The sequence below is a fragment of the Citrus sinensis genome, chromosome 7, assembly GCF_022201045.2.
Source record: "Citrus sinensis cultivar Valencia sweet orange chromosome 7, DVS_A1.0, whole genome shotgun sequence".
Classification (NCBI taxonomy): Eukaryota; Viridiplantae; Streptophyta; class Magnoliopsida; order Sapindales; family Rutaceae; genus Citrus; species Citrus sinensis.
In genome coordinates, this window is record NC_068562.1 from 27,988,166 (window position 1) to 28,060,254 (window position 72,089).

General features: G+C 32.9%; 5 protein-coding genes, 1 long non-coding RNA gene and 1 other non-coding gene across 8 annotated transcripts; 3 read left to right on the top strand and 4 right to left on the bottom strand.

Annotated features, from left to right (window-relative positions):
- Positions 1-10,863: 10,863 nt before the first annotated feature.
- LOC127903665 (uncharacterized) lies at positions 10,864-13,850 on the top strand. Its single transcript, XM_052444039.1, has 3 exons — positions 10,864-11,095; positions 11,500-11,667; positions 13,160-13,850. The coding sequence occupies exons 2-3, from the start codon at positions 11,545-11,547 to the stop codon at positions 13,625-13,627; spliced, it is 591 nt and encodes a 196-aa protein (XP_052299999.1). The 5' UTR covers positions 10,864-11,095; positions 11,500-11,544; the 3' UTR covers positions 13,628-13,850.
- A 3,546-nt stretch (positions 13,851-17,396) lies between these two features.
- Positions 17,397-20,517, bottom strand: LOC102616813 (UBP1-associated protein 2B-like). Of its 2 annotated transcripts, none has more exons than XM_052444038.1 (2): positions 19,155-20,517; positions 17,397-17,601 (listed from the first exon to the last, which is right to left on the bottom strand). In XM_052444038.1, the coding sequence occupies exons 1-2, from the start codon at positions 20,414-20,416 to the stop codon at positions 17,514-17,516; spliced, it is 1,350 nt and encodes a 449-aa protein (XP_052299998.1). In that variant the 5' UTR covers positions 20,417-20,517; the 3' UTR covers positions 17,397-17,513. The 2 variants fall into 2 exon arrangements, with proteins under 2 accessions (XP_052299998.1, XP_006464302.1); XM_006464239.4 differs by lacking the exon at positions 17,397-17,601 and adding an exon at positions 17,998-18,178 and having other exon boundaries at positions 19,155-20,516.
- Positions 20,518-20,609: 92 nt separating this feature from the next.
- TRNAV-CAC (transfer RNA valine (anticodon CAC)) lies at positions 20,610-20,683 on the top strand. Its single transcript has one exon. It is a non-coding gene; the product is annotated as a tRNA-Val (tRNA).
- Positions 20,684-21,353: 670 nt separating this feature from the next.
- LOC102616516 (uncharacterized) lies at positions 21,354-26,780 on the top strand. Its single transcript, XM_006464238.4, has 7 exons — positions 21,354-21,735; positions 22,402-22,487; positions 22,952-23,098; positions 23,217-23,325; positions 24,596-24,719; positions 25,626-25,896; positions 26,456-26,780. The coding sequence occupies exons 1-7, from the start codon at positions 21,612-21,614 to the stop codon at positions 26,561-26,563; spliced, it is 969 nt and encodes a 322-aa protein (XP_006464301.1). The 5' UTR covers positions 21,354-21,611; the 3' UTR covers positions 26,564-26,780.
- A 4,193-nt stretch (positions 26,781-30,973) lies between these two features.
- LOC102616222 (demethylepipodophyllotoxin synthase-like) lies at positions 30,974-32,848 on the bottom strand. Its single transcript, XM_006464237.4, has 2 exons — positions 31,850-32,848; positions 30,974-31,761 (listed from the first exon to the last, which is right to left on the bottom strand). The coding sequence occupies exons 1-2, from the start codon at positions 32,792-32,794 to the stop codon at positions 31,138-31,140; spliced, it is 1,569 nt and encodes a 522-aa protein (XP_006464300.2). The 5' UTR covers positions 32,795-32,848; the 3' UTR covers positions 30,974-31,137.
- Positions 32,849-36,364: 3,516 nt separating this feature from the next.
- LOC107176346 (uncharacterized) lies at positions 36,365-39,905 on the bottom strand. The gene is made up of 4 exons (XR_001507695.3): positions 39,521-39,905; positions 36,887-39,134; positions 36,717-36,805; positions 36,365-36,579 (listed from the first exon to the last, which is right to left on the bottom strand). It is a non-coding gene; the product is annotated as an uncharacterized LOC107176346 (long non-coding RNA).
- Positions 39,906-56,291: 16,386 nt separating this feature from the next.
- Positions 56,292-58,117, bottom strand: LOC102615931 (cytochrome P450 CYP82D47-like). Its single transcript, XM_006464236.3, has 2 exons — positions 57,138-58,117; positions 56,292-57,027 (listed from the first exon to the last, which is right to left on the bottom strand). Exons 1-2 carry the CDS (start codon positions 58,080-58,082, stop codon positions 56,404-56,406), a joined length of 1,569 nt encoding a protein of 522 aa, XP_006464299.2. The 5' UTR covers positions 58,083-58,117; the 3' UTR covers positions 56,292-56,403.
- Between the last annotated feature and the right edge of the window lie 13,972 nt (positions 58,118-72,089).

Sequence of the window (72,089 nt, forward strand, 5' to 3'; positions counted from 1 at the left end):
CCACCACCACCACCATTATTCTCAAACTACAACCACTATTATTCTAAAATTTCATTTTTAATTAATGAAATATAAATAAAATGGCTAACCTAGATTTTGTTGAAGTTAAATAATGAATCTAGTTGATTTTCTTCGCCGTAGAAGGTAGATCGGACGCCGATGATGGGTGGAGTCGCCGCCAACGATGGGTGAAGTTGCCACCGACTATGGGTGTTCTTGGCTTTAGGAGAGATTACGTGAAAGAGAGAGTCTTGGGGGACAAATGTGAGAGGGGCATTTTGGTCTGGAATTTTTTTTGGGCTAATGTTGATAAAAATTAATTTGTGGGGTTAAAATGAAAAAATCACAAAATTTTATGGTTATTTGTATAAATTCCCCAAACTGCAAACTAAAGCTATCGAAACGAGAAAAACTTAAAATAAAGTTGAATTGAGACCGACGAGCATTAATATTGTAATTTTAGTTTAGTTATGATTTTAGACAATAAGTTTAAGTGTTGGGGTTTTGTCTATAAACTATGGGTAAACCATACCCAATCCATAATAAAATGATTTTTTTATATAAAACTCATATTTAATCAATTTTCATGATTTATCCAACCTCAACCATTTAATTTGGTTTGGATTTTGGTTAACCTATGGGTTGTGGGTTTATGCCCACCCCTATTATATAGTTCACTTTTATAATCACGGTAGAAATTAATTTACAAGCATTTAAATTCGGTTGAAGCTAAAGAAATTATTTACCAAAGGGGGGATCAAATTAATACCATTTTCTCTCACATCATGGGTTATGGACCTTATTGAAATTATTTACCAAAGGGGGATCAAATTAATACCATTTTCTCTCACATCATGGGTTATGGACCTTATTGAGGTGGGTATGGTAGGTGGTCCAAATTTGATGGCTAAAGATGCTAGACACATATGAGTTGTCTTCAAGTTTTTTTTTTAAAAAATATTTATATCTTAATAAAATCATAAATAATTTTATATTTTATTTAAATATTGAAGGACGATGTACGATTTAAATGTTTAATTTAAACATCTTTTTTCTGTTTTAAATCCTTAATTTTATACATTCAGTAAAATGAATCAAAACTTGGAAGACTGTGATCCACTACGACCCTATTCAGAAAATTACAAGTTTTTTAAACACCATCCCTCGTGATAACGAAGCTGCTGATGGATCTCCAACAAGTATTTACAACAAAAACGATTGAAATTTACTAAAGATTGGAGGGTGGTGACCAAGCATTAAAATTTGGTCGGAAGTGTTGAACCCGCACGCACAACAAATAATTTTCCTCACAGGTCATGAAATACAGTCAGATTTACAAGAACGCAAACAAACTACCAGTATATCTCCTTTCCCATCTCCTTCCACTTCAATAATTGCACTCAAAAGTTGCACGGACTTAGCCATGAAGCTTTATTGTTCACCTTCGCAAATTACAAGCTTCATATTTCCGTTTGTGCCGAGCTATAAATCACGAACTTCACATACCTCCGTCCGGTCCTGCTTCCCGGTGAAGTCAACCAAAGCTGTAAAATCAATCTACTATTTTTCTGAACGGATCATCGCTATTGTTTGGAAAAATGTACTTGCCGCACGTGACTGCTCGCTCGCCAGGATAGGCGTACATTTTACTTCATTTCTTACATTTTCATGCAATAAAATATTTCTCTGCAACCGGCAGGCATTCGGTATTCGGTTGCTTTAATACCGGATATTAACCGGCACCTGCAATTTTTTTCTTTTTCTCTCGTCCAGGACGTTTACTTGTCTGATCTAGACCTGCTACACTATCTATTAAACAAAAGATTAATTAATGGTGGTGGACTTTGACTATTATGAAATTAAGGTTCTAAATATTTCTATTTTATTGGGCATCTCGTTTAAAATAACATGTATGATTTGGGAATTAAAAAAAAAATCTCGAAGTCAGATTTCAATTTAATTCTTTAACTATCTTTAATTCTTTATAGTAAAAGTCTGTTTATATATATATATATATATATATATATATATATATATATATTAACCGACAGCATTTTAAAATTGATAACCAACCAAACTACAACTTTTGTCACCATCACCCTTCCCTCCTCTAAATACATAATCAAATGTCAATATTTGCATTCGATTTATAATACACAAAACTCACACCACCTTTTTATTAAAAAAATATCGTGGGCTAGTTTTTACATCATTTTTTTTAAAGTCATTATAATTTATGTTCAATAATAAACTAATTAAATACAACTCAACAATTACTATGTACAACACTACAAAGAGTGAGAAAATTATATCTACTATGTACAAGACTACAAAGAGTGAGAATACTATATATGTATTAATATTAAGGTAGCTTTTTTTTTTATCTAAAGTCTAAATTGTTTAAATTAGTATGAATATGAATAGACCTGAATGTTTGAATTTGAGTAATATTTTTTTTCTTAATCTCTAAAATAAGTATTAAATTCTTTGTTTTTTGAACTTAAAAAAGTAAAAACATGTACTTTTACATTTGTATCCTTAATAAATTTAAAGCACATAAATACCACAAGATTTTAACATATATATAAGAAAAACCACATTCAATTGAATATATAATGATTTTGAAATTATAATATACAAAATACCATAAGTTTCACATTTTATCAGCAATTCTCAATAATAATACATAATATAAGATGAGATTATTAATAGGTGAACGTGTATGGGTGAGTTTTGGAATAGTCATGGAAAATAATTTAAAAAGTAGGGATTTTTTTTTATTAGAAATTAATTGGCTTATTCAGACTTCTCTATTCAGTAAAAAGCCAAAAAAAAAATTAGCTTATTTTATTAAGGTAAAATTGTCTAAAATGTCCCATTAAATTATAAAAATAAACACCTCTAATTAACTTAATTAATGAAGTTAGGTCACTTTAAGTAATTAAGTTAAAAAACAAACACACTCTAAGTCCACCATACAAGCTATCACCTATGGGTATTGTAGATGCACCTCCCTTCTTCAACAAAGAAAACAAAAAGAAATGAAACAATTAGTATTCTTCTCATATCACCCCCCTTCTATGCTACCTTTGGATATCGTTGAAGTTAATTTTCTCTAATATTTCAAAACTAACCATTAAATAAAAATATATATGAAAAAGGGAACTGAAATAGAAAAATTATGTGCAATCAATTCTTTTAGTGCTAGAATGTAGAATTTAAAAAAAAAAAGAATCTCAATTCCATCAAATGCATGAAAACTCATGAAAAATATATAGTTAATCGGCTATAAAACTACATGAAAGTACAAAAACTACATACTCAATGCATAAGTTGTGTAATTTCATGAAATTTGTAATGTATTGCGTCATGATCCCTGTTGGAGGGGTTTTCAAAACTTTAGATGAGCATCGACTTACTATTATGTGTTCATATCACATTACTCTTTCTTCAAATCCCAAGTCAACGACAACAACAACATTGTGTTATTTATTTGGTCTTATTGTTTTTTAAAAAAAATAATTGGTTGCCGGTAGTAAATATCGCAAAGTCTTAGATAAATGATTGCCAATGGGCCGTGTCGGCACATCGGCCCACTTTTTTTTATAAGGGTCCGATATGGCCCACAGCATGAGCCCGCTCGTGCCGTGCCCAAAAAAGCCCACCAATTTTTTTTTTAACTTTAAGCTCACATGTTCAGCGTGCTTAAAAAAGCTCACGTGTCTGATGTGTTTTTTTCAAGCCCATGTGCCTGATGTGTTTTTTTAAGCCCACCAGCCTAATAATAATAATAATAATAATAATTTCATAAATCATAGTAATGATTAATGAAAAATAAAATTACAATCCTAAAATAACAATTACACCTAATTTTATTTGAACAACTAATATTATAATTGCACTTGAACTCCATTGAATGAAAATATAATTTTTAATTTATCATAAAAATATTTTGTTCATAATTTTATTTTTTTGTGCATAAATATGAAAAATATTTCAATCACAAATGAAACATATCTCCATTAACTATTAATTAAGTTATGATTTCATAAATGAAATATTAATGTCATAAAATTTTTTATTTATCATTTATAAAATCATGATATTTATTTATCCATTTAATAAATTATAAACATAAAAAATTAGAATATTTATTTAAACTACGACTTAAATTAATTTTTAAAATCCTATACTAAAAAAAATATATTAAAAAAAATTAATTACAAGATAGTTGTAAATTCATGGTATTTTATATTTATTTTTCATTAAAAAAATTTACTTTAATATACTTTGCCCCACGTACTATTGATGGCTCATGGGCCGCGTGCTTAGCCCACCAATGAAGCGTGCTTATTACATGTCTTTTCGCGTGCCGTACTTTGTCCCATCCTAATCGTGCCGTGCTTTTAAGGCCTGGCATGGCCCACGTGTGTGCCATGCCGTGCCACGTGCCCTACTGAAACGTGCACGTGTCGCGCCGTGCTGTACGGACACGTGTTGTGCCCATGACGCCCAACCCATTGGCCATCTCTAGTCTCAATCTAATGCAAACTATTGCTATTTTATCGTAGGAAGTAATTGCAGAAGGTTAATGACAACTCTTTAGCCATTTTTCAGGACGTGAACGTTGTAATTTTTTGGTTACTTGTTCCAAGCCACTAGAGAATAAAGGAGATCAGTCAAGTTTCATTCTAATAATTCAAGTACAGAGGTCATTAGTTCCTCAATAAACCTGACGAATTTCAGTCGCTTTTAAATTTTCACAATAGGTTCCAGCAAACAAAAGGAGAACAACCCCTAGTACGTAACATAGTGGTATTAAAGAATGGGCATAGATCAAAGGGTGGAGAAGTTAAAGTAAGATGTAAGTTCTCTTATGACTGGTCAACTACAGATTTTAGAGAAGATCAATGAACTATTTGGAAAGCTTAATTCAAAAAGTTCCCTACTGGAGACCAATATAGAACGAGAGGAAGGAGAATACTTTAATGCCCCACTCCATAATCAAGGGCAATCAGGAAACTCCATGAGTGGTCGTCAAAGTAGCACACAACAGTCATATATTCCAAGGCTAATTAAACTTGATTTTCCGTAGTTCAATGGTGGTGAAGACACAACTAGTTGGGTTTGTAGAGTTTGGTAGTTTTTTCATCTTTATCAAACTCTAGAAGACGAACATGTGGCGTTGGGTTCATTCCATTTAGAGGGAGATGACTATGGTTCCAACTGATTAATCAAGAATGAGACATTACGACTGGGCAAGAGTTTTGTGATGGCTTACATGCTAGGTATGGCGACACCTAATTTCGAGACTTTTTTAGCGTATTAATCAAATTACAATAGGTTGGGTTTGTCGGTGATTATCGAACCCAATTTGAGAAGTTGTTAGCTAAGGTGGGACATCTTTCATAAGATCGACGAGTTAGCTATTTCGTCAGTGGGTTGAAAGACACCATTAAGGCAAACATTCTTATCGGTAGACCAACCACATTGACATTAGCCATTGGACTAGTCCAGTTGTATAAAGCTCCAAACATCTCATAGCGACACAACACTATCACTATTGAGGGAAAAAAGAACTATTTATTGAAAAAAGAACTAATTCCAGGCAATTCAACCCTTCTAGTTCAACGATTAGCACCAGCGGAAATGCAAGAAAGATGAGCCAAAGGATTATGTTACAATTGTGATCAAAAGTTCACTCTAGAGCACCATTGCAAAAAATTATTTTTGATTGAAGCATGTTATGATGGTGACAATGATGTTGTTATGGATGAGGATGATGCTATTATAGAAGATTCCAAGGTGGTGCAAAGATCCCTCTACAAGCAATTTTTGGAGCAAGGACATTGGGTACAATGCAGGTAAAATGGACTGTTGGGCCACTTACAACAATAGTTCTAGCAGATTCAGGAAGCACTCATAATTTCATTGGTGAAGACATTGCAAGGAAGGTGGGATTACAACTCGAAGTTAAAAGAGTAATTTAAAGTGGTAATGGCATCAGGAGAAAGTGCACCAATGTTAAATTATTATTACAAGGGATTTTTTTCCATTTTTGTTGATTTTTATATTCTTCCATTGGAGGATATGATAAAGTGTTGGAGACTCAATGGCTACGAACATTGGGGTAAATAATGTGTGACCTTGCAAAACTACAGATGAGCTTCATAATAGAAAATAAGGAGATTGTCTGAACATTAAAGTCTATTGTAGATGATAAATTGGTGGGGGAATTAAAGGTAAATCGAGAAATAAAAAAGTGCAAAAGGGATGGTACTTTAGTTATCTTCAATGAATAACTCATTTCAAATGGGGGGAGTGAAAAAGAGAGTTAATTTCATTTTTCATTATTTGGTTGGACATGAAATTGTCTTTTTTCCTTTATTTCTTTCCCTCCCCTACTTTCCTCTCTCCTCTTTTCCTTATATTCCCCTAATTATTGTTATTTTTAACAGTTGACTCATTTGACTTAGTAAAATACGAGAATGCCCATAACGTAACTAATTAACAATATTGTGGGATTAATAAGGATAATTTCATTTCCCCTTAAAATCCGACATATTTTAAGTTAGATGACAAAAATAAATTTACTATTGAAAATTCCCTTAAAAATAGTAATAAACCTTTTAAGATTTTAAATTAATTTTTTCTTATTTTAATTTATAAAATAAATATAATAATCATGATTTTTTTTTACAATATCACCACAGTGAAAATCAAAAATTAAATTTTTTCTTATCTTGAGTTTACAGATTTTAAGAATATAAATAATTAATCAAGTAGTTTACTTATACCATATAAAATATCATTTTACCCTTCAAAGTATCTAAAAGATAAATTAATCCATAAAATTTGTTTACATTCCATTACCATCTAAGGGTTACAAATATAATTCAACGTACTAAAACTTAAAGAATATATAAAATTTAGGGAAATTCAAAAACCGAAACCTTAACCCTAATCCTAATCTCAAATTTTTATCGGTTTCTTTTTTATTAATATCATTTGTTATAAATTTTAATCTTAATTATTTTTTATTTTTAACAATAATTCTTTTTTTTATTAAAACCCATTTTAATATATTTTTCTTCCACCCGATTATGTAAAATGATAATTGACAAATTTTAATGTTGATTACTAAGTGGTTGGTATAATTACAACTTTAGTCCCCATTAGGTATCAGCACTCTTCTAAATGCATCATCATCAGATGTCAATATTTGCATTCCCATTCATGATTATTATATTATTCGAAATGCACATTACTTCCTATTTTTATAATACTGATTACAGATGTCTAACACTACATTTTTATTAATATAATATCGTGTGCTTTTCTTTAGTCATTTTCACAAAGCTGTCATTTCTTGACATCATTATAATGTTATGCCAAGTTTATATGCATATTATTATTTAAACAAAAGTTGGGGATAACAAATGTGAATCTTATTCAATTTATAACTTTAATTTTACAATAAAGAAATATGCTAAACCATTTGATCTTAGTAGCCCAAAAAAAAAAAAAATTCATGAAACGGGAAAAAAATGGGTAACATCAGCTACATCTCATTAGCTCTTTTAATTTATTCTTCGCAATTAGATTTCGCTCTTCCATGGATTTTATACCAAAACTTAACGTACTAAAACTTAGATACTAGCCTTCAAGGAATTTCATCTAATTATTTTTAATTTTTTTTCTTAAATTAATAACTCGTATTCGAATAAAAAAAGTACAGGGACTAAAAATATGGATTTCACTTTGCTCGCTGTACTTTGACAAGAAGAAAGAAATTTGAAAAAAAAAAAACAAAATTTCAATTCCATCAAATGCATCAAATGCATGAAAACTCATGAAAAATATATAATGAATGGGCTATAAAACTACATGAAAGTACGAAAACTGCCTATTCAATGCATAAGTTTCGTACTTTCATTGAATTCTTTTATTTACTGGATGACAATCCCCATTGGAGGGGTTTTCAAAACTTTGTAGCCTATTTATTTACGAATGTACCATGGAGAAGTAGAAGATGAACTAGATGAGTATCGAATTATTATTATGGACTCATATCACGTTGCTCTTTCTGAAAAACCAGATCAACGACAACATTGTAAATCTCTGCATAAAGACACACACACACACAAATGAGGAAGAGCCAAAAAAAAAAAAAAAAAAACTCCATTTAAACTGTTGCTCATGACCTTTGAGCGCTTGAAAGGAATGGAAGAGGAACTGAAAGGATAAGGTCAGAATAGAAAGATCCCAAAAAATGAGCTTCAGCCACTCAAGCTGCCTGAGAATTACAAACAATGTTTCCTACAACGCATCAAAGCCTCCACATGTAGCCTTGGACAACAGAGACAATGACAGCTTCACCAAATGAGGCCACACCACATCATTACAACATCGTCCCCACTTGGGCTGTCTCCAAATATCTCACTATAAGCCACAAGAGTCAGATATGACAAAGGGGAACTGCAAGTATAGTCACTTGTTTCACATCTAGTAAAATCAAATGCTTCTCTAACTCAATTGGTTTGTTCGGAATGAGCTAATCACGATTGAGGGCAAATCGCCAGCAAGGATAGTCCCTCAAAGGACAACTGTTCAACTCAAGACAGCTCAAGAGTCTCAACAAGAAAGGCTAAATTACTCTTAAATCTCTATCGGAGGAGGAAAATAACCAATAACGGTCCGTCTCGTGTCCAAAAATACACAAAGATGTCCTAAAGGGCACCCCACCAAAGAAGATCAAGTTAGTCTTACAAAAGAGTCAAATTCTCTCACTATCATAAACACTCACATTTTCTCCTATAAAACGATTTTTTTTTAAACCCCATATCCCCTTCAAATTCCAACTAACTTATACGTCAGAATATCGTTGTCGGTCACTGTTAGCGTTACCTCTAAATAGTTATTTTTTCTTATTTCAGGTTCATCTCAGCCATCATTGTTCTTATAAAATTGTTTCCAAATGATTGAGCCTCCACCATTGCTAAAACCTTCTATAGAAAATGAGCTCTCATAATGTTTTTGGGTTGAACCAAAATTGGACCGAAAACTTTGCAATGGCCATCGTATTGGATTTTGATTTGAAAATGCAACATAGAGTAACATAAGACAGTAATTAAGTAGCTGCAGTTGTTTGTCTATAATGTTCTAAATCATAATATTTAATATACAATATTATGAAATTAAGATTTTTATTAAATGAGTAATGATATGATTATAAAATTTATATCCTCGGTGACGTGATACTAACCAGCGATGGTCATTATTTTTGAAATGATCCACAATATTAATGAATGGTGGCACGAACTTCATGTGTCACATCATTTAGGACATAAATTTTGTATTAAATTTCAAAGTTTTGAAGTAAACGTCGATTGGATTTTAATTTAAAAATGCAATATCGACTAACATAAGACGGTAATTAAGTAGTTACAATTGTTTGGTTATAATGTTTAAATCATTCTATTTCATATGCAATTTTGTGAAATTAAGGTTTTTATTGAATGAGTAATAATATGCTTACAAAATATGTATGCTTGATAACATGATCCTAATTAATGATGGTAATTATTATTAAAATGATCCACAATATTAATAAATATGATATATTATGTACCACATCATTTAGGATATAAATTTTGTATCAAATCGAATGTTATTAAGTAAACATCAGTTTTTTTTCCATTATTTAAAACGATAAATGACCAAGTTTAAGTTGATTACTTAGTAGTTGGTGTAACTACGACTTTTGTCACCATCACCGTTCTTCTAACCGCATCATCCTCAGATGTCAATATTTGCATTCCCATTTGTATTATTATTATTTTCAAAATTCACACTACTTCCTATTTTTCTAGTACTCATTACATATGTCTAACACTACATTTTTATTAATATATTATTGTGTGCTTGTTTTTACGTCATTTTCACAAAACTATCATTTCTAAATTTATTCACATCATTATAATGTTATGCCAAGTTTATATGCATATTATTATTTAAACAAAGGTTGGGGATAACAAATGTGACTTTTATTCAATTTATAGCTTTAATTTTCCAATAAGAAACAATCCTAAACCATTTGATCTTAGTAACCCAAAAAAAAAAAAAAAATTCTATGAGAGTAAAAAAAAAAGAAAGGGTAACAAGAGCTACATCTCGTTAGCTCTTTTAATTTATTTTTCACAATTATATTTCTTCCACAAATTTTATGCCAAAAATTAATTGTTCTAAATCTTAAATACTAGTCTTTAAAGATTTTCATCTAATTATTTTTAAATATTTTCTTTAATTAACCACTCATATTCAAATCCTAAACGGATAGAGACTAAAGGTATAGATTTCACTTCACTCACCCTACTTGACAAAAAAGAAAAAAAAAATCGAAATGCAACAAAACTACAAAAGTAATCAAATGAAATAAAAACAAAAATCCAAAAAGTTTTAGGAAAGTAGAAGATAAAAAAAATAAAAGTGGGCCCAAGAGTTAGAAGTGGTTGAATTGAAATCACGATCGATCTAACTCAAGTACTCAACTATACATTCGAAGTAAGTTGACTCTAGTTAGATTAACTCTTATCCAAAGTCAACTACACCAAAACTGCGGTCACGCATGCCAACTAACGGACAAAACAGAATATGCCACGTGGAAAACGTTTAAAGCAAGGTAAGTAATAGGAAGGAAAAGTCATTAAATAATTCGAATAATATAATAAAATATCACAGAGATAACCCACACTTGTCCTTACCCTGAAATCCGGGCAGACAGAACCCAGAGGTCATTTTAATACGATGAGGACGCTGCCCGCCCTGCCCCTTTTTGCCCGAAACCTGTGACTGGAAAATTACGGGCAGCAATCAGTCAGTCACTCACCAGTTCTCGCTTCCACCCCACCCCCCACCCCCTTCTCTCTCTCGTGTGCAATAGATATTATTCTCTATATCTCTTTGCTCACCCCAGCGTCTCTTCGATCAAGATCGGACGGTCCAAAATGAACGCAGCTGCTTTTGCTTCTTTTCTTCAGTTTTAGAGCTTCAAATCTTCAGATCTCGCCCCTCCTCCCTCAGATCTCCGTCTCCGGTACGCTCTCGCTCTCCGATTCGCTCTTCCCTTTCAATTTTACTCTTGACTTCCTCTAGTTCAAAGCTTGTTTTCGAGCATCAAATCTTCTGCTCTTGCTCTTCATTTCTCTTTCAAAACGAGCTTCTTCCATGCGAATTTCGTTTAATTTTGCTTATTTATCTCAAAATTCAAGTTCAAATTCTTCTGCACCGAATTAAAGTTGTTTCTTATCGTTTCTATATTTTCAAAATTACTTTTTAAAGCTTTAATTTCAGTTTTATTTCTTCTATAAAAAATTTATGCAAATTTCTATTTTTTGTCGTCGTTTTGTCGTTTAGTGATACTGGACTGTAGGAGATCTGATGGCTGAAAAGCTGCTCATAAGGGGATCTAACGGTTACCGGCTTACAATTATTTTGCAGGTTTTTTTTTTTTAGTTATTTGTTTGTCTGTTCTTTGCCGTACAAATGGCGAGTCGCCACGGTTCAGTGACAGTAACGGTCAATAACGGTTCGGTAACCTGCACGGTGCAGGCGCTCGTGACTTGGCTAGTTTCGTCTCTGGTCAAAGCTCAACTCTTAACAGCGCAGGTAAGTTTTTCCAAAGAAACTCTTTATTTTTAGTTTTTTTTTTAACGTTGCTGTGCTATCATGCGCCTGTATCTGGTGGTGTCTTTTCAACGCTTCTTTCTTCCGTTTGTGTGCTTTTTTGCTTTGCGCGGGTGCGCGGCTGATTTTGGTTATCATATTATTTGTTGGCTAACGTGCGCCGTTGAAAAAAAAATTCCTGCAACTGAAAATTGATTGACAAATTTTCTTTTTTTTTAATATCTGATTTCAGTATATTTCATTATTTTTGGATTTATTTTCTGACAAATTTGAACTTTTGAAGCCACTGTTTTTGTTTAAAATTTTTCAAAAGTTCGGAGTTCTTTTAGATAACGAATTTTGTGAATTTTAAGGTAAGAAAAATGAAAAATAGGGAAAGTCATAGTACGCTGTGCGGGCTAGCATGCGCCTCCCAAATTTGGGGGAAAAATGAAAAGCAACGGAACTTGAGAGAAAGATTTAGTTGTTATTTTAGGATGGTTTTGAGTTCCAGGGTTTTAAGCGTCGTGGGGCCCACTTAAAATAATTAAAATATGTTTTTATCGGAACATAATAATATGCAGAAGTCCAAAGTCAAAATGTCTTCACAAAAAACTATAATTGAACGAAGATGGGACATCGAATATTCCATTCGGCGATGCCGTCCTTGTCGTCGAACACGTGTTATTCGTTGGGTGTAGAATTAATATTTACAATTTTTATGAAATATAACATTTTTTATTACTTTTAGCCAAAAGCCTCTTCATTGTTTGTTCCATAATGATTCGCTAACAAACGCTTTTAGAGATTTTGTTAATTTTCTATCAAATCAGATGAATTAGTATTAATTTCAGGCGTGTTGGACAACAATATAAATTGTTTCGATAAAATAATTTTCAAGTTATAAATATTGAATTAATGAGAATTTCTCCATTTAGATATCTTTGATCCCCAGATAAGGGGATGTTATTCTGCCGCCATTTCTTTTCTTTCGTATACAGATATCTGACCCATTTTAGCTCGTAAAGGAATCGATGAAAATAGCAAGGGACCTGCCTAGTTCTTGTTCTTCTGGTGTCACCATCTAAATTATATTCTTCCGAAAAAGAGCATATGGGTGGGACTGTACTAATTTAATGCCTCAACCTACTTTTGGGTAGAATAAAAGCACTTTTTTCTTTTCCTCAAGTGGCAGGAACACATATTCCTTTGCCACCAAGGTCATATAGCGACCAAGCTTTTGGGATGATAGAATAAAGAACTTAGAATCTTAGATTATTTGCTGTCCCTTGTTTAATTTCATCAATATTCCAAAAAAAAATATAATTGCAACTTTCTATTCATTTTACCTTATATAGTAGTTGTAAAGATCAAACTTATTCTGCTTGTAGGACCGTTAACTTGTACCAACTCAATAAATATCATAATTTAATGCTTTGTTTTTAATATATTATAATTGTTTCATCCACCCAATAAAATTGGCTTTTGGACTTAGGATCTCTTTTGGACCTTGCTGACTATGAAACCTAGAATCAAGGAAGATCCAGAAACCCAAGGCAAACCATCTGATGCAGAGGGGGATGATGGCGATGATGATGATGGGGATGATGATGAGGATGGAGATGGTGGGTTTGGGGATGGTGAAGAGGAGTTATCATCTGAAGGGGACTATGGCAACAATAACTCCAACAACAAGAAAAGTAACTCCAAGAAAGGTCCTGGAGAAGGGGCCGGGGCAGGGGCAGGGGCAGGCGGTGCCGAAGAGAATGGTGAAGAGGAAGACGATGAAGATGGAGAGGGTGAAGAGCAAGATGATGACGATGACGATGATGAGGATGATGACGACGACGATGATGGGGGCGAGGACGAGGATGAGGATGAAGTGGAAGAAGTAGAGAATGAAGAGGATGAGGAAGACGAAGATGATGAAGCTCTTCAGCCACCAAAGAAGAGGAAGAAGTGAACTAGATAAATGGCAGGGCCTCCTCCGAAATACTGTCTCTTTGTGACTTGTATTAACTTTCTATGATTATGTTTAGCTTATGAGGGGGCCATTTTTAGGGTAATGGTTTTAAGCATAATTCTCTTATTTCCTTGTACGATTTAGAGTAATGTAGAACTTCGAGCTGCGGCATCAACGATTTAATCCGAAAAAGAATGTTATGATTATGATTTAGCTACTTTAATCTTGGTTTCTCAGAACTAACGGCATGGTTGCTGATGCTGAATCACTTTCAAAATGACAATTAGCAGATAGTCCGAACTCCGTCGTATAAATCAAGTTGCTTTTCATTTTAAAAGCATAAAGGGTTCAGAGCATGTGTGCGACATTTCTAGCAAATTATATCTCCAAATTTAGGGCATAGAATGAAATAAGTGTCACCTTCACTAATATGCCTTTGCAAAGTGCTTTTAGTGGAAAGCTCTTTTCTCATAAAGTACTCTAAATGCATCATAAGAAACAAGTGTCACCTTCACTAATACGCCTTTGCAAAGTGCTTTTAGTGGAAAGCTCTTTTCGTAAGAAATACCAAAATCATTGATCTCCAAAGCAAGGACGCCAAAATCGCTGTTTCCAAATGCCAGTAGTACTTCTCTCACAGAACAATAGCGGGATGATACTCTGAAACAGTGTTATAATTTTTTTTTTCTTAATATTGATTTGAAGGATTATTGTTGATATTACAATAGATTACAATTGATACAACTGAATTAACTATTATTTACAATAAGATTATACTATTAGAAATTATATACATTAATCTTATAAAGAATTCTTAAATTTTTTACCCTCATTAATAAAGAGATATCTACTCTACTCATAATTCGTGAGGACAAAAACTGTTTTTATTTAATTATAAAATAATTAAGAGAAGACTACAATTAACTCTCATAACTCCAACCTTTATTATAATGTTGACTGTCGAGCTCCGATGGCTCTTTTTGCCCTTTTCAAAAATATAAAATATGATTCCGCCCCATATTGTCAGTGACATTGGGTTTTCAAACTTTCTCGATAGTCCTACATAGTAGACCTCGAATATAATATATTTGTAGATTGTAATCATTAGAAAAAATAAAAAAGCCCTCGCCGATTCAATAAAAGCTTAAAAGATGAACACGAAAGCATTTTTGTCCGCTTGAAAAGTGGTTTAGTCAATTGAATGCAATTCCATTTTTCCCTAGCTCCAATGGAGTTCAAAACCCTAAGTACAGAACTCTAAAATTACAAAACCCCAATTGATTTCTTAAAATTGAGTGCAGAACCCCGACAAATTTGTATGTGGACTTTAACATAAGGTAACGTATTGATTTCTTAACGTTTACTTTACTTGAATCTCATTGATTTCTTAACGTTTACTTTACTTGAATCTCGCATGATGGCTGTGGTCCATCATCTGTGGCGCATGTGATGGCTATGAGTTGTGAGCAATTGCAATTGTGGATGGAGAACTCAAGGAATGTTGAGATTACAGATTTTGTGGCTGTGAGAGTTTATTCAAATCAGTTCGTTTCGGCTTCAAGAAACAAAACCAACCCAGATCTAGTTCATTCAAAACCAACAGTTCATTTTGTTTTGGTTTTGTTTTTGCCATGACCCAACCCAGACCTAACAATATATTGTCCGCTTTAGACCTTAACAAAGTCCGCACGATTTTATTTCTAAGGCGCCTATACACTCCAAAACGCAACTTGCTAATTAAGGTATAGATCACCCCTTATAAACCCAACATCTCTCCCGTACTTTGCTGATGTAGGATTTGCCTAAGGTGTTATACACACCCCTCTTAGGGACTCGATGTCCTCACTGAGGTTTGCCTCACTATCGCTCAAGAGGACACGCGAAGTTGCTCTAATACAATTTGTCATGACCTAACCCAAAACTAATAAGATATTGTCTGCTGTGGGCATGCCGAAATGAACCGTTTTGAATAAACTCTCACAGCCACAAAATCTACAATCTCAACATTCCTCGAGTTCTCCGGCAACAATTGCCGTCATACGAGCCACAGACGACGAACCACAACCATCACGCGAACCAGCTCAAGATTCAAGTAAAGTAAACGTTAAAAAACTAATATGTTACCTTATGTCAAAACCCACGTACAAATTGAAACTAACTTTGAAGAACTAGTTGGGGTTTTGCAATTTAAAAGTTTTGCACCCAACTTTGAGGAACCAATTAAGGTTTTGCATTTTAAGAGTTTTGTACTTAGGGTTTTGTAACTGGAGTGTTGTTGAAAGGAAATCGAAGGACAAAGAATATGCTCGCACTCAATGTGCTTGAGACGGATTGAAGGAGAACAACGAATGACGTCATGTGCTTTGAAACGGATTGCTCGACACAGTGCTAGCAGCTAAAATTAAAAAGAAAAAGATCAAAACGAAACGACGTCGTTTTTGTGAGATTTTCGAGATTTGACTAGGGGGAAATAACAACAGAAATAGCAACATTGTACTACAAATGGCTACAAGTATAGAACACAAGGCAAGAGAGGAAAGAGACCTGGAAGTGGAACCAACCATTTCGAGACAATAAACATACCAAAATCAATTTTTTTTTAAAAAAATTTAATCTTGAAAATGCAGAAGCAAAGGACATATTTATATAGGGCCACAACGCAGTCCAACTAATATCTAAACACTAAATTTTTTTATAACCCTATTTGCAAAAGACGACAAGATGCAACACATAAACCTATGTGTTTGAAACGGAGAGGTTGTAGCGATCACAGTTGAACAAGACTGCCAGTAGAGAATAAAATGCAAGAGAGGAAAGAAATATGGAACCAACAATTTGAGATCAGCTATTTGAAACACACCAAAATCATCATTTTTATCATGATATTACAAAAGCAAACGACATAATTTGTATACAATTACAGGGCTGTAAAAAAGTCTCACTTAGATTCTGCTGATGAGGAAAGCTATATAAACATATTGAACAAAGAGAACTTGACACAACAGGCACAACTAAGGCTATAAAAATGTAACAATGGTGAAGATTGCATTTGAAACAAAGGGGAAAAAAGTTTAAAGCTTATATGGCTAATTGAATTTGTGGGCAAGCATGTTCATAGTTGACAGTAAGCTGATCGCTATAACCATCACCATAAAAAGAAAACGGTGAATAGTATGATATTATACTAGAACTGATTGAATCTGTGGTAAAAACATAGCTTCATCACAAAATATAACAGGAAAATGTGGAAGATTTATATGATTATTCTTTTTTCAGATCTACCTACCCACATATAACTGGTTTCATTGGGCTTGGATCTTATACATTTTAATTAGGCAAAGAGAAAATATCAGATTCAAGGAAACCATATATAGAACTGCCCAATTAAAATGTTTAAAGTCCATCTATAAACCCATTAGATAACCACAAAATGTGGTTTACATAATTTCATTTGGAAACAACTTTAGTCTCACACTCGACTAAATTGAAAATATTTAAGATATATTACTGAAATATTCAACTCTTAAAATACATCAAGCTTCATAGATTAAAAGGCATAAGACTTTCTTAAAACCAAAAGCTTCAAAACTAAAGTTTTTGGTTGATCCATCCCAAAAGTTTATAATTTCGGATCCAAAAATGCAATTCGAGATCCAACTAAACTAAAAGTTCAAACCATACACATACTTCATCAAAGGATGTTCATGAATAATGAATGACAGTGCATGGCAGCGACTGCGTTAACTAGTTGCTTTGGTATACTAAAGAATTAAGAGATACGTAGGCCTATGGTTTGCTTTTATTTATTGTAAGTGGTTTTTTCCACAAGTACGTCCACAACACTAACAAAATGAACATGAATAAATAATTACAGATAAACAAGTGTTTACAGATGCACTGAAACACAACTATACATCCCTTCAAATGCTTTCACTGAGTGCATATAGAAAGAAAACAAATGGTATGTCCTGAAACTAACTCAATCCAAGAAAAGGGTTAGATGCTAAGAGTATCTCATATCAACTGTATAACATATGTAATAAGGCCTAAGCGTTAATGATGTCAATCAGAAACAAAGTAGTGATGTGTTTCACAAGAAAAGAAAATCAGTCCAGCGTTTCAAAACCATTGACTAATCACAAGCCAGATGGAACAATGACAGCAAATAAATTCATAGTGTGACATTCAAATACTTGACAAGTAAAAATGAAATGTTGAAAATAAATTGAACCATAATGTAAAGAAATTAAAATTTGCTAAATAAAAACCATAAGTTACCAATGTTTAGAAGATAAAATATACGAAAGCTAAGAAACAAGGAGAGGAAAAGGTAAGAGGGGGGAAAAAAAGGGGGTAAAAAGAAGCAGAGATGAAGTAGAAGAAGAAAAATCCACTAAGTTATGGCCTTGCTTTGGCCGAATTCAAAAGTCTGAATCATTTAAAAAGATTACAAACTTCAAAATGTCACTTAGCAATTTAACCAGAACAAAGTACTACATAAAACACTTCCAAAGGTGCATGAATATTGTTCCTCAAGCTCAGCTGTATCATCTGCAAATAGAGCCCACACACGTAATGACAGTAAATATCATAAATGATATTGTCTTCTCAGATAAAATATATTTACCAAAAACTTCCAAAAGTTAAGGCTCGAAAAAGTAAAAAATCAGAGATCAAGACTTGCACACATCATATTGACCCAAAACAGTTAAAAGATCACAACTATTGACCAAAAATCTACCAAACAGAACAAATGAAATTGATTATGCTAACTCAACTACACCAATAAAAGGGTTTTTTCGTTCAAACGAATGATGTGGGCTGAGGAGAAACAATTGCATGAAAGCAACTTCCACAATCAGTGAAATCAATAAGAAAAGATAAGGAGACGGAAGCTACTCTACAAATTGCAAATAATAGGATAGAGTATTAAGAAGTGACAAAAATTAGCATATAATTCCATGTCTTGACAAATCTGCAGAGAAGACTTAACAAAACTAGAAAGAACTCTTGAAGAAACTCACTAGAAGAAAACCAAAAAAAAAAATAATAATAAGACAACAATTTTCTTGGCAATATAAAAACAAGTACCATGGCCAAAGAATGACTGAAGAAAGAAGGAGAGACAACAAATATTGTTGTTTTTACACATATGAAAAATGAAATCAAAAGCTGGGTAAAAATGTGGACTCATTAAGATAAACAGGGGGCAAAATATAAAGAGTAAAAACATCTTAAACTGCAGCAACTCAAAACAGCAATGTACCAAAACCAATTTATAAATAGGTTTATGTATCAATTCCTCTCGAGTAATAAAGAATGACTTAAGAAATCAGAAAATCTAAACATAATAGTACTAAATATCAAAATTTTCAAATCTAAATGAAAACATATTAAAACAAAAGAAAGTATGTGCTAAATCAACAAATATTGTAGAAGCATTAAAAAAAAAAACTAAGCATGCAAAAGATCAAAATTCACAAAAATATAAACAAATAACAAATCAAGCAAAGACAATAAACCATACCACATATATGAAGTATACCCAGGAAATGACCCACCACCAGTCCCCTGAGTCTTACTCTGCGGAGCATTCGGATAAACATGCTGCTGCTGCTGCAACCCCTGAGCAGCACCAGGCCCGAATGATCCAAGCACTGACGAACCAGCCATTGCACCCACATTACTAGCAGGAATTGCACCCTGATGCAATGCACCAGCCACCATTGGATTAATCAACCCAGGATTCACCAAAAACCCTCCATACAACGGATGCATTCCCGGATGCTGCCCGAACAAAGCCAAATTCTGTGCTGCTGCCATAGCAGCAAGCACCTGCTCCTGCTCATTCCCTTGCCCTTGCTGTTGCCCCTGAAGCATTGGCTGTTGCTGCTTCTGAATCATCATCTGTGCTTGATTATTACTGCTACTACTATTACTACTCGTCCTGTTCTTTCCCTCAGCTGCCTTTTGGCATTGCAACTGATGCCCTTCGAACATCTTCTGCGGCTCCTCTAAAGCCTTCCTCGCTCCCTCAACAGTTTTATACACGAAAATTGCAAATCCTCTTGACTTCCCAGTGGTAATATCAAACCCTATCGGTCCGGTTTCAATCTCACCAAATCTCTCAAAAAACCCCCTCAATTTCTCCTTTTCAACATCTCTCGGCACATTGCTCACATAAATCTTCCTCTCCCCCTGTGCCGCCGCCCCCTGCTCCTTCACCCCGGCACCAGTGGGGCCCACTGACGCCAGCTGGCAAGACGCCATTCGGTTATTCACCTTCCTCTGCGGATTCTTCAACGCTTTCACGGCCGCTTTCCTCGTTTTGAACACAATAAAAGCAAACCCTTTTGCCTTTCCGGTCACCTTATCGATCACCAACTTGCACTCCTCGATTTCTCCGGAACCTCCGAACGCCGACAACAAACTCTCCTGCGTCGTGTCCCATCCGAGCCCGTGAACGAATATTTTCCGCTGGGACACGTCCCTGTCGGCCGTTTCGAGAATGTGGTCGTGCAAAAGCGGGATTTTTGTGGCGGCGGCGGTGATGAGGTCGATGAGCTGGTCCTTGGAGTAAGGTTCGAGGAGGCTTGAAATGGATTCTGACTCCGGTTCAGACTCCGATTCGGACGATGAGCTGCAGCTGCTGCTGGTGGCGGCGGCGGCGGCTACGGGAGGCGGTTCGGGTTTTTTGAGGGATTTGGGTTCTTTTTTGAGTATTTTTTTGTTGGGTTTTTGGCTCGTAGTTGCCTGTTTTAGTTTCTTAACTTTGTTGATTTTCGCCATTGCTGAAAACGTTCCTAGGGTTTTGAGGAGAAAACAGAGGGTTCAGCACTTCAGCTGCTCTCGACTTCGAGTTCGGTGAGATTGATAAGGAAGAGGAGAAAACAGAGTGTTGGGTTGTGTTGCTTTTAACGGGTTAGGGACTTTAAAATACAAAATAAAGTGAAAACTAAAAACTTGCCAAACATTAGGCATCGTCTGGGTGGTGTAGTTGGTCATCACGCTAGTCTCACACACTAGAGGTCCCCGGTTCGAACCCGGGCTCAGACAATTTAATTTGATTTATTTTTTCATTTATTAATTTTTTTCCCAAGCCTTGTTAATTGTTAACGTCAAATCTTCAACTACCTTGTATTTTTCCCACGCGCGGAAGCAGAAGTCAATTTCAAGATTGGAGTCATTTACTATTTTATTTCTATGTTATGAAAAATTTTGATTTCTCTTCTTAAATTTGTATCTCTTTACAAGAGCAATAAGACTAGAATTAAAATTAATAGCTCCTTAGCTATTAGATGAAATTATTGTGTGTAAATTCATAATTAGTAAATAGAAATCTAAATATAAATGGGTAGTATCGTAAATGATAATTTAAATATAATTAAAGTTTTTAATTTTTATCTATAATGAGAGTATCATACGTAAATTTTTTTTGACATATAAAATTTAAAATCTAACTCAATTTAAAATTAAAGAAATAAATGTTTTGATTTTGAGGATGTAGATAGTGATTGTCGATGAAAAAAGTATAATTCGAAAAAAAGTATATATAATGTAATAAATTATAAAATGATGACTATTATTTTTTAACCCATTAAAAAGAGTGTTTGAATCTCAGTAAGTGTGAGAGTTCATTTAATTGCCAAAATGTGAAAAACAGATGGGCAGTTATGGAAATTCAATAATTCCACCATCTCGTAGGAACTTTTTGTTTGTTTTGTTGATTAATTTTTTTTTAAAAACAAATCCTGATGCTCTCTTTTGCCACCAGAAAAACCCGTCACTTACGTTGAAAATTTCTCTCCCTCAGAGCGAGAGAGAGAAAGAAAAAAATTCAACAAATTTTCTTCTTTTTTTTTTAAAATCGAAATTGGGGTTTTAAGAAATCTAACTAAATGATTTTTCTGTAAATGTAGTCTTGATCTCTCTCGCTCTATTTTCATTTTTCGAGTCCTTAAAAACAATTAATTATTAAATTTCGATGGGTGACAAATCCGAAGCGTCGCCGCTGATCCCGCCGCCGACAATCACCGAGCCCAGTGAGATCGACCTCGAAGCCGGCCCCGGTGAACAAATTCAGTGCCGTATTTGCCTCGAAACTGACGGTAATTGTAGCGAAATTACTCAATTTTGTAAAACTTTTTTTTAAAATTGTAGCCGACATTTGCTCTGTTTTAGCTTTATTTATGTTTTTGCTTCGTATCAGTGAGTGAATTAGTTGGTTTAATTTTCAAATTCGAGAAAGAATTAGGAGAATTAACTGAAATTAGAAGAAAAATGAAGCAACTTCACAGTGAAGCTTTATGCGAAAATAAAATAAAATATAAGTAGGTTATTTTTTTTCCGTTAAATGCTGGAAAATGTGAGGAAATAATTATAAAAATTTTTTTGTTGGTTTTAGGAATTTATGAAGTGAAGTCAACTATGGGATGATTTTTGGGAGTGCTTCTGTTGGAAAACCACCTGGAAGTGCTTTGCCCTAGTAAAAAAATATATATATATAGTTTTGTGCGTTTCTGACAATGATCAATGATTGCATTTTTAGCTATTTGAGACTGATAAAAGCAACTCTTAAACACACTTAGGTTTTGTAGTTGTGGTGTTTTGTCACAGTCTAGTTCAGAAATGCTTTTCACTGTGATGTTGATGCCAATGTTATCTGGCTGTTATAGAGTGATAAATGATAATCTTGTATGTTCCTTGTTTTTAACTTTGAGTTAAAATACATGTCAATGCTCTCATTTTTATATATTCATGTGCATTTTCTTCAGGTAGGGACTTTATTGCTCCTTGCAAGTGCAAAGGAACATCCAAGTATGTACACCGAGAATGTTTGGATCATTGGCGAGCCGTAAGGGTATTGATGCCATCTCGATTTTCTGGTTTAGAAATCTAGAACCATTCACAGTATGCTCAGTTTATAGTTTCTGTGTGATCTCAGTGATCTTTGCGTAGCTAGCACCTGATTTATTATAGTCTGAAACTGGTTTTATATAAAAGTATACCAAAAAATTTCAATGCTGTAATTTATGGACACTCTAAACTTACTTAATGGGATACAGAACATACTGTATTGTTATACAGCCTTTTGAAATGGTATCTTTTATGTTTCTTAGTTTCTCCTTGCAAACAATCTCCATATGGTAATATCATTTTCGTCCATTTAAGAATTACTACTTTGGCCCTATTTGGATTTTACCCAGTAATTTCTTTTCTGGGAAGACTCTTCTGATCTTTAGCTGCATTGTGGTTCTTGCTTTTATCTGGCATGGTTCTTTTTAGCTGTGTTCTATTTTTATTTAATCATTTTTTTACTTACAGGAAGGGTTTGCATTTGCTCATTGCACAACCTGTAAAGCCCCTTACCATTTGAGAGTTCATGTTGCTGCTGATAGGCGATGGAGAACCTTGAAATTTCGTTTCTTTGTGACTAGAGACATCATATCTATATTTCTGGCTGTCCAGCTTGTAAGTTGTTGGTGCTTTAATCTTACTTGTTTTCTTGCAATTTTTGTTATTTCGTAATGGTAAATATTTTTTTCCCCTAGGATTTTCATTTTCCTGTTTTTTCATTCATTGTGCTTAGGTAATTGCTTCACTGGCATATTTGGTGTATTTAGTTGATACTTATCAGCAGTCCTGGCTGCGTCTGGCATGGGGTTTTGATAGTGAGCTCAGTTTCTACTACATATGTGGTAAAAATCTCAAGAACCTGAAATGATAATGATTATTAAGGCTTTGATATGCTACTTTCGAACAGTGCTGGTCTTCATCTTGTGTGAATTTGCTGTAGGACACTGTTTATTGCAGGTTATTCTTTATTATGTTTGTGGCTACTTGCTTTAGCCAGTTTAACTACATATCTTATGTCTGGTTAGCAGTGTCATGGAATGATTCCTCTTATGTGTTGGGATGAAATCTCTTGCAATGTAATGTAATGTGATGCTGTTATCTGTTATCTGTTATTTTCTGGTATGCTTTTCTTGTAGTGGGGCAGTTCTGAAAGTGAGAGTTAGATTAATAAAGTTTTATGCAGAACTGGCTGAACAACATCATTCACCTTTGCGAGGTTTTAGATTTGTGTAAATTTTTCATTGCTTCGGGTGGAAAAAATGGTGTCATATCTCAACTGTTTTGGAATTTAAATATACTCATTTTGAAAAAAAATTCTTGCATTTCATATTTGCTGACAAGGTTTTGGGTGATAAAGGTTGCCTCTATTTTCTGGTATTTTTGGGTTTCACTAAACCTTTTTAAGTTTTGAAATTCCATTTAACATACTTTATGATGTGCAAATGCTATTTGAAGCTTTCTTAAATTAAAGAATTCCATCTTCTTTTCAAGTATTTTCATTGAATTTGGGTATAATGTACTTGTTTAAATTGATTTTGATGATAAAAATTAAAGTTTTAGACCTATTGCTATGTATTTTATTTAAAGCAAATAGGGAAAAATCACAAATTTTGTTGGGGGCAAATATAAAATTTGGGTTAAATTAAAAAAAATGTTTTTTTAATTAAACTCGGCGACGGCGGCTGCCCCCTTTGGCCACTGTGTGGCTCTGCCACTGATTTTGGTAGCAAAACATTTTCTCAACTGAAGTGTGAGACCTCGTTTCAGTTTTAAAGAGTAAGTTGGCATCTGATTGAGTTATAGGGATAAAAATCTTGACTAGGATTGAGATTTAGATGGTTGAATGACTTTTTGGGAATCTGATACGTGTGTGCACCAAAATGCTGGGATCAGTTTTGTGCCCGCGGCTGGCTGGCAGAAATCTTGATTATCTTTTGCTTTGGGAGAGAGTAACAACAGTATTATATCCATTAGTGGTAATTGGCATGTGCATGCTTCTAAGCATACTTGATGCTTTTAGATTCATGGTTTGACCATTGTTTAAATCTTCTGCCATGATAGTCAAAGCTCTTGATGTCTGTATTTTACATTTCTTTTTTATTTTTGCTGCAGGAGCACTGTTGTTTTTTGCTTTGCTGGGGTTATCTGGATGCTTCATTACCTGTTATGACCGCAGAGTGCGGAATGACTTGGCTCAACCTTGTAGAGAATTATGTCTTTGTTGCTGTCAGCCCGGGTATAACTCTACTCCATTATTTGCTGTCATCTGCACAACTGATGCCCTATAAGACGTTCCTATTTTCTTGTGTCATTGTAGGGATCTGCATATACTAATTTGTTGGTTCTTTTATATAGTCATGTTCATTGTTCATATTCTGCAGAGAATGATTAATAATCATTTGCCCTTTTGTTCTTTTTAGAAAATAGGCGCATAATTGTTTTATAAGTTGTGAATTTGAATTCATTAAGGAATGAACTTCTTTATTCTGAGTTTCTCCTTTGAAATTTTTTGGTTAGACTTTTGCTAGTTGATTCGTATTTTGTGGAAATAGCTGCCTCTCTTATATTTGCATTGTGAGAGCAGGAGAGGGAGGGAGAGAGAAGAAAGATTGATAAGTGTATGCACACACATGCATGTGCAATTACAGTATGTAACAAATTAAGTCTACATTGCCCCATAATCCCATCTTGTGTATTTATGAGATAAATGACCTCATGGTTGTGACTTGTTTAATAAAAAGTTTAATGTTAAAGAAGAAATTGATGAGTGATGCATAAAAAAACAACAGTGTAGTTTTTTTTTTCTGTAAGTTAGGTTCCTATTATTAATGCCTAGGTTCCTATTATTAATGTCATGAGAAAGTGTGCCAACTGCTGGGGCAAGAGGCAATATGGGTTGATAAAATAGTGTAAAATATGGGGATAGATTTCCTTTATGCGTATGAAGAGTGTATGCTAGAGTTAATTATTGGTAGAAAGAACTTACAATCACTTGTATTTTTTTTTTCCCCTATATTTCAAATATATAAACTAATTGAGTAGTTCTTACAATTGGAAAAGTATCTGATAGGTTGTGTGATTATCAGGAGAAAGCTAATTGGTGATGAACTTGATGTTTACTTTTCATATGTTATGCATGCAGAATATGTGCAGACTGCCATTTGCCTGGAACGCTTTGTATGTGGACTGACTGTACCACATGCTTTGAGAGTTGTGCGAGTACAGCAAGTGAATGTGGTTGCCTGAGCGGTGCTGGTGAAGCAGGGCTACCGCTGCTATTCATAATGGCTTTGATTGTGCTGGGATTGTTTACTGTGATTGGAATATTCTACAGTGTTTTGGTGGCTACAATGGTTGGACAGCGGATTTGGCAGCGGCATTATCACATACTTGCAAAACGAATGCTAACAAAAGTAAGTTGGGTGATAATGATGCTACTTTTTTCCTCTTTATGCGATGTTATAAAAAGATTGCCTCATTGTGGTGCATTAACTTTCTAGCTTCAACTGAACCGCTGAAAATAGATTTGTTTCAAGCAACTGGAAAATTATAAAAAAAATAGTATCACTTCTTTAATCTTTTTTTTTTTGGACGAATGATGGTTTAATTAATAGACCAATGGATGGGGCAATAAAATTTCATTTGTTTTGAAGGGGAAAAAAAAAATGTCGCGTCAAGTGAAGCAGGTGTTCTTTGTCCTGACAAGTGTGCTTATAAGTTCTGAGGTTTTATCTTTTACATTGACTTCACTTCTTTTTGGCATCCAAACTTCCATTAATTCTCTTTAGCCAAAAAATAAAATAAAGTATGTTTTGAGTTGTTTTGACTAGCCTTTTGATTGGCTTGCGTTATTGATGCTTTGAAATATCATCTAAAGATGTAGCTTATGTACTCTTAAATTTAATTTTGCAGTCATTGTGTATTGTAGTTTATTTGATTTTCTTGTGAATCTGCTCTGATGTGTTATGCCAGGAGTATGTTGTTGAGGATGTTGATGGCGAGATGACAGGATCTGATTGGTCTCCGGCACCTCTCCCACCTGAGCATGTTCAGCAGCTGAAATCGCTAGGTCTCCTATAATTTGAAGGATTCATAGTCTTGGTTTCCAAGACTAATATACTGCAAAGACGGACTGACTGTCGATTTTGGTAGGTCAGTCTTTACTATGTTGCTTTCGATTCATGTAGATCTCAAAAACGAGTCTTATACAGTTTCCAGATGAAAATCTGAGGCGCTGTCTACGCTGTTCGGATACATTTACGAATATGTGAATGGTTACCTGTGAAAATTTCCTTTACTTTGCTTTGTCGCCCACGCTACTGTAATTTTCTGCTTGCTTATCCATAGTTGCAAGAAAACCAGGAGCGACAATTGATATTTCTGATGGTATCTCGTATGCATGGCCTTCGCGTGAAAGATCGCCCCTATTGATTAAACCTCACACAAACGCAGGTTTAATTGTTGTAAGTAAGTTCATGTTTCCACATATTGTACATAGCTTTTGCGTGAAAGATTGCCATCGCTGATTAAATTGTGCAAGTTGCTTTAATGTCATAATTGGGACCTATGGGTTTTCTTATATTTGATCTATTTATCATTTATTGAATGAATTGAGCCAACCATGCATAAACAGAACATATAGTATGTATACCAAACCAAAAATGATTTGCCGGATAGTCAATTCCACGATTCTTGACCCATGCAATTAGAACATCCACACATCGCCATCGGAGCTGATGAAACCAACTCCAGCACGAGCTATCCAAATGGCACCACCGCCTTTTTATTTGTGTTAAAAACAAAATTTGTAAGCAGCATGCGTGGCTGTGGCTAATTCAATGTGTCAAGCAAATTACCATAAACAATTTAACCAGTATGAGAAGTAGACTTGCTGTCAACATTTTAATAGAATTGGTCTTGAGTTGCAGTTGAAGATTTTTTTTTTTTTAAATCATTTACTAATATGCTGATAAATAAATGAAAAAGTCGGAGCAAAACTTGAAGTCTAGCTAATCGTTCAATGTCAACCAAGATTTGTCTAGATGGAGGAGATATTTATAATATTATTTTGGGGGACTTGTGGGTCATGTGATGTCTAACAATCAAGAGACGCGTGCCCATCTTTGATCAAATTTACTATTGTTCTTACCACGACAGTGGTTTTATAAATATGTTGTCAATTACAAAATTGCCACCAGTTTTTGTTTCATTGGATTTGATGGTTTTCGGTCGATGGTTTTATCACCGACCGTCACCACCCTGCCGATGTTCGGTATAAAGTAAAAACTAATGTGCGCACTCAGTTATTTTTCACACTACTTTCTAATAAATGTTGAAGGATATGTAATAATATAAAATAATTATTTATTTGAAATCAGAAAATTTTTTAAATAAATAATTTTCATACTTCTCATTTTCGGAGAAGATACATATAGAGGAAGTTTTGAAAACTTTAGAAAAGCTTAAGTTTAGAATTGATAATCAATTTTCTGAGGTCATAGATAAAACAAAGTACGGGTGGCTTTCAGCTTATGGATTCAAGCGTGATGAGATTGACGCAACACACCATTTTGGTGTACACCTTACGAAAGTGGAGAAAATAAACTAGTTGCATTATTTGTAATAATAATACGATAATAAATTTGAAAAATAACTACTTAATTTTGATCAGAATTCTCTTCTGATTTAATCTTCTCCTTAATAAATATACATGCGGTGATTGATAGTTAATAAAATTAAGAAAATTAAAAAATAAAATCTTATCCATACACTATCATTTAAAAATATATGACACAAGATCTTTAAAAATTTATGAGAACTCATATTTCCCTTCTCGAATATCCCAAAATCAATTATTAGCCTTTGTTTTTAATTATTTTATTTAAGACAGTTCGAGTCTTTTTCAGTGGGTGTGAAAGCATATTTCTTTTTCGAGTATTTCAACTTCTAATTGATCGACGCAACTTCTAAAAATAATAATAATATAAATAAGGAAGCCGATCATGGTTTGCTCGTTTCAAGTTTTCAACTACCCCATGTTAACTATTTTTACAATTTAAGAAAAAAAAACAAAAAAAAAATTGAAAAAACAGAACATGGGATGCGCATTTCCAAAGTCGATAGAAACCAAAACAGCCCCCTACTAACCCATGTTCTAAAACAAACAACACACGTCGAATTAAAAAAAATTAAAAAAAATGATTTTTAAAAATCACAGGATTACCTGTCCGTCTTATCCATTCATGCGACCGACAAATCCCTTGTATAAAAAGTTTCGAATGCTCAATTGATCAACAAAAATTACCAAAAATAAAAAAAGTTAATTGATTTCAAAAGAGACATGGCTGATATTGCTATGCTGGTTGCTGAAGAATATGAGAGGAGGGTCAATAATTTAAGGAAACTGGCTGCTGAAAGAGAGATGACTATCAAGCAAAATAACAATGCTGCTCCTGCTACTGCTACTGCTGCTGCTACTACTGCTGATGTTGTTAATGTTTCGATCGTGGCTGATGGGATCAAGATCAGAAAATTTGTCAAGTGGGTATTGGAGCCTAAGAGCCAGATTACACTTGCTGCCTTTGATGGTTTCTTTTCGGCTTGAAGAAATTAATTTTTTAAAAAAATTACTCGGTGATTAATTGTGCTTGTAGATGAAACCTAATTACGCATGAGTTTTCTGTCTTACTTTCTCTGTTTTTTGTTTTTCCCCACTGTACATAATGATCTTGATCATGCTATAAGAAAATGTCAAGTTTCTCTGTTTGAGTTTCTGAAATCTCAGGCTTTTCTGTTCAAGAGGTTGATTACTTGATGGGGATATATATATATATTTTTCCCGGGGGGGGGGGGGGGGGGCAAGTTAACATGATGTTTGCTAGTATTACTGATGCAAAATTCGTAGCAGGAGAAATTTTTATCGATTGTCTTTGATTACGCTCCAAGTCCATAAAAATAAAAATTCTGTGGAACTGAATCACGTCCATAAATAAATTTGCCCAAATTTTACCCCTTCAGAATGTATAGGATTATCAAAAAGGCATCAATATTATGGGTGTGATTGGACTGTGAATTGTGCGATAAATACTTGGGAAAGCTAACAAAACTTAAAAATCCCTTTATATTTTTCCAGAATTCGCCTTTTATTACTGCTTGTCATAAAGATTCTGCCAACTGCAATTGATTTTGGACTTGCCAATTAATGTCCTAGCACAATATGGTAATCAACTCGTGTGTATACTAGAAGAGCTCTACAGAATTTATAAATCGAACTGAAAGCCCGAACCTGCTGAAACCTTAAAATTACTGGATATGTGTAATATTTCCTACTGCCTAATCTTTCCTGCAGCTGAAATTAGCTATGGCCAATAAAAGAATTTTCATCTACCATATAGCCACAGCCCACTAGCCTGGACACTGATGTCTCTGAATTCTGGTTCTCTAATAAATGTGCAGTCCGGTAGCTTACACCTTGAGGGCTAGTGAGCTGATCTGCATGTTACTACGTACACGAGGATTTGTTTTAGTTTAATTAAGGGTAAAAATTTATTTAGTTCCTATATTTTAAGATTAGTGTCTATTTAATCTCTGTATTTTTTAAAATATCTCGAAACATCCCTGCCGTTAAAGTATTAATACCCCTACCGTTACTTTTTATTAGTTTTTGACTTACTTTTACAATATTATCATTTTATAATAATTTTTTTGTTTGGACATTAATAAAAAGAAAATAATTAAATTACCAATTTAATCCTAAAAATTAAAGTAAATTTATATTAATTTTTAATTATAAAAAATTAAATTGTTAAAAATTATATGCAAACCACCAAGTGTGCAAATGCCAAATGGTGCTTACAAAAAAATTAATATAATTTTTTTAATTTTCTAGGGTTAAATTATTAATTTAATTATTTTTTTTATTAATGTCCAAACAAAAAAAATATTATAAAAGGGTAATATTGTAAAAGTAAGTCAAAAATTAATAAAAAGTAACGGTAGAGGTATCGATACTTTAACAGCAGGGATGTTTCGAGACATTTTTAAAAATATAGGGATTAAATAAACACTAATCTTAAAATATAGGGACTAAATGAGCTTTTACCTTTTAATTAATTGCTTGATCTGCATCACTCAAGTTCACTTGATAAATTGAAGTACGTCAATTTACGAAGAGGGCTGGTAAGCTGAAATTTTTATCACTGTAAAAAAAATTAATGAGAAACTAATTAACTATGAATAGTTGCATTGATAAACTTTTAGTTTAATTAATTACCTTGAGGGATAAAAAGCTGGGGACTAAATTGTTTTTACAAACATTAATCTAATTTTATGTTTGGTGCAAACAAAATGAGTTAGGATAGCATATCCTGCCCTGCATCTTTTTTTTTTTTAAATCTGGACCCGCGCTTTAATAAGATAAATATAAAACTTTTTTCCCATAAAGATGGAGACCTTAACTACAAATTATAACTTAGCATAATGTTCTATAAATATATAAATAAACACACATCTAATCGCTTCTTATTGATAGCACAACAACTTATATTCTGGGAAAAAAAAAAAAAAACTAAACCCTCAGGGTAATAGACATTATCACATCTAATCACTTCTTATTGGTGATACAAAAACATACATTCAGTATTACAAAAGCCAAATTAATCATATAAAGAAGCAGAAAGGCGTGGAGTAAGAAGCACTTCAAGTGGAGTAGCTTTAGCATAGGTCAAGGATTTTGCCTCTTCCATGTCAACTGGTGCATCTGATGGGGTTGCAAAATCAAACCCATGTAGTAATGAAGCAAGTATTAGTGGCATAACTTGAAAGGCAAATGAAATTCCAGGACACATTCTTCTACCACTGCCAAATGGTATAAATTCAAAATTCTGTCCCTTCAGATCAACGTCCTTGTATTTTTTAAGAAATCTTTCTGGCAGAAATTTACAAGGCTCCTCCCAAACTCCCGGATCACGCTGAACCTTCCAAGCATTAACAATAAGTTGTGTGCCTGCAGGGACATGATAACCTCTGATGGTGCAGTCTTCGATAGACTCGTGAGGTACTAAAAGTGGCCCAGCGGGGTACAAACGCAGTGTCTCCTTGAGGATGACCTGCAAATAAGCTAAATTTTTCATGTCTGATTCATTCACTTGTCTATTTGTACCAACTTGAGCGTCTAGTTCATTTTGAGCCTTCTTTAGAACATCGCGGTTGTTGAGAAGTAGGGCGATAGCCCATGTCAATGTTACTGCGGTAGTGTCTGAAGCTGCTAAGATTAGAGACTGCAAAAGTAGGAGTCAGATCGATTATGCATATAAAATAGCTCTTTGCCAATTGACATGTTATCAACAATTTTTTTCAGGACAATACCAGGCATATAGCTTTAATAACAGTGTCAGTGTCATCGCCATCAGGAAGCTGCTTTGCTTTGTCATCAAACAAGGACAGCATCACATACATAAAGTCTTCATCTCCCTTAACCTCGCTAGAACCTCTTTTGCTCTTATGCTCATCCAACCATCCTTGGAAAACGAGGTCAAATTCTTTAGCTGTCTTCTTCATTAATTTCTCGTATCCGCCGATATCCAGCCATCTCAGAAACGGTAAAGCGTCAGACACCACAAACTTACCACACAAGTCAAAAAAGTTGGTCGCATGCTCTTGAAAATCAGAACTGTCTTGTGAAGTGTAACGTTTTCCTGCAATTATTCTCATGATAATATCAAGTACAATGCCCTCAATCCAGTGCTTCATCTCCACTGAAACCTTATGTGAACTGCTCCTTTTGCAATTCTCGAATAACCCTTTGATGGAAGCCTTCACTTCAGACTCTCGTACATGTTTCAGCTTCTGAAGTTGATTGTTTGATAAAAGCTCAATGGTGGCCATCTTACGAGACTCTCGCCAGTAGTTGCCGTATGGGCTGGCACCAATGACCAAAAAATTGTACCCTAAGAGATCCATGGCCATTGATCTGGGGCGACTTGCAAAGGCTTTGTCGTTGGTGGTGAAACATTCTTTAGCAATTTCCCAATTGCTGACCACTAAAGCTCGTTTCAAGCCCATTTTCATAGTGAATATTGGACCGTATTTATCAGCCACGTCGCCCAAAAGTCTATGAGTTGGCTCTTGCCCTCCGAAGAGATGTAAATGGCCAATCAAAGGCCATGCTCCCGCAGCTACTGGTGCTTGATGAGGAGCTTGTGTCTTTTTTGTTCGCCCATTTAGTGAAATCAAGAGTAAAAGTGAGAGAAATATTACAAAACCTGAAATTATTGCAAGAACAGTTGATTCTAGTGTAAGAAGAATGGCCATTTCTAATTGCTTTTTGCTGGCTCTGGGACTCTGATCTGAATGAAGAGGTTACTTCAAATCAATGTCTGGTACATAGATATAATTTAAGAGCATGTAGCGTAAGGTCTGCAGTCAAAGTTTCGTCTAGTCAATGATTATAAGATAATTACAAAATTGGTAATATACCCTTAAACACTTATTTTAATAAAATTTTATATAACTAAAGTACTTATAAAGTAATTGTACTATTAAGGACAAGCTTATAAATCAAACAAAATATTTACAAATAATTCCCATACCTAGGAAGAGACTCGTCTAAGATATAACAAAATTCAAACACTTTTACTTTTCCAGTCAGTTTGTTGCTTTGTGAAACCAAGGGAAGCTTCTAAAGTCATAGAAAATGCCGGTTTACTACTTTGACCCATGGCTAACATAAAATTTCGATGACCAAGTCATTTTATTTTTCATTTTCCTATCCAATTTCATGACTCAGGAACCAAAGTCTTGCATTTTTGTTTTTTTTCTGTTAGGTTATAAATGTGAATTATGAAGGATAATTTTTGCTCATTCTTTGACTGAATGACTATCAAACGTTACCCTATTGTTAACCATTGAAACAATGATGATAAATTAATATTGAGAAAAATAATTAATTTCAAATTGAGTTGGTTGGCATTTCTTTCTATTGATGATGAGATGAAGAAATATAGTCTTTCTTAATTGATATCAAAATATTTTAGAGTAAATTATTATTACTATTATTAATTTAAAAAATAAAATTAAAGGAATATTGGGTAGGAATCTTGAACTAGATCTTATCATTCATGTACAAGTACCTAGGGGTAGGCACCATAAGGTTCGGTTCTTAAGAATAGAACTTAAATCAAATCGAATTTTTGAATTGTACCGAAATACACTAAAACTTCTATATAGTCATATTGTTGGGAATTGAGAAATTTATTCCTATAAAAATGTTATAATTCAATAGATGTATAGTACAAAAATTATTGTCTTTGCTTAATTATCCCTAATGCAAGTGATATAGAGGTAAATAATGTCATGTATTAATAAATTAATAAGTGAGTCAAATTTAATATATATACATTAATAAATTAATTATTTTATTGACCAATTATTAAGTGTGTATGCTGACCAATTACTAAGTGTCTATGTTAACCAATTAATATATACCCGCAAGTTGAAAAATGTAGTTGTAACTTTAAAGAACAAATCATTGTCACAAGCAACTTTAGAAAGATATTTTGTTCCATCTTAATTATTTAATGTAACATGGCATATATTTTTGAAATATTATTATTATGTAGAGGTAAGTTTATTAAGACGGAACTTACAAAGAATATAACTTATTACAATGTGGAGTTTATTTTTAATTATAACTGGTCGCAAATTGGAATCACAATTTTTTATTACTATGAACAAGCTATTCTTATATAGAATATTTCTATTGGAGGTTCTACTGTATTATGAAATTAAATTTAATTTAATTCAGTTCAGTTCGGTTCGAACATTATAGTTACAGCAATTTTATTTTTATTTTCACTTAATTTTATTAGATTTTACAATTTTCATCTGATTTTACTAGATTTTATAATTTCCACCTGAATTAACTAGCAACTGTACATTGAATGACTACCTAGGCTTCGTTTTAATTTTTTTTCCTCCCAATCAATTAAATTGTTAATTACATCCAACTATCAAACCAAGTAACCAACCATGCACGTCAAATTAATCAGAGAATAACTAATTGCTATTATAAAATACAAAGCACGTCTTTAGAACAGTGAAAAGAAAAGTCTAAACCTAACAATTTTGGATAAGTGTTAGTAAAGAAAGCAACTTCATAAATACATATCTAAGCACCCAGCAATCGAAAAGTAAGAGTCAGGAAGAGCACTTTGAATTTATTGCAAGGTGATTCCAAATTTCCAATCTCACGCATCCAGCACGTGCCAGAAGAGACAGATAATTTTCAAAATTACTATGCCTGACCCTGACAGCTCGAACCGCGAGTGAGTGACGAGCGGCAGCTGGCGAAGATGTGATGAAGAAATATGGCCTCTCTTAAATTGATATGTAAATATTTTGGAGTAAATTATTATTACTGTAATTGATTTAAAAAAATAAAATTAAAGGAATATTATTGGATATGAATCTTGAACCGGGCCTTATCATATCCACGTATCTACCTCCGGTCTTGGGTCCATTCATCAAAATTCTAGATTCGCTCCAACTCCATTTTAAGGCCTATCTAGTATCTAATAAATCCAGTCCATTTAATTAAATTTGGATTATGTGTCTCCCTACACAAAAACCGAAAGCTCTATTAAAATTAAAACCGTTAACGCAAATGCTAACAGACGTTAACTCTGAAACTAGTCACCTAATTATAGGGTTGGTAATTTGTTGGTTTGGGCTGGGCTTTCTCAAAGCCTAGGCCCAGCCCATAGAATTGATACTTGGTCCAAGCCCTGGAAAGCCCATTCAATTTGAGCGGATCTGGGCAGGGCTTGGGCCTTCCATAATTTTGTTAAATAAATTTTTAATTAAACTATAAGTTAACGAAAACACTTAAATTAAGATGATTATTATTATTAAACAAAAAAATATTAATTGCTCCCTTGAATGGACTTGGCCGGTCACCTCTAAGCAAATATTTGTATTTCTTTTTCTCTTCTTTTTATTATTTATTATTGTAAATTAAAATTATTTATATTTTAGATATTAACTACGTTTATGTATTGTAATTTATGCAGAAGCTCAAGACTCATGTTTATTAAAAAGGATGTTAATTCAAAATGGAATGAGGGATTCAACTCTTTCAATGAAAAAGAATATTTTATTTTTTTTAAAATTTTTTAATTTATAAATTAAAGCCCGGCCTTTTTGCAAAAGCCCTTAACCAGGGCTAGAGTTGGCAAAACTTTGGGTATCACAATGATCGGACTCGACCCGGATGCAATATATGTCTGGGCCGGGTTGTGCCGGACTTTAATTCGGGTACCCAGATTTTATATTTTTTAATATTATATGTGTATATTTTTTATTTTTTAGTAATTTTATAAATTTTAAATTTATTTTAATAAAATTTGACATGAAAATATGAACTTTAAGTGTTTAAAACTTTATATATGTATAATAAATGAGTCAAATAAATATAAATATTTAAAATAATATATATTTTATAATATTTTTTTAATAAAATTTGAGTTCTTGGTTTATCAAGTGATGCTTAAGACCGGCCCGGCTTCATACCTGACCTAAAATGCCCGGGTGCGGTCAAGGTCCGGACCGGACGGGTATTATTTCCACCCCTAACAAGTAGGGGTGGGCACTATTAGGTTTGGTTCGGTTCAGGCCTCGAACTGAATCAAACTGAAACCAAATGGTTCATGAATTTTTGAACCAAATTATAAAACTGAACTGATTTGGTTCAGTTCGGTAATTTGGTTTGGTTTCAACCTATATATTCATTATTTAATAAAATGATATAATGGTAATACACTATTAAAACAACAATAAATCAATAATCCTTAGTCTATTAAATCCACAAATAATAAACATAAAAAATCTAACAATAGTAGATTAACATAATAAAATCCAAAAAAAAATCTAGAAATCCACACAATAAATAACATAACAAAATTAACAATAGTAAATTAACATCATAAAATCCAACAATAATTTAAAAATCCAATACATATTACAAAAGAAACTTCAAACTTCCATGGCCAACAAAGCACTCTTTCTATCGCCACCTCTTCATCTTTCCACATCCACAATGCCTATATTATATCTCCAAGTCAAAATAAATCATTAACCAAGCACCAACAATTAAATAGAATAAATTAAAATATATGCTATGACATATATAAATATAATCACATTTACTAACTAGCAAAAAAAAAATTAACTTCATTACCTATTATTCTTCATATTAAACCAAAGTCTCAATGACTCAATGTAGAACACCAAAACCAAAATGGTCCGCAGTTGTTGATTTACGAAACTCTAAATAAACAAAAGTTAAAACAAATTAAAATTGTCCAAAACTACTAAAAATAAACTTAAATTTAAATTGACACAACGTACCTTCTGAAAGTTGGTCCATGAACTCATTTTCTTGAACTAACTGATTAAGATTTGTTGTCGCATCCAAGAAAAGAGATGATCGCAACCAATTTTGTGTCAATATTAATGCTTCAACCATGTCCGGAGTTAATGAGCTTCTATATTGATCTAGTATGCTACCTCCGGTACTAAAGGCGGACTCCGATGCAACAGTAGACACTGGAACAACGATGACATCTCCTGCTATATTTGCCAAGATCGGATAATTCGAACTATTCACCCTCCACCATAACAAAATATCAAATTTAGCTCCCAAATTATTTTTTGGTGCAATTTTTTCAGTCTTCTCCATCAAGTATAGCTCCAATTCATTTAATAATTCCGCATTATCTTCACTAACAGTAACTTTCTTACTAAATTAGGAGAAAAGGGTCCTCGATCGCAACATCATCAATATCATCCAACTCTCAAGAAGTCAAACCACAACCACTCCCAAAATGTTGGCTCGCACTTGCACTTTTGCTTGCACTTGCACTTCCAACTCCACTGGGTTTAGAGTACCGTGCACTATAAGACTCAAAAAGTTTAACAAACAAGTCTTTTACCATTTCTTTCATCTCACTACATTTGCCACTATCCTGGCCATACAATTCCTCGAAGCAATGTGTTGCGAATTTCATTTTGCCTCGTGGATCAAGTACACAAGCAACAATTAACATCTTGTTTATCTTGATTGTGCCCTCCCAATACTTGTCAAATTTGTCCTTCATTTTAGTTGCCATGGCACTCAAATCAGAATCATTGCTCTTACACAAGGATTTCAAAGTAGATTCAATTTGACATATCAAATTGTAGCAAAGATTTAATGTCAACTAAAAAAAAATAAAAATTGCTATTAGATATTAAAGCCAAAGAATAATTAATTTGACAAACTAAATTCTAGCAAAAATTTGATATTACCTTCAAAGAGGAAGAAAATTGCAAAGTAGCATCATAAAAAGTCTTCAAAAATTTACAAATGCGGCGAGCACTTTCCCAATCACTATTTAATGGTGGTCCTATCCTTTTTTTTTCCCCATTTTCTTTCTCACGGAAATATGCATCATAAAACTTATATTCATTTGCCATTCGATCAAATGCTGACTTAAACTTCAATGCCGTACTCAACATATAAGTGGAATTCCACCTTGTAGGACAATCTAAAATCACACTTCCCTTGCAATTAATCTTCTCTTGATTCACACAAATTTGAAATGCTTGCATCCTTGCAGTGGAAGATCTCACGTACTTCATGGCATTACGAACACTAACTATACTCGCATCCATTTCTTTCAACCCTTCATTAACTATCAAATTCAAAATGTGTGCACAACAACAGACATGCATATAATCCCCATTCAACACTAAAGAATCATCTCTCCACGTGCTCAATCTATCCTTTAAATACCTAACGGCACCCTCATTTGCACTTACATTGTCTACAGTTACTGCAAAGACTGGCTCTATACCCCAATCAATCAAACATTTTTTTAAGTTTCTTGCCAATCGTCTCTGATGTATGATCATTAACGATATTAAAACTAATAATTCTTCTATGTAAGCTCCAATCTGTGTCAATAAAGTGAGTTGTGAAGACCATATAGCTAGCTGTTATAATAAAAATCCAAATATCGATGGTCAAAGACACTCTTTGCTTATTCCCGACCAATAAGCTCTTTAACTTAGTCTTCTCTTCCACAAACAAATCAAGAGTATCCCTAGTAATAGTTCTCTGTGATGGAAGAATATACCTAGGAGCAATCACACTGCAAAAATGCTTAAATCCTGGATTCTCTACAACAGAAAATGGAAATTCATAAAAAACAATCATTTTTACAGTTGCGCGTCTACAAGCATCCTAACTAAACCCCCTTGCCAAAAGATCTTCACTACCAACATCTTTAGTTAAAACTGTTTGATCCTTCTCGAAGCTCTTATATTTATCGCACCTATCTTGATAGTGAGTCTTTAAAGTGCTAGTCTCGTGCCCTATACGAAATTCTACACCACAATGGTTACATGTGCACTTTTTTGCATCACTTGGCAATATAGTGAAATGTTGCCACACCTCGGATCTTGGCAACATTGCTTTTCTGGGTATTGAAGCTCTTTTTCTCTTTGTTCCACTACTATTGGATAATGTTAACGAATCATTTTCAACTTCAGTTTCACGGTCAGATTCATTGCTTCAGGATTCAATATTGTCTTGGACCTTTGAAGAAGCAACCATCTGAAAATATTGCAAACAATAGTCAACTACGGAAGGTCAACCCCATTTAACTTTTACGAATTAATTTATTCTATAATTCTATCACTTAACTAATTGTAACATTGTAAACCATAAATTAATTTGACTAAATCAGTGGACATTACTAACTAATTTTTAATAATAATTCAATTATATCACTAGGTATTACTACAAATTTTTATTACTAATTCGATTAAATTAGTGGCTGTTTCTACAAGCTATTAACTATTAAGCTAATCCATTACATATTATTAAGGGCCCAAGATAGTTTGACAAATTACAATACAATTATTGATAGCAGTTCGGTTCGGTCATGATATTAGAGCAAAGATTAAAACAAATTAGAAGTAATTGGCTGTCTCACGCACCTTGAGTCCTTGACAGCAGTTTGGCAAGACCAGCGACGGTGATGGCGTGAGGAAGGTGTGGCTGACGGTGAACAAGAGTGAGAGATGGTGCCGAGTCTGCTGACTGAAGCTCAATGGACTGAAAGTTGCAGCGTGTGGCACAAGCACGATGGATGAATCCGTGACAGGCTGACGACGATGATGATGAGTCTAATGACGGTGGGGATGATGAGCGGTGGCTGATTACTCGTGTGTAGTGGCCGGCAAAGAGAAAAAGAGTTTCAGATGGTGGGTGGTTAATTGCTTATGTGGCTGTGTGATTTAATTTGAAATAGTGAAATGTGTGTTTTAGTTAGCTTAGGTTTTCACTTTTCACTTTCCTTTTTTTTTTAATTTTAATTTCAATTCTTTTACTGAACCATTTGGTTCAGCAAATTAAAAACCAAATGGTTCAGAAAATTTGAACCATTTACTTTTATAACATGAACTGAACCGAACCAAATTACTATAATATAGTTCGGTTTGGTTCAGTTCGGTTCGAACCAAATGCCCACCCGTACTAACAAGGGGCATTCAGAGTGGGCTTATTTTTGGGCTCATTTCCATGATGCGGGCCGAGCCTCAAGCCTGTGGGCTTAGTCTGACCCGGACTTTTTTGCCAACCCTACCTAATTAAATCTCCACTTTCTTCTTTATTCGATTTTAGGGGGGGGGGGGACACCCATCTTTCTTCTTCATTCAAATAAACTCTCATAATCTATAACCCATGTAAATTTATTTTCTTTGTTTTTTTTTTCGTTCAATTCCCTCTTTTCTCATTTTGTATTTGATTTCAGTACTCAGACAATTATAAAAAAAATTAGATTAAATATGAGAATAATAGATATTAGTTCCATGTAAATAAAGTTATTTATTTATTGAAAGTTGTAGTCTTGATTTTCTTTGACTTTCTCTTCTTTTATCATTTTAGTTCTCAAAAGTATGTATTAAAGGTGTTTTGTTGTTAATAACTTATAATCTAGATAAATTATATTAGATGGCCAGAAAAATCTCATAATGAGAAACGAAACTAGAAGAGAATCAAAATTCCAAACGATGAAAAAAAAAACTAATTACTTTTGACACTCCTCTAAATCTCCTTAAACCCCTCTTTAAACGAAATTACCTAAATAACTAAAGATAAACTAGTTCTTTGTTTTAATCAAAATTCAATTAAATGCTAAAATAAAATTTTCTTTTGATTATATATATATATATATATATATATATATATATATATTTTACACCCCCACATTTCATAATTTATATTTAGAGGAAAGAATAACTATACCCACAAAGTTTAGAGAAATGGTCATGAAGACCTCTAAATTTTCAATAAGGAACACAAAGATCTTGTTTTACTATAATATCTTTTGAATATAGTAAATAAAAAATTTAACGTTTTTAATAAATATAACAAATATAATATAAATAATTTAATTTTTCTAGTAGATTGTAAAATAATAAAGTATTTTTTAATATTAAATATATAAAGTGTACATATTATTATGTCTATTTTAATATTGTATTTCTATTTTTTGTAAAACATTGGAGTCAATTTAATAGAACCAAAGGGTATTATGGTTAGAAGAAGTCTTAATGTCTCTTATTGAAGGTTTAGGTTCTTCATGTTTGTTTCTCTAAACCTTGAGAGTGTAGCTATAATTTTCCCTTATATTTATATTTTAAACATCAACTGAAGATTTTTTTTTTCTTTTGTGAAATCTTTAAAAATTTAGAATTATTTTTAAGTTAAAATTTATGACAAGATGATTGATTTTTATTTTATAAGTTAGTATTTTATAAATTACACTAAAGTGTGTTAAAAAGCTTCGCCATAGTCTTTATCGTTGCTTGATAAATAAAAATTAGAGTTGGATCCCTTACCATCACACGCACTTTTTTTTTTAATTCTTAATTAAATAAATTTATCTTTTTATATATAAAAAAAGAAAAAAAGACACCTACCCTCTAAAGTTTGGAAAAATAGTCACAAAGGCCCCCAAGTTTTTAATAAGGGACACCAAGATCCGCTTCTGACCATAATATGCTTTAACTCTATAAATTAAAAAAATTAACCCCAAAATTTTATAATAAATAGAAACATAATATTAAAATACATAAATTAAAATCAAAATTATTTTGAATATTATAAAAAATAATTTTAATATTATTAATAGGGAGATATATTGTTAATTATTTAATTATAAAATATATTAAACCCAATGATTTATTTAGAATTTCTATAATAAATGTAAATATATTATTAAAATAAATATAATAATTAAAATTTAATATTATTTTAAATGTTAAAAATAACTTAATATTGGTAGTTTACTAGATTGATTATATTATTTCTATTAAATCTGTATTAATTAAAAAACTTCAAAGTCAATTTTCTAAATACTAAATTCAAATGATATAATAGTTAAAAGGAAGTTTTTGGTGTTTTCCTTTTAAAAATTTAGGTGTCTTTGTGACTATTTTTTCAAATTTTGTGACTGTAGCAGTAATTTTTCTTACAAAAATTGAATTTGTTTTCATTCTTTCTCTAGGGTGTAGCATGGCATAGAGCACATGTGCATTCACCAATGGAAGCACGATGAAGAACTCAACATTAGGTTGAATTGCTTTTGTGTTGAAAATAGAAGTTATTATAATAAAATTTTCAAATCTTTGAAGTTGAAAGCATTTATAATGGAAACTCTTTTACCACTTATGAATGGACTTAATTGAGGAGAAAATAAGCGGTAACAAGAGTTTGTGTTAACATGGAGTAAGTCAGTAAGAAGAATATATTTTGTATTACTAAGAATTGAAAAAATAGATAAGGAAAGAAAAAGGCTGTTGACATCATAAGACGCTTGAACAATACTAAAAAAAATTGTAAGAGTGGGGTTATATAAGAATGAATTTTAATTAAGAGGAGTCATAAGAAATTTATATTATTTAAAATATTTTAATAAGATAATTAAAAAAAAAGATTTAAACGATTTTTAGAGAGTGCCAATAGTCCAACTCCAAAAATTAATAGCTTCAAATTAATTAAAAGTCTCAATCTTAGATGAACTCATTGTTTTCATCATCAAAATCGTTCAATTAATATTAGTGTCGTTTCTTAATCCAATTAAAATTCTTGCTTCAAAGAAGAGATCGATGGTCCAAAGTTGTATTAATTAATTTTGGCTTTGAACTTAGCATGGAAGAGAATTAATCAAGTTGTGTGAATAAAATATGGTCTTGGCTCCTTCAAGGCTCATGTGTGTGCCACATACATCTATTGTTAACTTTTTTTTATCAATTAATTACTTGATTAATTAAGGCTTACGTGTCACACGCTACTCCTCGTTTAAACATTTACGCTGTCTTTTTGATTAATTGATCAATTCAGAAGTCCTTTCCAATTTATTCAAGTGAAATGGCTAGTAAGGCTTACATTTACAATTTTAGCATTTTTGATTTATACAAGTCAATTTATTTAGTTAATTGATTAATTGAGAATGTGAATTGTTTGAATGCCTGAGGTGGATAACATGTAAGAACAATTCTAGTCGACAAAATTTGAACCGCCAATAGAGGGGGCTTTGCAAATTAGTATTAAAATCAGACTAGTATTTTTTTTTATTTAATGTAGTAAGATATATGGTACGTTTGAGATTAAGATTAGGCAACTGTACCTTAAAAGATACAACATTAAAGTATTTGGTAAACACTACCTACTGTACTTTAGAAATTATGTTGATATGATTTTTCACTTATATAATAGAAAATATATTATATCTTTAATAATTTTGTCAAAATTATTATTTAAAATTTATATTTATTATTTATTATTAATTTTTTTCATAAATACAAATTTTTTTAAGCTACAACACCTCAAACCATAGTGAATAGACTCGTACTGGTTTCGGCAACTGAAATCGATTACTCAGATAGCCCATAGATTTATTGACATTTTCCCCTTAACAGAAATAAAACGCGTGCATATCTTTGAATTAGCTTGTTCAATTCAATTAATGTTGACGACAGTGAATGGGATCTCGGTTGGTGGAATTGATTTTATTCAAACTGAATAAATTAAAGTGGCCTTATTTTTTGGTTGCATCGAATAAGTATAAAATTAAGGTGGCCGTCTCTTTGAGACAAAAGAGAGCCTCTTGGAAGCACATCATTCCCAAACTGCATTGTTTTAATTTATAAGCCGAAATTCAATCAAACTCACTCTTATTTAAATAAGAGTTTATTTAAATTGGGGATTTGTAGTTAATGCCCACATCGAATTGGGGATTTGTAACTCAAAATTGGGGAGTTTTCAATCCATGCCCTAATCTGGGATTATCAATACAAAATTTGGGAAAAAGATACAGCATACATTCCAAATTTTAATTTTTTCAACTTATGTCACAGAAGTATATATTTTGGACAATTTGATTTTTTTTTTTGTTATCGGATAAAATATACTCAAATTAAATTATGTTTAAACAACATTAGTGATCAACTATGGTCAACAGACTTATGTAAAGAATTGGATAAAATTAATTAATTGCTAAACTTTCTCTTTATTTTAAATTTTGAAAAATAATGTGATTTTTTATAAATTATTTCTTCATAAAGTGTGGATTTACATATATTGTAGCTCTCAACCCTTATTTAATAATCCATTTATTATTAATTACCTGAAATGCCCTTTCTAAGTTTTTGAAATTTTTAAAACACAAAGGTTATCTACTCTTTCGTTGTGTTTACTTTTTGAAGTGAGAGTGAGAAATGTGAATTTCTTCCACTCCAATATTTACTTTAACATTTTAAGAGAGAATTTAGAATCCCACTTCGTGGGCTCCACCTATTTTTGGAGTGGGCAGTGGGAGTGGGACTCTCATGACACTCCCACCTCTTCCTTTTCTACCCTCCTTTTATTAAATTTAATAATTTATATTTAATAAAATAAAATAAATAATAATATTATATTTATTTAATATTAATAATTAATAATAATAAATAGTTTATTATAAGAAAATATTAATTTTGTACTAAATAATATTATATTATTATTTTATATAATAATAAATTTAATATAATTATATTTAATAAATTTAAAATAATTATATAAAATAAAATAAAATAATGTTTCATTTCATATTTACCCTCCTTTTATTAAATTTACTATAATTATATTAATAAAATAAAATAAATAATATTATATTTTTTAAATAATAATATTATATTTAACTAAATAATAATTTAGTTTGATTCTAAGTGAAAATTACTTAAAAATAATATTATTATATTAATAGAGAATTAATAATATTACTATATACTATCTTTATTTGAAAATATTATATTATTATATTTATTTAAAAATAATAGTTATATATTTATTTAATATTAATAATTAATAATAATAAATAGTTTATTCTAAGAAAATATTAATTTCGTACTATGTTAATAGTAAAAATATTTCATTTATATTACCCTTATCAATAATTTTTAATTTACATAATTAAAATTAAAATTAATAAAAAATTGTGATGTACATAATTAAGAATATTAATAATTATTATAAATTTACAAATATAATATAATAAAATTTTATTTATCAAATATATTTTTTATTAACTTTGTAATTAAAAGCTATAATTTTTTAAATAACGGTAAAATTGTAATTTGAAATTATTTACTCCAAATCCAAGATAAAGTAAATACATAAATTGGATTCTAATCTCCATTCCATACTTCCATTCCACTGTAAGTAAACAATCTACTCCCACTCCCACTCCCACTCCCACTCCCACTCCACACTCTCAATCATAGGATTACCACTCCAATCCAAAATGTAAACGCTCCATTAGTACATATTTTACTCTTTTTTTTCTCTAAAAAATCAGAATTTATCATTTATTTGTTACCGTAAATTATCTTATCTTCCTCTTATTTGCTAATTTCCTTATCAAATTAAGGTAATTTCTCTCTCTTTTCTCTTTTTCACTTGTTAAAAAATTTATCAGCGCATAACCAAATCTAACAGCAAGCTACATGCCTACATTTGTAAGCTTATATTAGAGCCAAAATTAAAAGTTGTCAAGATTTTAAATTCTGACCAACTAATGATTCAATCTACATTAAAGGACAAATAAGGGGACATTTAGAAAACATTAATTGAAAACTAAGTATTTCATAAAATAATAGAGTTTATATTTTATTTTTAATTTTGTCCCTCATTCAACTATATTTTTTCTTTCAATAGGAGTTAGAGATTTGTTTTATAAAATGATTTAATTTTATATTTCTTGAACTAATTGAAATCATTAGGAGGTAAAAATTTTATTATTGCTTTAACTTATTATAAAAAATATTATGATTTGATCTAATTGAAAGAAACATATATCAATATATATTATAACATCGTCACTAGTATTAGAAACTTGCAAAATGGAATATAGTAACTATGTTATAACATTGTCACTAGTATTAGAAAATGGAACATCACCATATATATGAATATATGGTTTGGTCTAATTGCAAAATGGAACACAATAACAATTAACAACATTTTCAACTATAACTTTCATGACTTTTAACTTCACAGTCATATTTACTTTTTTTCTTCTAATTATATTAAATAATTCAAATATATGACATTCTCTATCAATAAAAAAATAATTTCATAATAATTATTTTATGGTTTAATTTTAATAATTTATATCATAAGCTTATTTGTTAAATATATGTGTTTCTCTAAGAGTTTTGATATTACGTGTTTTGATATATGTGTTCTTTTACTCCTTTATATGTACCGATATTCAACAAATATTTATCATAAATTTATAAATTAGCCCAAACTCATTAGAAGTCCTAGGTCCACCCCTTCATTGAGAGTTAAAAATCTCATCTCAAGAACCCTACAGATTCCCCTACTATTGTTATAAATGATTCTGTTAACTCCAATTGAACTCGCCAATCCTTCTATTTATGTTATAACTGATATGCATGCTAAAAGAATTGTATAGAATTTATAAATGGAACTGGTAGCATGAACCTACTAAAATCTTAAAATTACTGGAATATACACACACACACACACACAACGCTCAATCTTTCATCTGCTGAAGGATCCTGATCAAATGATGTTGATATAGACTGTTTTGTCTCCGTCGTGTGCCGCCTTTCATTGAATTAAAAGAAACCCAGAAGATGAATATCGAAGAAAACATGACTGTAGCTGAAACTAGCCATGACCAATCAAATGAATATTCATGTGATATATAACCACAAGCCTGGACAGTGAAGCCTCTGAATTATGTTTCTCTTGAACAAATGTGCAGTCTGCTAGCATAACAAGCCATGGTGATATACCACTTTCTGAAACTAGGTAAATGCATTTCAATCCATTCCTGAATGGAAGACAATGATATGCTTATACGTTTCTATAATCAATTGTTTCGCAAGTAACATGTAGTTCAGAAGCTATAAATTACCACAGGTACTTTGCGTTACTACATATGTACTTGTTTTATTTTAATTATTAATTACCCGATCTGCAATGCTCAAGTTCACTTCAACTCATAAATTGAAGTATGTCAATTTATGAAAGAGCCGCAGGTTGAAATTTACGCGTGCAAAAAATTAATGAGACACTTATTAATGATGATTAGGTATATTTATACAATATTTTACCTTGAGGGTGCATTTGGTTGAGTGATAAAAGGCTTGGGATTGAATTATTTTTACAAACTTTAATCTAACTTCTTGTTTGGTGCAAACAAAATGATTTAGCATATAATCCTAGCCCACACTTTATTTTTAATAAAGGATCTGCACTTTAATAAGATAAAGATAAAAGTTTTCCCATAAAGATGGAGAACTTAACATGGAATTATAACTTAGCATAACGTTATGTTTAGTCTAAAAAAATTTGAAATTATTTTACCTCAAAATAGTTAAACGCATATCTAATCACTTCTTGTTGATAGGACAACAACCTACATTATGGAGAACAGCTTACATTGTAGTATTACAAAAGCCAATTTAATCATATAAAGAAGCAGAAAGGTGAGGAGTAAGAAGCGCTTTAAATGGAGTAGCTCTAGTGATGATTAAGGATTTTGCCTCTTCCATGTCAACTAGTTCATCTAATGGGGTTGCAAAATCAAACCCGCGTAGTAAAGAAGCAAGGGTTAGTGGCATAACTTGAAAGGCAAATGAAATTCCAGGACATATTCTTCTACCACTGCCAAATGGCATCAATTCAAAATTTTGTCCCCTTAAGTCAATATCCTTGTGTGTTGTAAGAAATCTTTCTGGCAGAAATTTTCAAGGCTCCTGCCAAACTTTTGGGTCATGATGAACCTTCAAAGCATTAACAAAATGTTGCGTGCCTGCACGGACATGGTAACCACTGCCAGTGCAGTCTTCCATCGACTGGTGAGGTAGTTAAAGTGGCACAACCGGATATAAACGCATTGTTTCCTTGAGGATAGCCCGCAAGTAAACTAAATTTTTAATGTCAGATTCATTCACTTGCCTATTTGCACCAACATGAATGTCTAGTTCATCATGAGCCTTCTTCAGAGCATCTCAATTGTTAAAAAGTAAAGAGATCAGAAAATTTGTCAAGTGGGTATTGAAGCCTAAGAGCCAGATTACAGTTACTGCTTTTGACGGTTTCTTTTCCGCTTGAAGAAATTAATTTTTTTAAAAATTACTTGTTGGTTAATTGTGTTTGTAGATGAAACCCAATCATGCATGAGTTTTCTCTGGTTTTTTGTCAGTGTACATAATGATCTTGATCGTGCATATAAGAAAATGTCAAGTTTCTATGTTCAGTTTTTGAAATCTCAGGCTTTTCTGTTCAAGAGGTTGATTACTTGATGGGATTTTTTTTTTCGGGGGGGCAAGTTTACAGCTCGTTTAGTCCCTATATTTTGAAGTTAGTGTCCGTTTAGTCCCTATATTTTTAAAAATACCTCAAACCATTCCTACCATTAAATTATTGACACTTTTGCCATTATCTTTTGTTCCTTTTAACTTATTTTTATAATATTGCCCTATTATAATAATTTTTTAGACATTATTAAAAAAAAAACCCTATTATAATAATTTTTTTAGACATTATTAAAAAGAAAAAAATAAATTACCACTTTAACACCAAAAAATAAAATAAAATAAAAATATATATATTAATTTTTGTAGAACACACTCTTGAGTTAAAATATTAATTTTTCTAAAAGAATTGATAATGTAATTTTTTACGATATTAATTTTTTAGACATACGTGAGCTTCCACAAAAATTAATATATACCTTTTTTGTTTTTATTTTATTTTTGAGTTTAATTTGATAATTTAATTTTTTATTAATATCCAAAAAGAAACATTATTGTAAAAATGTAATATTGTAAAAGCAAGTTAAAAATAAAAAAAATAATGGCATAAGTGTCAATATTTAGTAGCAGGGACGTTTTGAGGTGTTTTTAAAAATACAGAGACTAAATGGACACTAACCTCATAATATAGGGACTAAACAAGCTTTTACCCCAAGTTTACATAATGTTTGCTAGTATTACTGATGCACAATTCGTAGCAGGAGAAATTTTTATCGATTGTCTTTAATTACGCTCCAAGTCCACAAAAACAAAAATTATGTGGAACTGAATCACATCCATAAATAAATTTGCCCAAATTTTACCACTTCAGAATGTATAGGATTATCAAAAAGGCATCAATATTATGGATGTGATTGGACTATGAATTGTGCGATAAATATTTGGGAAAGCTAACAAAACTTGAAAATCCCTTTATATTTTTCCAGAATTCGCCTTATATGATTGCTCGCAGCAAGTACATCAGAAACTTTCTCAAATTTCCAAAATACTCTGCTGTTGTTATAAAGATTCTGTTAATTGCAATTGATTTTGGACTTACCAATTAATATCCTAGCACGATATGGTAATTAACTCGTGTATACTAAAAGAACTATACCGAATTTATAAATTGAACTGAAAGCCTGAACCTGCTGAAACCTTAAAATTGTTGTGTTGAAAGTAGCAGCTGTGAAAATTCAACAGCTGACTCTGATGACAAGCTGGCATGCCACCTCAGCTACATTCATTTACAATCATAAAATGTAGAAGATTTACCGAGCTGGCAAAATGGATTTATTGAAGAATCTCAGCAAATGAGCATGCAAGAATTACATTTCTAGAAGCTGAAAATGATTGGCTGATATTTGTCATATTCACAGGGTTGTTAGTTGTTCATTTCCAAATCTTACCCCTTAGGCCAATTGTTTCTTCTTTTTCCTCTCTGTATATAAATGAACCTAAGCTTGTATTTTCATTCATTCCAGTCGTTATCTTTTATAAAGCATTTTGTGATTATGCTTTGCTTGCTGTTCATAAGCAATTTATAGCAAATTTAAGTTGGTATCAGAGCCGCTTTGAGCTATGGCAAGTAGCAGCAGCAACACACACACAAACACGAATCAGTCACAAATGAATCCAAATAACCAAGAAGATAACGTCAATCAAAATCAAAACTCAGGGCACAATGTCACAAACTCAGCAGTAATTAATCACTCTCCCACACAACATATTACCAACAATACATATGTCTTTACAATTCCTATCAAGCTCACCCAAAACAATTTTATGCTCTAGAGATCACAAGTGATTTCCAGCATCAGGGCTAATGAGCTTGAAGGTTTTGTTGATGGTAGCCATGTCTGCCCTCCAAGATATTTCACAAACCCGGAACCAAATGAAACCACCATAAATACACCTAACCTTGAGCATCAAATTTGGAAAAAGCAACACCACATTTTACTAAGTTGGTTACTGTCATCCGTGAGTGAGGGGGGTTTGGGCACAGTGGTTGATTGTTCTACCTCATGTGAGGTTTGGACAAATCTTACCAACCAATTTGGTGCTAGAACTAGAGCCCGGGTATTGCACCTTAGAACTCAAATCCAGACAACCAAAAAGGGTTCAGTCACTATTCATGACTACTATTCTAGAATGAAGTCTATGTTAAATCAGCTTAGAGTAGTAGGTAACAATATGAGTGATGATGACTTTGTCATGTGTGTGTTGGCTAGACTAGGACCTAAATACGACTCAATAGTTACCAACATAAACTCTATACTAGAGAGCCTCTCACTTTCAGAAGTGTATGGCATGCTGCTCAGTCAAGAAAACAGAACTGAACAAAATTTAAGCTCAGGGGCTGTTGAGGCAAACTACACTCAAATAAGAAATGAGAGGAGAAACTGGGGTAACAATGACAGAACTGGAAATCAATATCAACCTGGAATAGTCTTTAGAAACTCTGGTAGTGGAATTGGAAACAATCAAGGAAATCAAAATCCTCAAGACAAGGGAAAAGGCAAAGCAATGGCAAATGATAATGGTTCAGAATCCAAAGGGCCATGTCAAATTTGCTTGAAGATGGTGCATACAACTGCTGAGTGTTGGCACAGATTCAAGAAGAATTTTATACCCCAGCCAAACAGAAGAAGAGAAACAAGAGGTGCCTATGAAGCTTCAACTGATGGGCAAAATAGTGGAGCATGGCATCTGGACAATGGTGCCACTAACTATGTCACAAACGCACTTGGAAATATCAACATCAATTTTGAATATCAAGGTAATGACCAACTTGTTGTTGGCAATGGTGAGAAACTTGTGATATTTCATATTGGTTGTTCTGTTTTACCTACTTTTGATCTACAAAAACACTTCACAATAAGGTCCATTAGTGATCCGATGTCTATGTTATCCTTTAATTCTAATAGTAATGAGTCTGTCGATGTTAAGTCTAGTGTAACTAATGAATCAAACGGCAGTGTTTCAAAAGCTACAAAGGAGATTGATCTTTGGCATCTTAGACTAGGGCATCCCAATGTATTTGCTTTGAAAAATACTTTGCTGTCTTGTAATCAGTTAAGGATAAATAAAAATATCATCCCTTCATTTTGTTGTGCATGCCAATATGGAAAGCAATCAAAACAACAATTCAAGAACACTGAGACCAAAACCAAAATAGCTTTAGAATTGATCTATACAGACCTATGGGGACCAGCACCAATCCCCTCAACAAAAGGATATTGATATTATTTATCTTTTGTTGATGACAGAACCATATACACATGGTTCTATCCTATAACAACAAAATCTCAGGCCCTTGACACATTCATTGCATTCAAAAGGCAAATAGAAAATCAACTAAACTTGAAAATTAAAGCACTGCAAACAGAAATGAGGGAGAATTCAAAGCCAAGGGAATAGCTCTAAGACATTCTTACCCTTACTTACATGAACAAAACGGTAAAGTTGAGAGAAAACACAGACACATTGTGGAAACTAGACTCACATTGCTAGCCCAAGCCAAAATGCCATTGAAATATTGGAAAGAAGCCTTCACATATGTTGTATACACCATTAACAGACTGGTATCACCTGTAGTTGGGAGCAAAACACCCTTTGAATTGCTATACTCTTCTAAACCAGATTACTCTCAAATTAAAGTGTTTAGCCGTGAGTGTTTTCCTTACCTAAGACCCTATAACAAGCACAAATTTGATTTTCACACCTCCAAGTGTGTCTTGTTAGGAGTAAGTATTGCTCACAAAGGATATGTATGCATGAGTCAGTCTGGCAGGATTTACATTTCAGCAGCTAGTGTGAGGTTCAATGAAAACTCCCTTCCTTTATCAAATTATCCAAATTTCAACAAAAATGAGTCCATGAATGAAAGTGATTTTACTACTCTCTCTGAAAAGTTTTAAGTTGTGTCCTTCCCTGTGATCAGTCTTGACAATTTCACACAACTAGCAGCTGCATACAGTCATTCTCAAGACATTGCTAGAAATATGAAACTTCCCTAAAATCTTGTCCAAGATGAAGCACAACAGACCTTGGAGATTGACACATTATCAGGTAACCACTCACCTCACCAACCTTATTACATATTCCAGAAGACAGTCCAAATTCACTCCCAGCCACAGAACTAAACACTTAAAACCTTGGTAAACAAAAAACATGGCCATCACATCCTATGATAACAAGATCTAAAGAAGGAATTTTCAAACCAAAACTATACCAAATATCTACCCAAATCCAGTCCTTTCTTCCCAAAAATACCTGTGAAGCCTTAAAGGAACCGAAATGGAAAGAGGCAATGGTAGATGAGTACAATGCCCTGATGAAAAACAGAACATGGACTTTGATACCTAATAGTCAAAATTATAAGTTGGTTGGAAACAAGTGGGTGAATAAAAGAGAATCTTGATGGTACCATTAACAAGTACAAGGCCAGACTTGTTGTTAAAGGATTCTTGCAAACACTAGGTGTTGACTTCAAGGAGACATTTAGCCCTGTAGTTAAGGTTGCAACAATTAGAATTGTTCTGACTTTGGCAGTGAATAACAACTGGATGCTGAGGCAAGTGGACATAAACAATGCATTTCTAAATGGAGACTTGACTGAGGAAGTGTACATGCCACAACATGAAGGATTTAAAAACAAAAGCAAGTCAAACTACATATGCAAGCTGAACAAAGCATTGTATAGACTAAGACAAGCTCCTAGAGTTTGGTTTGACAAGCTAAAGAGTGCTTTATACTCTTGGGATTTTAAAAATTTTAAGTGTGACACATCATTATTTTTCAGAAGAACAAAATCAGATATAATTATTATGCTCATCTATGTTGATGACATAATAATCATTGGAAACAGCAACAAGGATGTCGAAAAAGTGATTGTAAAGCTGAGCAAAACCTTTGCCTTAAAGGATTTGGGTAATTTAAATTTCTTGCTCGGGATACAAGTTACCAAAAATCAAGATACCATCCTGCTCTCTCAAACCAAATATGTTCAAGATCTGTTGATAAAGGCATAAATGACTGATTGCAAAGGCATAGAAACTCCTTTCAGCACTTCAGAAAAGCTAAAAAGAAATGAGGGAGCCAAGTTTCATGACCATACACTTTATAGAAGTGTCATAGGAAGCCTACAATATGCAGTGCTTACAAGACCTAAGCTTGCCTTCTCTGTGACAAGCTTAGTCAGTTTATGTCAGATCCTAGACAGTCACATTGGATAACATGTAAAAGGGTACTGAGATATCTTAAGAATACAATGAACATGTGCCTAAGGATAAAAAAAGTCAGAATATTTTGATCTCACTGCCTATACTGATGCAGATTGGGCTAGTAATCCAGGTGATAGAAGGTCAATTAATGGCTATTGTGTATATTTGGGTAATAACTTGCTGGCTTGGAGTTCAAGAAAACAAGGTGTGGTTGCTAGATTTATTGCAGAGTCTGAATACAGAGCTATGGCTCTATGCAGTGTTGAAATTACATGGATCAGTTCATTGCTTAATGAGCTTGAGTTAAAAGTTCAAGGAACTCCAGTGATTCTAAGTGACAGTACCAGTGCAGCAGCCATAACTACCAATCCTATATACCATTCGAGAACTAAACATTTTGAGATTGATCTTCACTTCATCAGAGACAAAGTTATGAAAGGTGAAATAGAAATAAGTTTTGTTGCTAGCAAGGATCAAACTGCAGATGTTCTAACTAAGCCTCTGCCATACTATAAATTTGACTACTTCAGAAGCAAACTCAATGTCTTTGCAAGACCTTGTGTTTGAGTAAGGGTGTTGAAAGTAGCAGCTGTGAAAATTCAACAAATGACTCTGATGACAAGCTGGCATGCCACCTCAGCTACACTCATTTGCAATCAGAAAATGTAGAAAATTTACTGAGCTGGCAAAATGGATTTACTGAAGAATCTCAGCAAATGAGCATGCAAGAATTACGTTTCTAGAAGCTGAAAATGATTGGCTGATATTTGTCATATTCACAGGTTGTTATTTGTTCATTTCCAAATCTTAGCCCTTAGGCCAACTGTTTCTTCTTTTTCCTCTCTATATATAAATGAACCTAAGCTTGTATTTTCATTCATTCAAGTAGAGCTGGCAAAATTTGACATGACCCGATTACCCGACACGAACACGACACCAATAAATGGGTATGGGTCGTCGAATTTAACACGATTATTAAATGGGTCGGGTCCGGGTCAACACAATTTTTTTCTGTGTTGAGTTAGGGTTAAAATTCTTGACCCATTTACTCGATCAATGACCCGATTATATTTTCTATTTTAAAATAATTTACAGATTCTTGTCATTAAAACTCAAATATTAGAGATGATTTTTTTTTCTTTAAAAGGAAGAATATAGACACAATATTTTATTTATAAAATTTTAAATACATTTAGAGCTTTAATAGTGTAAATGTATAAAATATTGGTAGACATGCATATTTTATAATATTGATATATAATATTATTTACATATATATAATTAAAACCTTAATAGTGTGTGTAATATTTTAGTAGATATGTATATTTTATAATATTGATAAATTATGTATGTATGTATGGATGTATGTATGTATATGCATACATATGTATGACAAAGTGTAAATATTTAATGTAACTTTTGTTTAATATATAGATATTAAGCGGGTTATTGGATAACCCGATTATTTTTCCTTGTCGGCTTTGGGTCTCAATATTTTGACACGATTATTAAATGGGTCGGGTTTGGGTCGACCTAAATTTGACACGACACGAACACGACCCGATGACCCGTTTTGCCAGCTCTACATTCAAGTCGTTATCTTTTATAAAGCATTTTGTGATTTATGCTCTGCTTGCTGTTCATAAGCAAGTTATAGCAAATTTAAGTTGTTGGATCATAAACTTGATCCAAGATGAATAAATTCAACCCAACTCATGCAAGGTTCCATGAGTAGGTATGGTTGGTGAGGTTTGAATTATTTGTGTTAGGTGTGGTGGGTTTGGTAGGTGAAGATGAATGATTATTAATTTTTTGTAATTTCTTATTTGAATGGTTGTGATTAGCTTGTTTCATGTATAAATACCCCCCTCCGCTTTGGTTTAAGCATCAAGTGAAGTAACAAAATCTGTAAGTTGTAGAGAGTGAAAAATAAGAGTTGTAGTTGGTGAAGAGTGTTATTGAAGAAACAAAATAGTGTGTTTTTTTAGTGTTATATGTGTTAATTTTCCAACAAAAATTACTGGACATGAACTTTCCTACTGCTTAATCTTTCCTGCAGCCGAAATTAGCTATAACCAATAAAAGAAATTTCATTGACTATATAGCCACAGCCCACAAGCCTGGATACTGATGCCTCTGAATTATGTTTCTCGAGCGAATGTGCAGTCCGCTAGCTTACATCTTGAGGGCTAGTGAGCTGATCTGCATGTTACACAAGGACTTGTTTTAGTTTAATTAATTACCTGATCTGCATCGCTCAAGTTCACTTCACCAAATTAATAAATTGAAGCACGTCAATTTACGAAGAGGGCTGGTAAGCTGAAATTTTTTTCACAGTAAAAAAATTAAAGAGAAACTAATTAACTATGAATAATTGCATTGATAAACTTTTAGTTTAATTAATTACCTTGAGGGTGCATTTGATTGTTTTTACAAACATTAATCTAATTTTATGTTTGGTGCAAACAACATGAGTTAGGATAGCATGTCCTGCCCTACATCTTTTTTTTTTTTAAAAAAATCTGGCCCCGCGCTTTAATAAGATAAATGTAAAACTTTTTCCCATAAAGATGGAAACCTTAACTATGAATTATTACTTAGCATAATGTTATATAAACATATAAATAAACACACATCTAATCGCTTCTTATTGATATCACAGCAACTTACATTCTGGGGAAAAAAAAAAAAATACTAAACCCTCAGGGTAATAGACATGATCACATCTGATCACTTCTTACTGGAGATACAAAAACATACATTCGTATTGCAAAAGCCAAATTAATCATATAAAGAAGCAGAAAGGCGTGGAGTAAGAAGCACTTCAAGTGGAGTCGCTTTAGCATAGGTCAAGGATTTTGCCTCTTCCATGTCAACTGCTGCATCTGATGGTGTTGCAAAATCAAACCCATGTAGTAATGAAGCAAGTATTAGTGGCATAACTTGAAAGGCAAACGAAATTCCAGGACACATTCTTCTACCACTTCCAAATGGTATAAATTCAAAATTCTGTCCCTTCAGATCAACGTCCTTGTATTTTGTAAGAAATCTTTCTGGCAGAAATTTACAAGGCTCCTCCCAAACTCCTGGATCACGCTGAATCTTCCAAGCATTAACAATAAGTTGTGTGCCTGCGGGGACATGGTAACCACTGATGGTGCAGTCTTCGATAGACTCGTGAGGTAGTAAAAGTGGCGCAGCGGGGTATAAACGCAGTGTCTCCTTGAGGACGACCTGCAAATGAGCTAAATTTATCATGTCTGATTCATTCACTTGTCTATTTGTACCAACATGAACGTCTAGTTCATTTTGAGCCTTCTCTAGAACATCGCGGTTGTTGAGAAGTAGGGCGATAGCCCATGTCAATGTTACTGCGGTAGTGTCTGAAGCTGCTAAGATTAGAGACTGCAAAGTAGGAGTCAGCTCGATTATTTATATACAATAGCTTTTTGCCAATTGACATGTTATCAATAATTTATGCATTAGCTGTGCTTAAGTTTTTTTCAGGACAATACCAGGCATATAGCTTTAATAACAGTGTCAGTGTCATCGCCACCAGGAAGCTGCTTTGTTTTGTCATCAAACAAGGACAGCATCACATACATAAAGTCTTCATCTCCCTTAACCTCGCTAGAACCTCTTTTGCTCTTATGCTCATCCAACCATCCTTGCAAAACGAGGTCAAATTCTTTAGCTGTCTTCTTCATTAATTTCTCGTATCCGCCGATATCCAGCCATCTCAGAAACGGTAAAGCGTCAGACACCACAAACTTACCAAACAAGTCAAAAAAGTCGGTCGCATGCTCTTGAAAATCAGAACTGTCTTGTGAAGTGTAACGTTTTCCTGCAATTATTCTCATGATAATATCAAGTACAATCCCCTCAATCCAGTGCTTCATCTCCACTGAAACCTTATGTGAACTGCTCCTTTTACAATTCTCGAATAACCCTTTGATTGAAGCCTTCACTTCAGACTCTCGTACATGTTTCAGCTTCTGAAGTTGATTGTTTGATAAAAGCTCAATGGTGGCCATCTTGCGAGACTCTCGCCAGTAGTTGCCGTATGGGCTGGCAGCAATGGCCAAAAAATTGTACCCTAAGAGATCCATGGCCATTGATCTGGGACGATTTGCAAAGGGTTTGTCGTTGATGGTGAAACATTCTTTGGCAATTTCCCAATTGCTGACCACTAAAGCTCGATTCAAGCCCATTTTCATAGTGAATATTGGACCGTATTTATCAGCCATGTCGCCCAAAAGTCTATGAGTTGGCTCTTGCCCTCCAAGGAGATGTAAATGGCCAATCACAGGCCATGCTCCCCCAGCCACTGGTGCTTGATGAGGAGCTTGTGTCTTTTTTGTTCGCCCATTTAGTGAAATCAAGAGTAAAAGTAAGAGAAATATTACAAAGCATGAAATTATTGCAAGAACAGTTGATCCTAGTGTAAGAAAAATGGCCATTTCTAGTTGCTTTTTGCTGGCTCTGAGACTCTGATCTGAATGAAGAGGTTACTTCAAATAATGTCTGATATATAGATATAATTTAAGAGCATATCGCGTAAGGTCTGCAGTAAAAGTTTCGTCTAGTCAATGATTATAAGATAATTACAAAATTGGCAATATACCCTTAAAATGCTTTAAACACTTTTATTTTAATAAAATTTTATATAACTAAAATACTTATAAAGTAATTGTACTATTAAGGACAAGCTTATAAATCAAACAAAATATATTTTACTTTTCCCAATTTCATTAATTTGAGTCTCTGAATTCTTACATTTACAAATAATTCCCATACCTAGGGAGAGACTCGTCTAAGATATAACAAAATTCAAACACTTTTTACTTTTCTAATTAGTTTGTTGCTTTGTGAAATCAAGGGATGCTTCTAAAGTCTTAGAAAATGACGGTTTACTACTTTAATCCATGGCTAACATAAAATTTCGATGACCATGTCATTTTATTTTTCATTTTCCAATCCAAATTCATGACTCAGGAACCAAAGTCTTGCAAATTTTTTTTTTCTTCTGTTAGGTTAGAAATGTGAATTATGAAGGATAACTTTTGCTCATTCTTTGACTGAATGACCATCAAACTTTGCCCTATTGTTAACCATTGAAACAAATGATGATAGATTACTATTGAGAAAAATAATTAATTCAAATAAAATTTAATATTTATGTGGGATGGAGGATAACCCCTCCATTGAGTTGGTTGGCATTTTCTTCTCCTGACGATGAGATGAAAAAATATAGTCTTTATTTAATTGATATAAAATTATTCTAGTGTAAATTATTATTACTATTATTAATTGAAGGAATCATGGATAGAAATCTTGAAGCAAATCTTATCATTCATATACAAGGATCTAGGGGTGGGCACCATAAGGTTCGGTTCTTAAGAATAGAACCAAAATCAAATCAAATTTTCAAACCATACCGAAATATTCTGAAATTTAGTTTAACTTAGTTTGATTCGGTTCGAACATTATTTTCATACAGCAATTTATTTTCACTTAATTTTATTAGATTTTACAATTTTCATATTATTTTACTAGATTTTACAGTTTCCACCTGTATTAACTAGCAACTATACATTGAATGACTACCTAGGCTGCGTTTTAATTTTTTTTTTTTCTCACAATCAATAATTAAATTGTTAATTACATCCAACTATCATAAAACACGTCTTTATACGCCTCTTTATTCTTCTTAGAACAGTGAAAAGAAAAGTCAAAACCCAACAGTTTTGGATACCAGCTGAAGGTGTCAGTAAAGAAAGCAACTTCATAAATACATATCCAAGCACCCACCAATCGAAAAGTAAGAGTCAGGAAGAGCACTTTGAATTGATTGCAAGGTGATTCCAAATTTCCAATCTTACGCATCCAGCGCGTGGAAGAAGAGACAGATAATATTCAAAATTACTATGCCTGACCCTGACAGCTTGAACCGCAAGCGAGTGACGAGCGGCAGCCGGCGAAGATGACATGAAAAAATATGACCTTTCTTTAGTTGCTCCGTATATATTTTGGAGTAAATTATTGTTACTGTTATGGAAAATGATATTTGTCTTAGGTTAAACCCCGAAACGACTCAAAACGGCATCGTTTCGTTCTAATTTTTTTTTTGTATACCCTTTGAAACGACGCCGTTTAGAGAATAATGAAAACGCAAAAAAAAATCCTTTTCCCTGCACCCACTGCCCTTCGAAACAACACCCATTGCCCTTCATCTTCATCTCCTCGTTTCACCGGACAGCCCCCTTTGACCAGACAATCACAACCGAACTGCAGATCCTTAAGAAGGCAGCTGTTCTTTCGTTCGCCTTGTTCCCCTTTCCTTCATCGACCGAGTTGCAACCATTCGCAATCCACCACAATCGCGAGTGAAACTGCCATTTGACAACTTCACTCTCTTACTTGCTTCTACAGAAATTAGTAGGATGCTAGGAGATGGGCGAAGAGGTTTTGAAATCAGTAGAGACTCAAGTTCCTGGTGCTGTTTAAATTAAAATCAGATCAGCACTACAGAAATTATTTACTGCAGGATGCTATAGGATCACGGCTTTGTAATCTTTTGGGTGGTAGATTTTTGGTTGATAAGATATTGAGTTGGTGTTGTATCTTTTCCGTCTTTCTGAAACCGCCTTCATCTGGAGCTATTGTAACATGGAATATCATTGTGACAACTTTTGGAAAATAAAAGCAAGTCTTTCAATTTGCGGTTTGTTTACAGTTTGTTGTGGTGTCTCAATGTCGATGCAAATTAGAAAATCAAATTAAAATTGAAATATGTTTTTGTTATTAGTTAGCACTAGCATTTTCAACTGGGTTAAAGAATGAGGAAGAAGAAGGCTGTATTGGAAAGTAGAATCCATTTATTCATTATATTGAGCTGTAAATATATCTTTCTATATGTATTCTTAAATTATAGTAGACTTTGATTGCATAGCTTAATTATAGGGATCCTACTATGTATAGCAAGTCAGTCATATATGTATATATACTTAATCAAATATCAATGAAAAGATGCTTCTGCCCATTTTACTTTTCTCTCATACTGTACATGGTATCAGAGCAAGGACTCGCTGCACTTTAATCTCTCGTGTAGCATCTCTCTTTCAGCCATCATGGCCCTTGAAGATATTCCAAAAACCAGCAGTTCTGATCCACAAAAATCAGAGATTTCTGCAGATTTCTCCAAGGCAGATCTCTCCAATCCCTTCTTCACTCACCATTCGGATAACCCCGGATTGATTCTCGTCTCCAAACCTCTAAATGGAGATAATTATTTTGGTTGGAAAAGGGCTATGGTTCGAGCTTTAAACTCCAAAAACAAGCTCGGATTTGTCAATGGTTCTATCAAAGTTCCTTCAGAAGAAACTGATCCTGAAGGCTATGCGATTTGGTCGAGATGCAATGATATGGTTCATTCCTGGATCGTCAATTCGTGCGATCCAGAAATAGTTGACAGTGTGACTTATTGTCCTACTGCTCATGAGGTTTGGGAAGATCTCTATGAGCGTTTCTCTCAAGGCAATGCAACTCGTATCTTCGAGATATAACAAGATATTGCTTCTCTTCGACAAGAGCAACTCTCTGTCTCAGCTTACTATACTAAGTTGAAAAGTTTATGGGATGAATTGGCAACACATTCAGACATAGCACAAGCCGATCGACAGAAATTGATGCAGTTTCTAATGGGTCTAAACGAAACTTATAGTGCAATTCGAGGTCAAATCCTGCTCATGAATCCTTTGGTTTCTATTTGCCAAGCCTACTCTTCAATCTCCCAAGAAGAGAAACAGTGCCTCCTTAGTTCAGCACATACAAACACCGATTCAAACAGCAGCGCTGCTGCCATGGCTGTACGTAGCAAACTAACTCCTTCAGCAACAGAAAAAACCGAACAAACTCGGTCTCATGGTTTCCAGATTCTCGCGATCGAACATACTCTCAGGCGCTAGAACTTGTAGGATCTCAAGAAGGAGATCAGCGTCGATTTGGCTCTGGGAGAGGTAGGCCTTTGTGTGACCACTATGGAAATTTCGGCCATTAGATCCAGAAATGTTATAAGCTGCATGAATACCCACCAGGCCATCCTAAAGCTAAAATAAACTCAGGCCAAAATTCAAATCGGCATAAAGGTATTTCTGTGGCTAATCAAGTTGAAGGCTCACTTACAATATCCGATGATCAACTCAAGCAACTTTTGTCACTCCTGAATAATCAAAATGAAGGTTCTCACTCCAAAGCAAATACGGTAACAAAGCCAGGTTTGTCTAAGATTGTTTCCCGAAATTGGATTATTGATAGTAGGGCGACAGATCATATTACTTCATCATCTAAATTATTGCATAAAGATAACAATTGCTCGTTACCACCTGTATTGTTGCCTAGTGGAGAAAGAGCAAATATTGTTGCAAAAGGGTCTTTACCTCTTAATTCCGTCTATCATCTACAAAATGTGTTATCTGTGCCTACATTTAAAGTTGATTTGATGTCAGTTAGTCGTTTGACAAAAGGTTTGGGTTGTTCAGTGACGTTTTTCCCTTCTTGGTGTATTTTGCAGGATCTGGCTACGAGGAGGACGATTGGTTTGGGTAAACAACGAGATGGGCTATATTTTTTGGTGGCATTAGCGACGAAGCAATCTGTGACAAAACCTTCCTCACCAAAAAATCGACCAGCTTGCAATCTCACCATCTCATCCACCGACCTCTGGTATAATCGCTTATGCCATGTACCATATTCTCGTTTAAGTCTTATTGCCAAGAACTTTTTGAATTTTTCTGTTAAATCTAATAATGTTTGCCCCATATGTCCATTGGCTAAACAAAGTCGTTTTCCTTTCAATAACAGTGTTATTTCTTCTACAAAACCTTTTGAAATAATTCATTGTGATATTTGGGGTCGTTATCAACACCCTTCCCTTACCGGAGCTTATTATTTCCTCACTATTGTTGATGATTATACTCGTTTCACATGGATTTTTTTGATGCGACGCAAAAATGAAACACAATCTCTTTTAAAACGCTTTTTCAGCCATGTTTCCACTCAATTTGACTGTCGCATTAAAACATTTCGCAGTGACAATGGTGGAGAATTTATCTCACTCCGATCTTTCTTTCAAGATCATGGTGTTGTTTTCCAAACTTCATGCGTTTACACGCCTCAACAAAACGGGGTTGTGGAACGCAAACATTGCCATATCCTACAAGTAGCTCGAGCATTAAAATTCCAAGCACACCTACCAACCCAATTTTGGGGCGAATGTGCACTCACTGCTGTACACATCATCAATAGGTTACCTTCTCTGGTTATTTCTTTCAAAACTCCTTACAATCTTCTCTATTCAAAACCACCTTCTTTTTTTCATCTTCGTGTTTTTGGGTGTTTGGCCTATGCCACTAATGTTCACACTTCTCACAAATTCGACTCTCGTGCCATACCATCCATATTCATCGGTTATCCCATTGCTCAAAAGGGCTACAAATTATTTAATTTATCAACTAAAAAGATTTTTACAAGCCGAGATGTCAAATTCCACGAAACCATTTTTCCTTACTCATCCGTCCAACCCAAATTTTCTCTTCCCTTGACAGCCCATCAATCAAGCCCAATTCATTTAATTCCTTTTTCCCTTGACTCATCATTCAACTCTCACGTCATTCCACTAAGCCCCATTCCCTCATCCCAACTCTCTCCTAATTCTCCCGATCCAATTTCCTCTTCTCCTCCCGCGGTAGAACCACCATCTTCTCCTCCCCAAGCTGTCCTTTGCACTGATTCCCGCTGTCCTAAACCTGTTGCCCCACTCGTCTCAACTAACCCATCCCCATTACACTTCTCCGATCCATCTTCTCCGACCCCACAGTCCTCGCCTCCTCCATTCCCTGAATCCGCTGCATCACAAGAACCCGAACCCGAACCCGGACCTAAACTTTGTCGCTCCAGCCGCAACACCGGTCCACCGGTCAAGCTCCACGACTACATCTGCTCACATGTTTACTCCGACCAATCGGCCTCCTTAATTCCAGGTCCGACCAAAGGTACACGATATCCACTGGCTAATTATATTTCATATCACCGATATAAGCCTGCTTATAAGTCCTTTATTGCTCAAATCAGTCATCTCACAGAACCCAAGTCTTATTCCGAAGTTGTCGTTCTCCTTGAGTGGCAAGCAGCAATGCGTTCCGAATTGCAGGCACTGCAGGAAAATGGTAATTGGTCTCTTACCTCTCTTTCGGCTGGTAAAACTCTAATTGGTTGTCGTTGGGTTTACAAGATTAAACATAAGTCTGATGGATCTATTAAACGGTATAAGGCGCGACTTGTAGCCAAGGGTTTCACTCAATTGGAGGGAGTTGACTACCAGGATACTTTTTCTCCAATAGCAAAAATAATTTGTGTTTGTTGCTTGTTGGCGTTAGCTGCTGCCCGTGGTTGGTCTCTTCATTAACTTGACGTCAATAATGCCTTTCTTTATGGTAACCTCTAAGAAGAAATCTACATGTCTCTACCGCCAGGTCTTCGGCGACAGGGGGAGGAACACTTGGTTTGTCGCCTCCACAAGTCATTATATGGGTTGAAACAGGCCTCTCGTCAATGGTTTGCTAAATTCTCCGAGGCCATACGTTCAGCTGGATTTTTACAATCAAAAGCTGACTACTCTCTGCTCACTAGGAAGCAAGGCAACTCCTTTATTGCCCTTTTGATATATGTTGACGACATTTTAATCACTGGCAATGATCCTGTGAGTATAGCTTATATCAAAAAATTCTTGCATAATCAATTTCACCTTAAGGATCTAGGAGACTTGAAGTATTTCCTTGGTATTGAGATTTCTGCATCTAGGAAGGGCATTTTTATTTCTCAGAGAAAGTATGCATTGGAAATTATTAAGGATGCAGGGTTATTAGGGGCAGCTCCCATTAATACTCCCATGGAACGTGGCTTAAAGTTGTCTGATAAAAGTGAACCATTCAAAGACCCATGGCGATATAGGCGATTAGTTGGAAGATTAATATATCTCACAGTTTCGAGGCCCGATATCACGTACGCTGTCCATATATTGAGCAGATTTATGCACCAACCCCGGAAGGATCATTGGGAGGCAGCCTCGCGGGTTGTGCGCTATTTAAAATCTGCTCCTGGCCAAGGCCTCTTCTTCTCATCAATTAGTGATCTTCGGTTGCGAGCATACTGTGACTCGGATTGGGCAGGATGCCACCTTACAAGAAGATCTACTACGGGGTATTGTGTGTTCTTGGGCCCTTCATTGATTTCATGGAGATCGAAGCGCCAGAAAACCGTCTCTCTTTCCTCAGTCGAAGCAGAGTATCGTGCAATGACTGGAGCTTGTTGTGAATTGACATGGCTTTGTTACTTACTTAGAGATTTGGGGATTTTACATCAAGAGGCTGCATTGCTATATTGTGACAATAAGGTTGCATTACATATAGCAGCTAATCCAGTTTTTCATGAACGTACAAGGCACATAGAGATGGATTGTCATTATATAAGAGACAAGATACAAGAAGGTTGTGTAATAACGAGATTTGTAAGTTCCGCAAATCAGCTTGCTGATGTGTTGACCAAAGCTTTGGGAAAAGAAGTTTTCATGCCTATGGTTCGCAAGTTGGGAGTGCTGGACATTCACTCTCCAACTTGAGGGGGAGTATTGGAAAATAGAATCCATTTATTCATTATATTGAGCTGTAAATATATCTTTCTATATGTATTCCTAAATTACAGTAGACTTTGATTGCATAGCTTAATTATAGGGATCCTACCATGTATAGCAAGTTAGTCATATATGTATATATACTCAATCAAATATCATGAAAAGATGCTTCTGCCCATTCTACTTTTCTCTCATACTTTACAGGCTGAGAACAAAGAACAAAAGGTAAAGTCGAAGATGTCGTCGTTCGTTGAAATCACATCAAAGAACTTCCATTCAAGGCGAGACGTCGTCGTTCTGTTGTGAACTTCCATTCAAGCCGAGACGTCATCGTTCATTGAAATCAGAACAAACGCAAAATTTAAGCCGAAACGTCGTTGTTCAACACAGATTGAAAACAAAAAAAAATTAACCCGAAACGACGCCGTTTTGAGTCGTTTCAGGGTTTGACCCGGGGCAAACATCAGCGCTCTACTATTATTGATTTAAAAAAATAAAATTAAAGGAATATTATTGGATATGAATCTTGAACCAGGCCTTATCATATCCACGTATCTGCCTCGGGTCTTGGGTCCATTCATCGAAATTCTAGATCCGCTCCAACTCCATTTTAAACCTATTTAATAAATCCAGTCCATTTAATTAAAAAATTAAACCTAGAAGAGAATCAAAATTCCAAACGATGAAAAAAAATTAAAAAAAAAAAACAAAACTAGTTACTTTTGACACTCCTCTAAATCTCCTTAAACCCCTCTTTAAACAAAATTACCTAAATAACTAAAGATAAATTAGTTCTTTTTTTTAATCAAAATTCAATTAAATGCTAAAATAAATTTTCTTTTAATTATATATTACACCCACCACATTTCATAATTTATATTTAGAGAAAAGAATAATTATACCCACAAAGTTTAGAGAAATGGTCATGAAGACCCCTAAATTTTCAATAAGGAACACAAAGATCTCTTTTTACTATAATATCCTTTGAATATAGTAAATAAAATTTTTAACATTTTTAATAAATATAACAAATAGAATATAAATAATTAATTTGTCTAGTAGATTGCAAAATAATCAAATATTTTTAATATTAAATATATAAAATTTATATATTTTATGTCTATTTTAATATTGTATTTCTATTTTTGTAAAACATTGGAGTCAATTTAATAGAACCAAAGAGTATTATGGTTAGAAGAAGTTTTAGTGTCTCTTATTGAAAGTTTAGGTTCTTCATGTTTGTTTCTCTAAACCTTGAGAGCGTAGCTATAATTTTTCCTTATATTTATATTTTAAACATGAACTGAAGATATTTTTTTCTTTTTGTGAAATCTTTAAAAATTTAGAATTATTTTAAAGTAAAATTTTATGACAAGATGATTGATTTTTATTTTATAAGTTAGTAGTTTATAAATTAAACTTGCAATATTCTAGATAAAAAATTTTAAAAGGTGTTAAAAAGCTTCGCTCATAGTCTTTATCGTTGTTTGCTTCATAAAAATTAGAGTTGGATCCCTTACCATCACACATACTTTTCTTTTTAAATTCTTAATTAAATAAATTTATCTTTTTATATATAAAAAGGAAAACAGACATATGCCCTCTAAAGTTTGGGAAAACAGTTGAAAACACTCCCAAGTTTTTAATAAGGCACACCAAGATCCGCTTCTGATAATTCGACTCTATAAACTCAAAAAGAAATTGACCCCAAAATTTTATAATAAATAGAAATATAATATTCAAACAAATAAATAGAAATTAAATTATTTTGAATATTATAAAAATAATTTTAATATTATTAATAGGGAGATATATTGTTAATTATTTAATTATACAATATACTTAACCCAAAGATTTATTTAGGATTTCTATAATAAATATAAATGTATTATTCAAATAAATATAATAATTTAATATTTAATATTATTTTAAATGTTAAAAATAACTTAATATTATTAGTCTTCTAGATTGACTATATTATTTTCTAAATACTAAATTCAAAGGATATTATAGTCAACAAAAGGTTTTGGTGTTTTCCTTTTAAAAATTTGGGGATCTTTGTGACTATTTTCTCAATTTTTATGAGTGTAGGTGTCCTTTTTCTTAAAAAATTGAATTTGTTTTCATTCCTTCTCTAGGGTGTAGCATGTCATAGAGCACATGTACATTCACCAATGGAAGCACGATGAAGAACTCAACACTAGGTTGAACTGCGTTTGTGTTGAAAATATAAGTTATTATAATAAAATTTTCAAATCTTTGAAGTTGAAAGCATTTATAATGGAAACTCTTTTACCATTTATGAATGGACTTAATTGAGGAGAAAATAAGCGATAACAAGAGTTTGTGTTAACAAGGAGTAGGTCAATAAGAAAAATATATTTTGTATTACTAAGAGTTGGAAAAACAGATAAAGAAAAAAAAAAGGCTGTTGATATTATACTAAAAAACACTGTAAGAGCGGAGATACATAAGTCTGAAGTTTAATTAAGGATATTTTGTAATTATAAGAGATTAAGAGTGTTATAAGAAATTTATATTATTTAAAACATTTTAATAAGGTAAATAAAAAAAAAGAGAGATTTAAAAGGTTCTTAGAGAGTGCCAATAGTTCAACTCTAGAAATTAACAACTTCAAATTAATTAAAAGTCTCAATCGTAGGTGAACTCATTGTTGTCATCATCCAAATAGTTCAATTAAAATTAGTGTCGTCTCTTAATCCAATTAAAATTCTTGCTTGAAAGAAGAGATCGATGGTCCAAAGTTGTATTAATTAATTTTGACTTTGAACTTAGCATGGAGGAGAATTAATCAAGTTGTGTGAATAAAATATAGTCTTGGCTCCTTCAAGGCTCATGTATGTGTCACATACATCTATTGTTAACTTTTTTTTATCAATTAATTACTTGATTAATTAAGGCTTACGTGTCACACGCTACTCCCCGTTTAAACATTTACGTAATCTTTTTGATTAATTGATCAATTCAGAAGTCCTTTCCAATTTATTCAAGTGAAATGGCTAGTAAGGTTTACATTCACAATTTTAGCATTGTTGATTTATAGAAGTCAATTTATTTAATTAATTGATTAATTGAGAATGTAAATTGTTTGAATGCCTAAGGTGGATAACATGTAAGAATAGTTCTAGTCGACAAAATTTGAATTGCCAATAGAGGGGGCTTTACAAATTAGTATTAAAATCAGACTAGTGTATGTTTTTTTTTTTTTTGATTTAATGTAGTAAGTTATAGAGTACGTTTGGGATTGAGGTTAGACAGATATACCTTAAAAGATACATCATTAAAGTGTTTGGTAAACACTACCTGCTGTACCTTGAAAGCTATGTTGATATAAATTTTCACTTATATAATAGAAAATCTATTATATCTTTAATAATTTTGTTAAAATTATTATTTAAAATTTATATTTATTATATATTATTAATTTTTTTTTCATAATTATAACTTTTTTTTTAACAGCACCTCAAACCATAGTCAATAGATTCGTACTGGTTTCGGCAACTGAAGTCGACTACTCAGATAGCCCATAGATTTATTGACATTTTCCCCGTAACAGAAATAAAACGCGTGCATATCTTTGAGACATTTTCGCCTTATTTTTTGGTTGCATCGAATAAGTATAAAATTAAGGTGGCCGTCTCTTTGAGACAAAAGAGAGCCTCTTGGAAGCACATCATTCCCAAACTGCATTGTTTTAATTTATAAGCCGAAATTCAATCAAACTCACTCTTATTTAAATAAGAGTTTATTTAAATTGGGGATTTGTAGTTAATGCCCACATCGAATTGGGGATTTGTAACTCAAAATTGGGGAGTTTTCAATCCATGCCATTATCTGGGATTATCAATACAAAATTTGGGGAAAAGATACAACATACATTCCAAATTTTAATTTTTTAAACTTATGTCACAAAAGTATATATTTTGGACAATTTGATTTTTTTTTTGTTATCGGATAAAATATAGTCAAATTATATTATGTTTAAACAACATTAGTGATCAATTATGGTCAAGAGACTTATGTAAAGAATTGGATAAAATTAATTAATTGCTAAACTTTCTCTTTATTTTAAAATTTGAAAAATAATGTGATCTTTTATAAATTATTTCTTGATATAGTGTGGATTTACATATATTGTAGCTCTCTACCCTTATTTAATAGTCCATTTATTATTAATTACCCGAAATGCCCTTTCTAAGTTTATGAAATTTTTAAAACAGAAAAGTTATCTACTCTTTTGTTGTGTTTACTTTCTGGAGTGGGAGTGAGAAATGTAGATTTCTTCCACTCCAGTATTTACTTTAACATTTTAAGAGAGAATTGAGAATCTCACTTCATGAGCTCCACCTATTTTTGGAGTGGGCAGTGGGAGTAGGACTCCCATGGGGAGAGGTGGGAGTGGATCCTTTTGTACTCTCTTTTTATTAAATTTAATATTTAATATTTAATAAAATAAAATAAAATAAATAATAATATTATATTTATTTAATATTAATAATTATTAATAATAAATAGTTTATTCTAAGAAAATATTAATTTTTTACTAAATAATATTATATTATTATTTTATATAATAATAAATTTAATATAATTATATAAAATAAAATAATATTTCATTTCATATTTACCCTCCTTTTATTAAATTTACTATAATTATATTAATAAAATAAAATAAATAATATTATATATTTTTAAATAATAATATTATATTTAACTAAATAATAATTTAGTTTGATTCTAAGTGAAAATTACTTAAAAATAATATTATTATATTAATAGAGAATTAATAATATTATTATATACTATCTTTATTTGAAAATATAATATTATTATATTTATTTAAAAATAATAGTAATATATTATTTAATATTAATAATTAATAATAATAAATAGTTTATTCTAAGAAAATGTTAATTTCGTACTATGTTAATAGTAAAAATATTTCATTTATATTGCCCTTATCAATAATTTTTAATTTGCATAATTAAAATTAAAATTAATAAAAAATTGTGAATTACATAATTAAGAATATTAATAATTATTATAAATTTACAAATATTATAAAATAAAATTTTATTTATCAAATATATTTTTTATCAACTTTGCAATTAAAAACTATAATTCTTTAAATAATGGTAAAATTGTAATTTGAAATTATTTACTTTCAATCCAAGACAAAGCAAATACATAAATTGGATTCTAATCTCCATTCCATGTTTTTATTCCAGTGTAAGTAAACAACCTACTCCCACTCCTACTCTACACTCTCAATCATAGGATTACCATTTCAATCCAAAATGTAAACGCTCCCTTAGTACATTTTTTACTCTTTTTTCTCTCTAAAAAAATTAGAATTTATCATTTATTTGTTACCGTAGATTCTCTTATCTTCCTCTTATTTGTTAATTTCCTTATCAAATTAAGATAATTTCTCTCTCTTTTCTCTTTTTCACTTGTTAAAAAATTTATCAGCGCATAACCAAATCTAACAACAAGCTACATTTGTAAACTTATATTAGAGCCAAAATTAAAAGTTATCAAGATTTTAAATTCTAACCAACTAATGATTCAATCTACATTAAAGGACAATAAAGGAGACATTTAGAAAACATTAATTGAAAACTAAGTATTTCATAAAATAATAGAGTTTATATTTTATTTTTAATTTTGTCCCTCATTCAACTATATTTTTTTCTTTCAATAGGAGTTAGAGATTCGTTTTATAAAATGATTTAATTTTATATTTCCTGAACTAATTGAAATCATTAGGAGGTAAAAATTTTATTATTGCTTTAACTTATTATAAAAAATATTATGATTTTATCTAATTGAAAGAAACATATATCAATATATATTATAACATCGTCACTAGTATTAGAAAGTTGCAAAATGGAATATAGTAACTATGTTATAACATTGTCACTAGTATTAGAAAATGGAACATCACCATATATATGAATATATGGTTTGGTCTAATTGCAAAATGCAAGGGTTAGTGGCATAACTTGAAAGGCAAATGAAATTCCAGGACATATTCTTCTACCACTGCCAAATGGTATCAATTCAAAGTTTTGTCCCCTTAAGTCAATATCCTTGTGTGTTGTAAGAAATCTTTCTGGCAGAAATTTTCAAGGCTCCTGCCAAACTTTTGGGTCATGATGAACCTTCAAAGCATTAACAAAATGTTGCGTGCCTGCACAGACATGGTAACCACTGACGGTGCAGTCTTCCATCGACTGGTGAGGTAGTTGAAGTGGCGCAACCGGATATAAATGCATTGTTTCCATGAGGATAGCCCGCAAGTAAACTAAATTTTTAATGTCAGATTCATTCACTTGCCTTTTTGCACCAACATGAATGTCTAGTTCATCCTGAGCCTTCTTCAGAGCATCTCGATTGTTAAGAAGTAAGGAGATCAGAAAATTTGTCAATCGGGTATGGAAGCCTAAGAGCCAGATTACAGTTGCTGCTTTTGACGGTTTCTTTTCGGCTTGAAGAAATTAATTTTTTTAAAATTACTCGCTGGTTAATTGTGTTTGTAGATGAAACCCAATCATGCATGAGTTTTCTCAATTTTTTTTTTCCAGTGTACATAATGATCTTGATCGTGCATATAAGAAAATGTCAAGTTTCTCTGTTCAGTTTTTGACATCTCAGGCTTTTCTGTTCAAGAGGTTGATTACTTGATGGGATTTTTTTTTTCGGGGGGCAAATTAACATGATGTTTGCTAGTATTACTGATGCACAATTCGTAGCA

Bases quoted from the DNA above. Each gene is read 5' to 3' on its own strand.
- LOC127903665 (XM_052444039.1), top strand. From the start codon at position 11,545: ATGGCGAGTCGCCACGGTTCAGTGACAGTAACGGTCAATAACGGTTCG. The intron at 11,668-13,159 runs GTAAGTTTTTCC...TTTTGGACTTAG, and splicing joins CTCAACTCTTAACAGCGCAG to GATCTCTTTTGGACCTTGCT.
- LOC102616813 (XM_052444038.1), bottom strand. From the start codon at position 20,416: ATGGCGAAAATCAACAAAGTTAAGAAACTAAAACAGGCAACTACGAGC. The intron at 17,602-19,154 runs GTATGGTTTATT...GGATTGAGTTAG, and splicing joins GGGTATACTTCATATATGTG to TTTCAGGACATACCATTTGT.
- LOC102616516 (XM_006464238.4), top strand. From the start codon at position 21,612: ATGGGTGACAAATCCGAAGCGTCGCCGCTGATCCCGCCGCCGACAATC. The intron at 22,488-22,951 runs GTATTGATGCCA...TTTTACTTACAG, and splicing joins ATCATTGGCGAGCCGTAAGG to GAAGGGTTTGCATTTGCTCA. The intron at 23,326-24,595 runs GTAAAAATCTCA...TTTTTGCTGCAG, and splicing joins CAGTTTCTACTACATATGTG to GAGCACTGTTGTTTTTTGCT.
- LOC102616222 (XM_006464237.4), bottom strand. From the start codon at position 32,794: ATGGCCATTCTTCTTACACTAGAATCAACTGTTCTTGCAATAATTTCA. The intron at 31,762-31,849 runs GTATTGTCCTGA...CTACTTTTGCAG, and splicing joins TTATTAAAGCTATATGCCTG to TCTCTAATCTTAGCAGCTTC.
- LOC102615931 (XM_006464236.3), bottom strand. From the start codon at position 58,082: ATGGCCATTTTTCTTACACTAGGATCAACTGTTCTTGCAATAATTTCA. The intron at 57,028-57,137 runs GTATTGTCCTGA...CCTACTTTGCAG, and splicing joins TTATTAAAGCTATATGCCTG to TCTCTAATCTTAGCAGCTTC.